The following is a 72,089-nucleotide window of genomic DNA, read 5'->3' on the forward strand; positions in this document are numbered from 1 at the left end:
AACTGTCAAACAACAGAATAATAACAAATAAAGTGTAAAGTTATGTCAAGTTAAACAATAAACAGAATTACATTCTTATACGTTAAATGCCTGATGTGGTTATAAATCGGATGTTTATGAAAACACTGTAAGTAAAGTAGCATATATTTTTATATTAATGTAGCGACCATTTATAGAAACTATAATACTTTTAATTATTTATGGATATGCATTTGCATTTCCATCGAATAATTTTAAAAACGCTTCATTCGAATTATTTTAATATGTCCTCTCTATGTTTAAATTATGAAGATGAGCAAGCAGTCTTTTAGTTCGTACATTATTTATTCCATGCATTCTTAAGCCTTTTCTGCAGTCAGCACATCATATTTTGCTGTGTGGCACTTAATAAAGTGGTACCCTTCATTCCGTTAATCCAAGATGTGCCTTAATTTTCGGGATATTTAAGTCACTTCGTTTTGGATTCGTTGTGGCATGTCCTGAAATCTGCATGAAGATAAATTTTAGCACACTTGTGCTTTTAAATACCCTCAAAAATATAATCATACGCAAATAAATGAAAGAATCTAGTCTGTCATAGAGTATTTTATGTTACCAGATGACAACTTATGGAAAAATATATCTCGGGTTGTGCACTAGAATCCTTGAATGTATGGCTCATTCTCGAATAGCCAAATCACCTAATTCCTTGTCTCATTCTACAGGTCACACAATATTTTCTCACAACGTATAAAATATATAAAGATAATTTTCTGACATTATAACTTAACCCGCTAATTTCTTTGCATCTTATTACATTACTTTATACAACTAAAACGTTTATTAGACATGCGAATTAATAAATATGATTACCATTACGTAAGGCATAAGAATATCTTTGACTTGTAAGGTTACTGTTATTTTTATTGTTATTTTACATTTTGAATCTTTACTGTCACTTCTGCCTTCCGTTCCTCGCCAGAATACAGATTAGAGTAAGTATTTAACAGAAGTTCTTAGATTTTAAGACAGGGCGTGTTTCTGTTTCTAGGAGGCACGTTAATAGATTTTCTAGCTCAGATACAATTGTATTCTTCGGCTTTACATTACAGTTGGCGACAGTTGAATTGTAACGTATTGAGAAATTTGAGCAAATTTCGCCTTAAAGCTCTGGATACTGGACTTAATTTTAATTTAAAATTTGAATTTACTGTTACTTTAAGTTACATAGACACAAGTGGTTGGCTGATCCTGTTAATCTCGAGACATGCATTTATATTTACAGTTCTGAAATCAGAACCCTCTGTAGTTCTACACAGGCACAGCGATAATTCGCTTAACGTCTGTCAGAAGTTTGGTACTAGTTTATGCTACCAAAGCAAGTCAACTTTGTAAACTTATCAAATAACTGGTCAAACTATCCGGTTTCGGAGATAATGTCGTTCAGTATTCCAGTTTAATTTATAATTAAAATTAAACAATGCAAAATTAATTGACGAACAGTTTAAAAGTAGTACAAACACATGTGTTTTTTAACTTATATCTTTCCTATCAAATAAAGCTGTCTCAAGAACTAAATAATTTCATTTCATTTTGATATTCGTCACCATGTAAACTCGTAACCAAATACATTTTGATTCAACTCTTCAATTAATTTACATTTAAGAAGGAAACTATTTATTTTCGCAGATAGACTAATTATATACTAGAAAGATTTTTTTTTATTTCAATTACTCGTTGAATTGGATAAGCAATCTTACGCTAATTGGCAATTAAATGTGATTCGTCTGTGCAGTAAGCAACATTTTTAAGCAGGATGATGATGATGAGTGTTTCAAAAATAGCCATAAATTTCCATATTTTAAATTCTTATGTTTTCTAATCTTTTTTTTTTTTTTTTTTTTATTTTGCTCAACAGCCTGTGTTCTAAATGCAAAGAATTGCAGTGATAGTTAAAAAGTCATTTTTTTACAAAATAATTTTCACCATCGCATAAATGTTTATTTATAATTTCGTGAAAACATGAATTCATAAAAAATTTAACAAACTATGAAATCATATTTCTTGGTATAGAACACATACTGGGAGAGTAAACAAAAGACAAAATTAGCCTCTATAAAATCTTCTGATTATCTGGTTTTATGCACATAAATGAATTTATTTTAGGGAGAAATAAGATGAGGAGTTTGGCAATAACATCTTTAAAATTTACTTAAAGAACTTAAATTTTACTTTATTTAGAGAACAATGTTCATCAATTTTTATTTAAAACCGACATCGCTCGAAGGGCTTTTTTCCAAATGTTTATTATATTTCTGAATTAATGAAATTTTTTATTGGATTGCACTCCCACTTATCGCCACAAAAGTGATAAAAAGTTCATTATTTTGTGAAATTTGTACAAAAAAACTGAAAATTTCAGATCAAAATTAACGAAATCATTAACCATCACTGACAAGAAAATAATGATGACAAAACATACCTATTTTGGATTTCATGTTATATATACAGCGCATAGTATGTTTGTATACATAAGCATACAGTAAAGTAGGATAATTGGAAAATATTGCTTCACTAGTAATATATGGCTAAATATGTTAGTCCACTCAAATATTTTAAAAACTATATACACTGTTGAATGAAAAATGATACAACGTATTTGATATAAGACGAACCGGTAATTTTTTTATGATTTATGTTCATAGCTTCCGTGATAACTCAGAAGTTCCTTAAAGAATCGCTTGAGATTTTTCACACAGAGTTTGTACGTTATTATACATGATGCACAGTAAAAGTTATAAATATAGTCTTATAGAATTTAAACTATTGTATTTGCCAGCTTATAAGATGCACTTTTTTTCTTTGAAAATAGGTCTGAAAAACGAGGTGCGTCTTAAACGCCGATACTCAGTTTTTGATTACATTAATTTCTGGAAATTTCCTCTCTTCGGAATTATGCGATTTTTTTCTGTTTCCTTGCGAGAGTGTGGAAATATTACAGTTACGTAGAGCTCAGTGAACACTCGTGCACTGTCATCGACGATCATAGCTGGGTTCGTTCAAACTTCCCAGTTTTTGTGAACGACTTTTAAGTGTGTAAAATTTCTACTGTTCAGTTTTCTTAACACTGTTGACACTTTATGGCTCAAAACCAACGTCGGCATTGCTATAACGTTACCATACAGGCTACGTGTGATTGCGTACGCTAAAAAACACGGAAACAGGGCTGCAGAGAGGCACCCGCAACTGAGAAAATAATAAGAACTTGGCGGAATTGTAATGATCAGTAATAAAGTTTTATCCTTCAAAAATGTGTAGAAAAAAGGGGGTGAGTCTTATACACCGGCAAATACGGTAATCAAAAATCGCATATAAGGTTTTCAGATTAACATTACACAAATATTTATGTTATCGAATGAAAATGAGAAAATACATAATGACAATACTTGGCCAGATTCTCCAGACATATCGAAATGCTTAAAATTATTTTATTAAAGAACGACATTAAAAAGAGTGAAAACTGCATCTTTAATTTGTCTTTTAAACTTTGACTTCCGGTGTGGAAGACAGTAACTTCCGCTTTGTCATCTGTCAGAAAAACTGGTATATCTCCATTTCTAATTAACATTTTGTTACGAAATGCCCAACTCTGTAAGATAGCTTTCCCACAAAGCGCGGTTTATGGCTGCCCGATTTGGCGCGAAATCGCCCACTTGGCGACGCAATCGGCGATATGCCAGAGATGAAGCGACAACATTCTAGAACGAATTCTTACCGGTTTTCACCCCAATGTTCTCGAAGGGAGGTCAAAAGCTATATATACCTTGCCTGTACTCGGAATAAGAGTGTCTTATTAAGTAGTAGAGAGTATCTTGAGTTCAGTAGTAGTGTCTTGAGTTCAGAGATTAGCTTGAGAGCGATCGACCGAGTAAGGAGCTATACATTAGTATCGGATTTCATTATGATTTCAAATGTATCGGATTTCATTATGATTGGATAAATATCTACTGAGATGATTTTACATGTGTGGAAATAAAGATTGGGAATTCGTCTAATTCATTTTTGTGTCAGCGTTATCAGTTCGTCTTCCCAGCCTGCCACTATGCCATCACCACTACGCTTCAAAAGCGTAGTGTACAAGCATGTATATATACCCACTCTGTTACCCGGCCCGGTGAGCTCAGTTTTTTTTTTCCCTAAATGTTTGTAAACTGTGCATTTCTGATTAAATTATGACTGAATTATGTTGTTCTTATGTTCCGTTAAGGTTTGTATGCCTTTAGTTAACCTGCATGCAACAGTTGTAGAAGTATCAGCAATTCAAAAGTTGTTTAAGGGCTTCTAAACCAAACGAAGCCTCCGTTCATTTACATTTGAAACTCTTAGTAGAAGACTGAATTGAGTCAGTTTGTGCATCAACTTCAGTGTCTTTTTGCCAAGAGGAACTAAACTTTCAGTTTTGTGCACCGAAAAATCTGTTTTCCTGCCAGCCGTCCGAATTGCTTTTTTTGCGTAGAAACTCTAATTTTAATTCTAAATTATTTTTTTGACTGTCTTTAACTGTATTTGGTGTTCTATGTTTTTCTCTATTTGACAGTTTTTCATGAAAATGTTTTATGTTTTTTTGCCTTGCCGCGACATGAGAACTGAATTAATTGAATGAGAAATATATCTTTTACGAAATTCGAGGAAATATGTTGAAATGAAATGCAGCAAAAAATGTGTAAAATTTAATCGGCCGTGCAAGGAAGACATGGGCTGTCCACGTCAGATTTTTTTAAATTTAGTCCCGAATTGGGATTCAGTGCTATAAAGCAGCCAAACGCGTTTTGAATACGAAACTAGGAAATTAAAGACCATGATTTCGATCGGCCAATTGTTAAAGCAATCGTAGCTGCTCTAGCAGTTGAGATGGAAGTCGTATTTTTCTTTGCTTAAACCGCTGATGAAACCAAAATGTCGTATATTCGAATTTTTTCCCAAGTTTAATCATGTTATATAAATGAGAATGCGTGGAATGTAATGAAGAATATAATCTCATCTACACTGGTACTTTAGAGCAATCTCTCATTCTATTTAAAAGAAAGATAATTTATTATGATTAAAAAGTAAAAAAAAAAAAAAAAATATGAGTTAAATGGCTTTCAGTTTCTTATTTGCTTGAGAATGTAACAAAAAACTGTAAATCGATTTTTGATCTCCATTAAGTATAAATTGCATTCCAAAACTCTTTGAAATTTTTGCAATGTCAAGAATTCCTGAGAACTCTCAATTAAAAGGAGCCCACCAGCGCCCGAGCGGTAAAGACGCTGAACACTGGTAGTTCGGTCCGAGGTTCGAATCCCGCGAACTAGCTGGCTGCATGGGCGTTTTCGTGGTTTTCCCCATGTGTAACGTGTATACAAGCCAGTTTTCCTTAGAAAGTCCTCCACGAAGGCATCCCTCCCTTTACGCAGACAGCCCTAGTGTGCTTTACCATAATTTAAATACACCAAATATAGTACCTCAATTTAAAGGGGAAATAAATCCTTCTCCAGTGAATGCCTGGCCATTGTGGTCTTTGGGCCAATAAACAAGCGGATTTACTTGCAAAAAGAGGTGCCAGCTTACTACAGCATCCTAATACAGCCATTTTTTATTGGAAGGTTAAATTGTTTTTTAAAAGTTTATTTACGTTTAATATCTTACGAGGTCTCGTACAGCGTTAAAAAGTTGGAGAATGGCAAATCCTTCTCTTACTCTCGATAGTCCAAGACGCAATGCAGTTGCGGCTTTCCGTCTGTCTTGCCGTGATTGTCTTGCCGCCCACCTGCACCGCATAGGCATTTCAGCGATTCTTTTTTGCCCACTTTGTAATTCTGGAGAAGAAATGGACAGGGACCGCCTGCTTCCATGTGGAGCTCTTCGTGGCCTTACAGAAGAGTCGAGATACTGGGAGACTAGAGCGCTCCTTAGGCAATGACTTCGGTCTTTTTGTTCTTATTTCTAATGTTTGTTTCTCTATTTGTCATATTTTAGTTCTTTGTAATTTTTTGCCTAGCCACTGGAAATAAAAACATCTTTAAATATGGGATTTTAGGTTGCGCTTAGATTTATCATGATTATTAAATTCGTCCAATGAATTCTAATTAGTAGCTCTTTTTGTTGTTTGACTTCTAAATTAATAGTAGCTCTGTAATAAGAAGTATTTAGCTTAAATTATGCGTTGATTCTTAGTGTAGGTAAGTTCTGCGCAAATTGATCTGTTTAAATACCAGTTCAAAACCAAAAATATATCTGTCATCAAAACTATAAAAAATGACTGTGTTACTCAAACGTTTGGAAAGAATGGTAGCAAAAAGTGTGCTATTATCTTATTTCATCCTAAACTAACGTCACGTAAAAACTTGAGCGTTTATTCAATAAAGAAATGATTCAAATAATATCGCCCAATATTATATTTAATGAAATTAAATAATGAAGAATCTGCATAAATGTATATATGTTTCTCGCATTGTGGTAAAACAACGTACCTAGAGTAAGGTGACCAGATTTTAACATTGGTAACATTAGTTTACCGGGGGGGGATTCTTCATTAAAATTTTGGTCTGTATGGAGCAATACAAATTTTCATAGAACGCAAAAATAGTTTTGTAATATATATTTTTTAAATTTCACCATAAACACAATTTTCAAATATAATACATTAAAAATTACGTATAGTTTTATTTTATTCTTTGACATATTTCTCATTTGAGTGAATTCTTTTAGTAGATTGCTATCGTTTTTGTTGAATAACTTTTGGACAACTTGTGATGTACAAGATCTGAAGGAATGATTGTGATTATTAGCATGAAAAGACATAAGTCCTTCCTCTAATGCTAATTTCTTTTCTTCGTCTCCATAAATTGTTTTCCGAAAGAAATCCTGCATTTTGGAGGAAGATGTAGTAGTATTTAAATATCTTTTATGTTTCTGTATCCCCGAATGCTTTGAAATATCATTCTTCCAGCCGGGAGAAATAGAGAATTCACCATTACATTTCTCACATTTTACCATGCAATCGCTTTTGTTTTTTATTTAACAAAAGAAAATTCACTTCAGTATTCACTTTAATAAATATTAGGTAGTATCAGTTAGATCATCTTCGAATTTGCATCTTCTGTTCTTAATCATTATGTTAAAAATCTAAAGAAGTAATTTATTATAAATTTATAAATAATATTATAAATTTTTATCTATATATATATTGCTCTAAAACACAATAAGTAGATACATAATTATATGAACAAAGTTTATTTTTAGTTTAAAAATTAAATTAATTTGTTTGTTGTAAAGTAAAATTAATTTATTTTTTAAATTATTTAAATTTTAATCCTATATTTCTTTCTAAACAATAACAATACTTACTTGTATTATTTTTCTTCTGAATTTGCCGGAGCGTAAGTCGTAAGCGTCACTTTCAAGGTCGACGCTAGACGTTTTGCCGCCACTATAAAATGCAAATAATAAGAGTACTCTCTGCTAAATTCAAGAAAATTTATTTGTTTATGAAATAAATAAATAAATTACGTACCTAAATTATCTGAATAGTTGATTTGTTGACATCACTTGTTTAACTAGCACTAGCACGCAGTACAATGTGTATCGTCTGAGAGACAGTTGCAAAATGTTTTCGTCATTGCCAATGCCAAAAAATGCCATTAAGTACAAACAATGGTGGTCGAATTCTAACAACTGATCAACAGTACTAACTTTGATAAGCAGTTCTCTATAATCAGTTGTCAACAATTATTTGTTATTAAAATTTAACATTATAAAATAACAAAAATAACATAAGGCAAAGTAGCATATCCTGGCGAAGTAGCCACGTGACTACGAAAAACCGTATTCTCCCGCCGTTCCCTACTTGCGCATTCTTTCCAAAAATCGGGACAAATTGTTAAAAATCGGGACTGTCTCGCCAAATGCGGGACGTCTGGTCACCTTGACCTAGAGCCAGCAAATTTTGAATAAGGTATGTCTCCACACGAATATGAGCATCTGGAAGCCCAAATTTGGAATTTGTTTTATTACTTATTTCATATTTTGTAAAGCATTTATGAGATTTGGATTAAGAAACTCAACAATTTCAAAGCGAGTAATGGCAACACTGTACGATTAAAAAAAAAGCATTTTTGTCTCGAGCGCGTGATACTGTGTATGGGATATGCTCTTTTTAAATTGCTTTGCGATCTTGCTGTGAATTGAATTTTAAAGTTTAAGAGAGAAGAACATGATATTTAATAAATAAAAGTAACTCACAAAACGTTTAAAAAGCCACTTTGGACGTAATATAAAATCAGAAAACTTTCAGATTGTTCTAATTTAGTTTTTATTTATTTATTTCCAGGATATCAAATCCTTGTACTGAAAATAATAAACTTTTCTGTTTGGCAAAATTTCTAAGAAAACTGAAGCAAAAATAAGCGAATTATTACTAATGAACATGCTAAAGAAACTGATTATTGGATTACATTTGTGAACGCTATTAAAAGAACAAATTCCATTCTGTTTCTGAAAGCCATTATCTAAGAGAGAGAAATTTTACTGCAATGTTATTTCCTTTGGTTTTAAATAACATCTTTATTCAATATATATTTATAACTGAAATCCTACATTTTTAACTAGACCTTTTTTATACTTTAATTAAGTTACCCTTCTAGAAAGGCAATATTTCAGAGCCCTTTGATCTCTTTAAGCCTTTTTAAAAGGTAATTCTGGATAAGATTTGTTGTTTAAAAGCAAAATATCAGGTATTTCCGTTATACAGTTAGATGACTTTAATTTTTTTATAATTTACTTCTTAATTTTCTTAATATTGAATTAATGTTAATTCATGATCCAAATGCAATATATAACAAAAAATAAGTAAAAGCTTTAGCTTTTATACTTACTAAAATGAACTAACACTTTATGCGTGTCAATAACTAATAATGTTAAAAGGTATTTTAAAAATTATGCATTTAAAAGTTTTAAAAGACGAGTTTAAAGACAGAAAAAAAACTCGATGAAGAAACTTAGCAGAAAGCAATAAATTTCAAGCAGAAATAATAGTCTCAAAGACTTTTAGTAATATTTGTCGAAAACGAAAGTATGAAAATGTAAATTAATGCATCTTATTTTTCCACTATGTCAATAAACAAAGTCAATGTAATGTAGTACTCCTAAAGCAAATAAAATAAGTCAAATACAATTATTAGCTTCTTGCATAATCTGTAAAAGGTTTTCGATTACTTTACTTTATTTACGTTTCGAGAAGGTAAAACAATTATAAGAGTAAAATTAATTGATAAAAGCATGAATCCATTTTTAACTATGAGTATGCTTTCCAATGTTTATGAATTTCATAAACTGAAAGCATTATAACATACTTCTCGTCGATATAAAAGTCTTTATAAATAAGAACTTTGAGCATTTCCCAGAACTATCTTCATTACGGTTTTAGAAAGCTATTCAGATGTTATCTAAAAGTATTTCCATAACTCTCAAGCGATAAACTTTCTCTACTTAATTGCAAGTAATTTATTAATTTCTGCTTCGAGTACCTTTTCCAATGCAATAAAGCGATTAATTGAACCATTTGAGGGCTCATTCAGAATTACCTATATTCATATTTAATGCAGTTCTTATTTGAATCACTTTCCCAGATGCATCAGAACTAGGAACTAGCATATTACCTTACGATGCGAATGAATTTCGATAGCTATATAAAGTCTTTCTCTTTCGTGTACATTTTTCAATGTACTAAAACTATTAATTGAACCCTTTGAAATCTCATTCAGAATTACTTATATTCATATTTAGTGCAGTTGTTATGTGTTTTCCCAGATGGATCAGAACTGAGAATCACCAAGCTACCATAAGATAAGAATGAATTTTAATACCAATATAAAAATATCTATTAACACCTCAAAGAAAGCTGTTTTTTGATGCTCCATAAAACCGCGTTAGACTTCAGCAGATACTGCTGATCTATGATGAATAAAAACTTCCATTTATCTTCAGTATCATAAAAGTGTGCTGTTGAATACGGCGTTAAATTAGTAATTTGAATAGGTCATTTCATATAATCTCTTCATCAAATATAGTAATAAGTTTATTTTAGACATGTATCATTAGTAAACCCAATATGTTACCATATTTTCTAACTCACTATAATAAGTCGACTTCATAATTCTAATATGCCTTGTGTATATTATCAAATAAGTTAAAAGTAAAATATAATTCTAATGCTGACGTTTTGTAGTGATATATAGACTGCCAGTCCCTTTATATATCTATTTTTCTCATATTTCAAGATATGTAAGAAAGATATTTAACTATTTCAAGATATATAGCTATTATACATAGATGAAGCGGCCGTCTCATACTTTGGTCAGCGATAATATGATACTTTATGTGTCTTTCTTTTATTCAGAGAGTATATAATAATGCTTCGGTATCTTTTATTTTGTATTATGCTCAAATGGTAATATAATATTTTTTCTTTCTTTCGTTCTTAGATAATATTTCGTTATTTTTCATTTCATGCGTTTTTACTTTCAAAAACAGTATTCAGTAACAAATATTGAAGATTGTAAAAATGAAATCCTGTCTTAGTTGGGCTTTAATATTATTCAACGGTTAAGATTTACCTTTCTGAATTAAAAAGCTTAGTATTATTTTCATTCAGGAAGAGAAGTGAAATGTTTGTATGGTACTTTTAAAAGTTTTCAGTTATTTAATTCTTTAATGGGAAGCTCTTCTGCGAGGTGTTATGCTGCAGTCTAAAGAGATCCGAAATTGCATTTTTTTTTCATTTATTTTGTGAGTTTTAAAGATATTTTTGCATGGCATTATTAAGATAAATATGATCTCTTTTTAATAATATAGGACATCTTATATCATTGTTACGATGTAATATGGCCTGTAAGAAACTAGCAGTAAATTATTATAAATTTTTTAATCAATTTTGGTCAAATTTGGTTTAGTTTGGTTTATTTGGTTGTGGCAGAACACTCAAGGTCTATCTCCTTAGGGGAAAGGGATGCCTTCGTGGAGGCAAATTGCGCACGAGGATTCTAAGGGAAACACATCACGCATGAGGAAAACCACGAAGCCAGCATGTTCGTGGGATTCGAACCTCGGAGTGAACTACCAGTGTTCAGCGATTTTACCTCTAGGCCACTGGTGGATTCAATGCCATTTGTCAAAGGTGAATGAATTCAGTGTATTCACATAATTATATCTTTCTTTATTTCTTCACTAAAGAGTTTATAAAATATATATGAGTATTTCGTGTAGTACAATATAAAAACCGCGCTTAAAATAAAATCATGAAAATTAAAATTGAAAATTACACTATTGAATGTAACTTCAAGGAGTCTTGGAATTATTCTGCCTAATAAGGTCAAGAACATTTTAGCAAAGCGTCAAAACATAAGATGTGTGAAAATAAATCCTCGAATGACGACAACGGAGAACGACCTTACAGTCTTAAATTTCGTACACTTAGATTTTTCTCTTTGGTTTCATTTTCGTGCCCTTTTTTTAAACTAAGCTATCTAATTAAGGAACACAAATTAGTGTTTTCTTCAATGAACTGAAACAGATGCTTTTTGTGAAGCCTGCTGAATATCATACACATGAAAAATTACAAAAACATCATTCACTTGTAGAACGTTGGAGAAAATGAGCATTTGTTGTTGAGTTCCTGAACGAAATATGTTCCGTATATTTTTTTATATATAGTCGCCTAAACATATGGAAAAAAATGGTGTAAATAAAGATAATTCTCTTTTGCAATATGGCTGTGTATATTTTAATCTTAAGATGAAAACCTATCTGCAAAACATATTTTTGTTATTTAAAATAAATTTATTACATCATATTATTTATCAATTTAATTTATTTCAATACAGTGTAAAACGTAATTCATGGAAACAGTTTTTCATTTTCAAGTAGAATGCAACTTTGCATGTTCTGCATTCCCACACAGTTTTTACAGGCCTTTTCTCGGTGCTGCAGAGTGCACATCATCATGATGGTGTCTTCGATGGCTGATGCTTATTTTTTGACGACGAATTGCTGCATCAACTACTGGCTCATGTTTCTTGATTGCCATCTAGTGAGCTACAAAGGAACTTCAGAAACGGTCAGTCTTGAAAACCACGCACACGAGTGAGTAAGACGTTCAATAGAAAAGGTGGTTACTGTAGGTAACCACAGCCCTTCAAAAAGTTAAGACACTACTAAGAGAGGTGCACAATTTTATATTTTAGCAAAATACCCAGCTGCGGTAAAACTTTCCTCCAAAGCGGAGTTAGGATTGCCAGAAAGTGGAAAGGACAGGGAAGGCTGCCAGATTGGGCGTGAAATCGCCCACTTGGCGACATTTGAAGACAAGTTTGGCGATATCCCACAGACAGAGAGAGAACATTCTAGAACGAAATCTCAACGTTTTTCCCGAAAATGTTCTCGAAGGCAGATCAAAAGCTATATATACATTTGCCAGTACGCAGGGTATTTTGAGTAATGTAGTAGTACGTTGGGTTTAGTAGTAGTGCTTTAAGTTGAGAGATTAGTTTGTGAGCGACAGAACCAAGTCAAGAGCTGTATTTTAAGTGTTTTCTCATGAAGCTGTCTTCACCGTTATAGCCTGTTAGCCTGAGGCTTGTGTTGTAATTATTTCAGCATGTTTGTCAGAGTTTTCCGACAACTGTAGCGCGTATTTGGCCTTGTCCTGTGTGATACTGACGAATAAATTGTGTTTTGATTCTTCATCAAGTGCTGTCATCAGTCACTCAAAATCCACGTACCCGCAGAATGCAACAACATTATAGCAAACCCATACACAAAATTTCAACGTTTTGAGGCTACTCGTTTTTTTTAATTTACACAAAATACATACGTCCATGCATACGTACAAAGAATTCGTGACGTATGAATCCGTTTTACAACCCGTTTTGGAATAAAGAGTCCTTTGCGTACAGATGTCGCCCAAAAAATAGTCAAAACGGATTTCAAAATGGACAATATGAATATGTCCGTTGAAAAATTTTTCGCGATTACAATAGTTTCTTTGCTTTGTACAAAGTAGAAAAAAGTGCCATAGACAACCACGTAAGATTTATCCTTCGATAAAATACAAAAAATCCTTATATAATGATATTATTCATTTTATTATCATTCCTAAAACATCGTGTGACTCTAAAATGCTCGTATATTGTATGAAAAACACTTTTTATACGTAACTGTCATAGATGTTCTTGTGTAAAGATTGTAAAAAAAAATACTTTTAAATGTTGCTACTAAATGAAAATTGGAAATAAATAAAGTTAATTAAATTTCAAATTTTAATCATGTTTTTAACAACCAATATGAAATCAGCTTAATTTCATGAAATTAAGAAAAAGACATCTGTTTTCAGCTTTATATTTTATTTCATTCTCTTTTCATAATCGTTGATTTTGACTTTGATTGCGTCATAAATTCTCTACAAAAATTCCATTTCGCATTGTTTTATAATTTAAATTTCTTCCTCTGAGACTGAAATTAATTGAATCTATTTTAAGATGTTTACCTAGCTAATGACATTAATTTTGTGTTATGTAATGTAACTTTGCTTATATCTAAGACACGTTTCTGAGAAAACTGAGCAAGAATTTTCTAAAAGGAAACATTTATTCTCAGTATAGCCAAGCATGATTTAGTTATGCAGATTTTGTTCTTACAAACAAATGAAAATATTTTTATTTGTTTCAGTAATGTATTTAATTTTTTTTCCTAAAATTTATGTATTTTAAAATGAGTGCACCTTTAAAAATAATTAAATCATTATTAGCTAGATGGCGCCACATGCAAATTTATAATTTTTTACCTAAGCTCGGAATAGCAAAATCCATATGTTAACTGTTCAAATAGCAAGAAACAGTGGAGGGGTTTTTTTCAATGCTAATCTAATACTTAACAATATTCTATTCTTCATTCCATGCAATACTTCCTGCGTGTGTTTTGCATGTTCGCTAAAAATATTTCAGTCATGAAAAAATTTAGATACTAATTTAATGCAGGCTGAAAAATCATTATCATTGCTTAGTATTATTTTAGTAATTGTTTCTCTGATTATAGATAAGTGCGTTTATTATAAGCTTTTTGCAGTATTAACTATATTTTATAATGTTAAAAACTTTCAAAAATAAATATTGAACGAAGCTTATCAAAGTATGTCATTTTTAGTAATTTCGTCACTCCATCGTGTTAATGCATTTGATATCGTAACTTTATTTGTCGCTTTCTTTTCTTATTTATTTCGATTACACTCCATAAATGGAGTTCTCGTACACTTTCATGTAGTTGTAATCAAAGCCCATTGGCAGAATGATTCTCCTAACCTGATAGATCTGCTTCAGTATGTAAAGTTTAATAACATTAAAAAGTTATTCCTTTCAAAGTGCATAACGTCTAATGAGATTAAAGAATGTCTTTTGATCTCTATCGTAATGATTAGAACTCTATGTGTAAGTTTTAACTCTACAGTGAAACCTCGATTCGCGAATTTAATTTGCTTCTGAAGACCATTCTTTATCCAAAATATTCCTTAAGCTAATAATTCATGTAAAATGGATTAATCCCTTCCTAGACCAGTTTGGCTTATTCCTTTATGGCAAAGCACACGAGGGCTATCTGCCTGAGAGGAGGGATGCCATTCTGAAGGACGTTCTAAGGAAAACTCGCTCGTGTACACGTTACACACGGGGAAAACAACGAAAACGCCCATGCAGCCAGCACGCTCGCGAGATTCGCACATCGGACCGAACTGCCACGGTTTAGCGACTCTACCTCGGCCGCTGGCGGGCGTTCTGGGACTAGAGATTATTATTATTTTTAATTTACAGCAGTATCTTGTACACAAGTTCATCACAATCACACAAATATCAATGGAAGTAATTAAATGTTCGATAAAGGACAGTAAGTACAATATAAACAGGGGGAAATAGACGGAAATGTAATTTTACCTTAGTCATACGAAGGAAAGTGGACATCGTACGTGAGACATGAGGAAGAAATGAAGCGATGGCATTGTTTGGGTGAAGAATTCCCTGACATAAAAATCGACGGCATTTTCATTGATAATGCTTATGCTACAGCTTGCTACAGATTTATTAAGAGGACTTGACAACTCTAAAATCGAAGAAATTATTAATTTTTTATATATTTTGCTCAAACTTAATACCCTTACTACACTGAGTACATATTTTGAAATGATCTGACGATAATAAATGTTATAAAAAGGCTTAAATTTCGACAGCCCTAATGCCACCCCCTTCAGTGTTTATTTTCATTTACTTATAAAAAATCAATGTAGAAGAAGAGCAATGTAATTAGATATGACTGCAATAATCAGCAGGCTATGTTTATGTATAAAGTGACTTATTAAAAATACTAAGTGAAGTTCGAAAAAAAATATTTTTTTAACTTTTGAAGAGGCAGTTTTTTTTTTTTTCCTTTTTAGACTCAACTCAGCGAATATTTTTGTGCATATTATCAGTCAATTTCATTACGCTTCTTCAAAAATCGAAATTATTTTTGATAAGATATGAACAGAAATAGGTGGCGTAGTGAAAGTGATCGAGTTCCTGACTAGCATTATTGAAAATCGTGTTTGAAGAAAAATTAAATTCTTTATTTAATTGAAATTCCTAAATTATTTAATTGAAACTCCTAAATTAATTTAAAATACAATTTTTATACGAGACCAAATCGCTAAAAAAAAGAAGAAATCTCATATGCTGCTGAGCGATTTTAAATAAAATATTTTGTCTGTTCAAATTTCAAAATTTTGAAAAAAGGAATAAAATACAGATTACTACTGATTATAAATGTTTTAGAAAATATATTAGAATTAATTCATATATTAAAATTGTTTAAAACGCATTTTACAAAACAAAAACAGGTAAAGAAAATTTTACTTGTGTTTTATAATTTTTATTGCAATATTTCCGGTAAGCTAAGGTTTCAAATAAAAGTCTGCATGTTTCAATAAAACTTGTATATAAGAATGGATGTTTATATAAACCAACTGAATAGTAATAAGTTTTATTATATATGTGTGTGCGTGTGTGTTTGCGTGTGTAGTGAAATTCGGTAATTTTAGTATTTAAGAAATTTGAAATAATTTAATGACCATTTAGAAAATTCTTTAAACTGCGTTTTCCAAATTGAATTTTTTCGATAAGTCTTTTGTATTTAAAGCCTTAAAACTAACTCAGATACGGACTAAATGATTTAATATTTTCACTGCTTGCTTAAAATTATTAGATTAACAAAAGCAAGGATGGGCTTTTCAAAATATTGAAAAGAAAAATTATTAGAAGAAAAATGCAATTGAAAACACGTTTTTTTTTTTTTTTTTTTTTTTTTTTAAGTTTTTACATATAAACGAGATTTAATTTTGTTCCCCGAGACTAAGAGACTAATTCATTAATTTCAAGGAAAAATCCTTTTAATTCTTAAATTTTTTTTTAAAAAATTTAGTTTTAAAATATTGCCAGCAAACATTTTTTCAGCTTAAAATAATTATATCTTACAAACCATTGAATAATAACCATAAAATATAAATGACAATTCTTAAATAAATATCGTTCAAAAGATACCGAATCCCCCGGATGTCATTACATGAAATTGCTCTCCTTACCCCAATTTTGCACAAAGTTGAAGGATCAAAGAAGTTCATCTTTCCGTCCTTTGTCTTCCTCTAAAGACACTTTCACCACAATCGCCTTTCACTGCTGCTTCTGAAATTTTTCTAGATATTTCCTGCTGTGCTTATTTTTTGGTCCTTTAAGTAATTCCTCCACGTCTTCAATGTTAACTTCAAAACTCAGAATTTTGTCTAAAGATGTAATATTATGTAAAATAAAAATCCGTCAGTTTCAAAGACCTTAAAATCTCTACCTGCAACGCAATATGTCCCTAATTTACTCTGGATGGATTTCTGTGAGTCACTTGCTGCCAGACTTTGTTGGTGAAAGTTAAGCATCGTAAAATATTAAAATGATATTTTTAAATATCCCTACGTATTACTTCTGTGTCTGAAATTGCTTCAAAACATCATTGAAAATAATGTTTTGTTGACTTGAGTACTGAGAAATTGAGATACTGTGCATCATTTGAGACTCTTTATGTTCGTGATTTGAGGTGCTTGCAGGCCGAAGCTTCACTTCATTATGAGTTTGCAATGGTAAAACATCATTTTTTTATCAGCGTCAAATCAGGCAGTGTGTGTATAAACGATTAGCGTGTAAAACGATTTAATAATTATAATTGAATTTTAGTGGCACGACACTGTTCAGGCTCTATAACTTAGTTTATCTCTTGAGAATCTTCTTATAAAGACTGACACAAAAATGTAGATCAGCTTTAATTTTCTTTCCTTTCAGGTTCAACCGATTTGAAAGAACGAATGTAGACAAAATTTTGAACTAAGATAATTTACTCTGAAATCCTGCTGCGCGTTTGAAAATGCAGTTAAAGCGTCAAAAATATTTTAACTAGCGTTTTGCGCGTTTGAAAATGCTTTAAAGAGCGAAAAATGTTTTAAGAGCGTTTTAAACAAATCTACCTATGTGATTTAACACTTAAATTGAAACAAAAGAAACTGTTCAGAACTTCCCCAAAAATGTTTTGGAAGACATCTGACATCAAAGCATGTCATAGAAAATGTTGCATTCCAAGAATAAACCATGTTCTCAATGAAGAAAATCTGGTTCGATGAGTGCAGTTTTCAGGTAACATTTGGCAGATGTGCAGAGGATATAGTTTCCAAAAAACAATTTTTAGAACGATGAGACATGCGACATGCGACGGAGGACGTGGGCACCACCCCTCTACCAATACGGTTAATCGGTATAGCGCCACGTCCACCTTTATCTAGATAACCATACGTGTTCATTGTGCTAATATACTAATATATAAACATACATACAAATTTGGTAGTTCATACAGTGGCGTTAAAGCTAATTAATGTTAGACACTGGATAATACATTGCCATGTTACAACGTGTATGCAAAAGCATGGATACGATAGCATATATACATAACGTGTGTACTCATATGTTGAGTACACTATGACCCTTTGAAGCATTATCATTAGATTACAGAAGACATGTACATACTGAAATATTAGGTGCGCAATGTTATGCTGGAATAAGTAATTAGTACAGTGAATTAAAAGTTAGACCCTAGATTAGTACTGTGTAGTATAGTGTCTTTGGTGCAATTAATTTTAGAGTGGGGCTGTAGTTAGTTCTTTGCGATACGGTGCCGTGTTACAGGATAAAATGTGCAGATGCATAGTTACATTATCATATATACAGAACATAAATTCATATACATATATACAGACACATTAGGTGCATGATTATCCATGCGTAATAGATGTATATTAACTATACAGTGCCAAGATATGTGATGACATTAGTAGATACATGGGTACAATTACATATAAACAAAGACATACACAATTACATATAGACAAAAGATTATATACGCTTATATTTTGGTACACAATAGTCATTGGTGACATAAACATTTCGTACTTACTTCATATACTGAAACTCTAGATCCATAAAATAATGTTATAACTAGTAATAGGTGCTTATTTAATTTCTTAGAACGATGAGACTACTTTAGAAGCCGCCACTGACAAAAAAAAATATCATTCATTTCTGTTGATTTTTAAAATTTTGATGATAAACCCTATAATAATGGCCATTAACATAATGATTATTCATAGTGTATATATATTTTATAAGATACTTTAAGAACTTATTTTCTTGTAAACTTAAATTATAGCCTACTTTTACAGGGAGGTCTTACCAATAACAATATTTGTTTAATTAACAGCATTAATAGCATTAATTTTTCTTTCCCTCTATATATGAATATTATGCAGTGTATTTTCACTTCAAGACTTGTAGAAGATGATTTTAACATGAACATGAATAAAATATGTATATTAAATCATACCTTGTTTTATCGATACGTAACTTTATCTTCTATCTTTCATTTCTCTGTTTACAACAGTAAAAAAATTCACTTGTTTGTTGACAGCAAGGCTTTCGTGTTTTAAAACGAGTAGCTGCATGTTTTATAAAAATGTTACCAGCACTAAAGAGTAAAAGTTCTTTGGAGTAGATTTGTATGTACTTAATATTTTTAAACAGTGAGAAAGTCCAATACGTACATTCATTTTACGATCCATGTTTCTAGTAGATTCAATTGGCGTGTCTAATTTTCTTAGTTTTTACTAATATATTATTAATTGAATGTTACGATGTGCAAAAGAGACTAAAAATTCAAACCGCGTTATTTAAAAAGGAATTTTATTTTAAAGGCTTACCTGGAAGTTATTTACTTGATTCAATTGTAAAGTTAATTTAAAATATGCATTTGTAAAGAAATTAATTCAGAAATTTTAGCAATTCCGTTTATTAGAAAAGTTTAGGTATTTGCCGGTTGCAGTCAGTGATCACTGAGGATTTAGAATCTTTGAAAAGTTTCGTTAAACCATTTCACTTTTAAATATTTGAAACACAAATGTCAAAAATGCATTAGGGAACTTTTCGCGCTTTAAGAGTAAATATTTCGAATGGTAAAAATTGAAAGACTTTAATTGAAAGAAAATGTTTATGTTTAAAAATGTGGAATTTAATCAATTAAATTTCTCTTGTTGTCTATCTAACATAAAAATATTTATTTATCAGGTTGTATTAAATAATCACTATACTAAAAAGAAATATGTTTCGAAATAATTTATACACTAATATTTAGAAATCCTTCTGAACAGTAAAAAGACGGTAAACGACTGAAAGTTATAGAAAACTTAATTTTTTTTTCATTTCCAATTTTACTTCATGATAAGGATTGCATTTATTAGACCAAAATGGCATTAGCTGAGAAGGGCTATTAGTCTCGAAACGGCGTTTTGCGTAGAATCGCTAAAAGCATTGAATCCTTTTTTTTTTTCAAATTGTTGCCACCATATATTATCGCCTGTATTATACTTAAAGAAATTAAATAATGAAGAAATTGCATTAATGTATGTATATTTCTCGGACTGTGAAAAAACAACGGTACGTAAAGGTATCTAGTTTTGAATTACGTAGTCCTCCACCCGAATATGGGCACTCGGAGGCTTGAATTTTGAATTTCGAATTCGTTTTATTATCTAATTTATGTTTTGTAAATCTTTAACGAGTTTTTTATTAAAAAACTCAACGATTTCAAAGCGAGCAATGGCAACACTGCACAGAATAAAACATTTTTATCTCCAGCGCGCAAGACTGTCTAGCGGAAATTCTAAAGCTATATTGTTTTTAAATATATACAGCCCAAAGAGGCATTAGTCCAAATGCTCTCAAAACGTGTATGAGCATGTAAATGAAAAAAAGTCTCTTTGAGCGTAATATAAAATCCTATGGCAATGCTCATTTAAAAATACTAGTACTTTTCGTTTTGGATTCTTACATTTTTGATTTGTTTAAAATAACTTATTTTGAAAATTATTTTGTTAAAATATCGCTGGATTATAATAAAAGTATGAAATACTACTCGCTTTTTGCTCAGAAATAAGACACATTTTATTCAAGACATACCACTTATACATCGTTGCGTATAGTTTGTCGACATTTTAAATAACTTTAAAATTCCTAATTTTCACAATATATTTAGTTCCTCCACGAAAGATTTTACTTAGAGCAAACAATGCATTTCACAGCAGCTTTCTTCACGTAGGGTGGTTTTTTCAGACCTCCATCCTCCTCAGAAATGTGGACAATAGTAGTACTGTGAGTTTGTTGCTCATCTGACTGATCTGAATAAGCTTCGACAGCGTCATCAATGCAAATATGAGTTGCTGGTAAATTAGAGCCGGACATTATGTATCCAGAATATTCATAAATCCAGTCTTCCGGGCATTCTGCAGTAGCCGGGAACATATGAACAAGAGTCCTGTAGGAAAAGAATCAGAATGAAATTTAGATATTATGAAATTTGAATGGTACAATTAAAACATTTTTTTTTAATTTAGCGTTGTAATTTTTGCTATTGTCTCTCTATTATGCCATATTTAAACAAATTTTCAACTTCATTACTGTCTTGAAAAAGAAAATATCTGATTCGAAGTCTGACCTTCAGATTGAATCTATAATTACAAACAATTATCTAACTGAATTGTTGAATTTCAGATTCCTGTAGAGAGATGTACTGAAAGGCATATATATTGTTGCCTGCTTACGGACTCGTAATAGATTAAATGCACACACAACCGATGATAGCTTTATAAAATTTATTTTTTACTAAAACAGACATTTAACAGTTCTGGAACTTTCCACATAAGTATTTGTACAGCTCTTCACAGTATCACAGATCAGTAGTTACACTTCGAACTATTAATAACGTTAAACACAACGCAATGCAAATTGCATCTAAAGAGCGAAGCTAGAACGGTTATCTCAATACTGCGAATTCAGCTCTGAACTAACTACTACTCAGAAACTTATGGCCCCTTCAGTCTTATATAGTTTTCCTCCGGCCGCTAGAAACATCTAGTAATTCTAGACATTACCGGAAGGCATATGATGGCCGGATAAAGTTGTAGGGACATATATGGATCAATGACAATTATTTAATTACAGTACCAATTACATTTACACAGGCACCGATCCAAAATGTCGCTAAATGGTCACCAAGTATGGCGACTCTTTGGTGGTTTTTCGCCAAAACCATCGTTAGCATCGCGATATCTCGCCAATTTAGCCAAATAGATATTTATTCACTGTTAAATAGACTTGCCCCTGTATTCTAATTTTTTCGGTAGAGCATCGTCTCTTTGCAAGCATTTCAGTTTACATTATACAAAAAAGGTACTGCAGTTTCACATATAATTTTACTTAATTTATTTACATATTATAATTTTACTTAATTTACTTGATTTATTTACATATATACAGAAATCGTAACAATATATTTTTGTCCTGTAGATTCTAGGTTGTTATTAAGTGCCCGCAGTGAAATAGTAATTGATGAGACAGAAGATAGAATGTATATTGATTCTGACTGATAGAAATGAAAACATCATTTTCCACTAGAAGGTTTACATATGACCTAGAATTATAGCTTTTAATTACCAACAAGGAATTTATTATTATACTAAAACATGAAAAAAATTCTTCTCTGTGTCTAATTCTTCATTTCGAAAACCTGCTGTTATATTCGAGTGACTACCTATGACTATCTCACCAGTCACTTGAATTCCATTGATTTTTAACTGTGCTCGTAATAGGGAGAACGGTTTTCGCGTCAGTTGTGTGGAATTATGAATAGTTAAGTATTTGGAAACTATAATGTCTTTCGGATAACGATTGATTCACATTTTGCTTCATTTCCTTTGTCACCTTTGTGTAGCTCTACTTTGTATTTTTCTACCTAGACCTTTGAAAGTAATAAAAACATATAACGGGCATTAATTACAGCTGTTTTTTTCCTTCTTAAAGTGTGGCATCATATAAGTTTTAATTTCAGTTCTGTAATTTAGTTGTTACATTACGCTTTTCGTTCAACATAATCTGTACAAGTATAAAATTCACTTGATAATATTAGTCGTTGTAATAAATATAATCCTTGAGCTTTACTACAATAGCTTGTTATTTAACTATTATATTTATTATTTAAATATTATTCCTAAAACTCAATTTCAGTTTTGAAGGCGCTAATATGCTAAACAATATTTTTCGCATTATATATAAATTTCGCATCATTTTTATATACCTGGATTCCTCTAATGCTCAACTATTTCAGATAACTTTATATGTAAATTTATTTTTATTTGTAAATCTAACCCTAAAATCTTCAATTTGCATGCATTTTAAGATACAGTTTTCTCTCTTTAAAGGGCTGATTTTAGTTCTCTTCTATTTTATATTAATAGTTTAAGATTTAAAAATATATTACTATAGTTTATAACACAAAACTTTTGTGTTAAAAAAACAGATATATTTAATTTTGCCTCATGTTTCCATATCGGATTCTAAATTAATTTATTTCCTTGAAAGGCTTTTCCTTACATAAAACAATACAATCTGCGGTTATTCTAATATTCCAAAATGAACTAATCTTTTGAAATTCTAAAAAATCTTTTTCCTTAAAAACAAAAACAAAACAAATACAAAACAAAAAATTTAAATGTGATGGGAAAATCTTGAAAGTCTGTAAGATAACCAACAGAGGCTACCTTCATGTGGAAGGATTGCGGTAAATGTCTTTGCTCTGCGTAGATACATTCATTAACATCCATTTCTTACCAATCCAAATCAAAGAAAAATTATGGGCATTTATGTCTGCAGTACTGGTTGAAACAGCAAAAGTTAAAATCAGTTGGTTTGAAAATCCTTTCAAAGATTGATAGACTAGAAAATCTTTTCAAAGATAAAAGACTAGAGAAAGAAAACGTAAGTTGATTGAAAAGCATTATTTGGTGTTATTTTCCGATGAATCATAATCACTTCATGCAGTATTAACTAAAGAATGAATTCTAAGCGTTTCTTTAAATTTTTAGTGTTAGAGTAAATACAACGTTCATACCTGTTGGTCAAATGGCACGTAGCGCATGGAATACCTCTTCCGTAAAAGTATCTAACATCATTTGCTTGAAATGGATGATCATCCATTACTCCAAATTTAACTCCGGAGATGTATGTTGCAGTATCATGTCCGAATGCAGGTTGTTTTTCTACTTTTTCTGGGTCCTGAGGTAAGCAAAGGTATTCTGAGGCTCCTCCTGTACCTCTGTTTGTCGTCGCTGACACATATCCAGTATTCAGTTGATGTATCATTGGTGAGGATGGACATTGTTTCGATCCCCAACGGATGTATGTGCCTGTACCTGAACCATACAGTTTCTTCTCTATAAATAAAATGTTTAATATTTATATACATATAAATAGAATTTGATGTCCTAAATGTAACAAGAAACCCTCTCATTTTCTGAAAAAATTCTAATAGTTTGCTGGATAAACTATGCATAGCATATTTGTTATGTCTAATCAATTTAAAAATCTATCGATAGATGGCATTTTAAAATACTTTCCATTATCGATTCAAGTTAATTCATTAGTCAGTTTCGTAAAACTGGTCAATGCAGGGAAAAAAGAAAGCTTTTTAATGTATAATTTTAACCAGCTTTTTCTTTCATTCTTACCCCACCCACTTCAGTAGGATTTAACAAAGAGGCAAGACAGCACATGCATATTTTTCTGAATATTAAGATATATGAGAATACGAGAAAATGCTATTAATACTGAAGAGCCTGAGCTAGTTAACATACAGCTTCTAGAGCAAATTTAGTTTAGGTAACTTTTTCTGTTTATATCAGTTTATTCGCTATTATTTTCAGATTCCGGTTCCCTGACTTTTAGTTGTAGTTTTCTTTTTGTTCGGTTTATTTAATTAGGGCAAAGCTCTTGAGGGCTATCTCTCTAAGAGGTGGGATGCCATCCTGGAGGACTTTCTAAGGGAAAGTGGTTCGTATGCACATTACACACACGGAGAAAACGAAGGAAACGCAAATGTAGTTAGCCCGGACGAAATTCCAGTATTCAGCAATTTTACCTCAATTATTTTTAGACGCTGGTGGGCCCTAGCTGTAGTTTGACTGACAGTATTTGCTTATCGTTTCGTTTAGTTCTTTCGTCTCGATTTTATCGGTTGAAAACATTAAAAGCACTTGCACCTAATTTCAAAGTCGCGTCTATTACTGGGACTGAGCTGGTTGTACCAATTCTAAAATTTTACAGGCAAATTGAAGTTCTTTTCTCAAATTGAAGGTCTAGATGTGATATGAGCAGAAATTTCGTACTATAGGGCAAGCATAATTGAGGATAATAAGCTTCATTGTGTATTAGGGTTGTATGAATTTGCAGTTAATGTTTAAAAAGTTATTAATATTGTTCCGTTCTACAGGTTCATGTATTTCGAGTGACAACACTTGATGAAGAATCAAAAACATAATTTATTTAACACAGAAGAGTTTCAAAGACACATTTACAGCTATCGAAAAACTGCGATAAATATGCCGAACCAATCAACAACACAGCTTTCAGGCTATCAGGCTATTATGGTGAATACAACACTAAAGTACAGCTTCCGACTCGGTTCATCACTCTCGAGCTAATCTCTGAACTCAAAGCACTATTACTGAACTCAGCACACTCAAGATACTCTTCACGGTAAACTGCTATTCCGCGTAGCTTTTGACCGGCCTTCGAGAACATTTTCGGGAAAACCGGTAAGAATTCGCTCCAGATAGAATACTCTCTGTGGCAAAGCACCAATTTTGTCTCCAAACGTCGCCAAATGGGTGATTTTGCACTAAATCTGGCAACCCTGCCCTTTTTGCCACTTTCTGGCAAACCTAAACCCGCTTTGCGAGGAAGCCATCTTACCACAGCTAGGCATTTCGTAACAATATTTTAAAAAGGTGGCTGAATAACTAAATTCTCATATACATGAGTAAAGAACGTTTTTTATATTTAGCTTTCTAAAATAATAACTTGCTGGATTGTTCTCTCAACGGTAAACAAGTAAAACATTAGATTTTTGTATCTACAGAACCGTTCATAGTATTGAAACTATTTTCTTAGAGTTGTCTTTCCTATTTTGAGAAATTTCATGATTAGAAGCGCATCTTTTGAGTTAACATAAAATACAACTTTTTATTACCTTTTTCAAATACACTAAACAGGCACAAATGCGACGAAATTTAATTTGGTAAACTACAACTGACACGAAGTAAAATAACAGCAAAGGAAAATTTAGTTCCCAATGTGAATTTACAAAGTGTTTTTTTTTTTTTTTTTTTTTTTTTTTTTTTTTAACCGCCTGTCTCTTTTTCGTACACGTAGTAAAAGTAACAAATTTTACTGTTGTGTATGTCTAAGAGAGGGTCAAAAAAATTTTAGTTTAATTTACAATGCTTGTTATCTGCACTGTCAAGAAATAATAAGATGACAAAATTATGGTTTCATCAAAGAGCTGTGTAAGTTAAAAACTCATATGCGGTAATAGTTAGAACTTCCGGAGGAAAGCGAGTTAGGAGCACTTTAGTTGCTGTATTTCACAATGATACGAGTTTTGTAATGCGTATGTTGTTTATTTTTCTAATTATCGGAAGAATTTCTTTTCGGGGGTGCAGGGGTCTCAGTGAACCAAGAATACTAATTCAATGGATACGAGAGTACGATTGTAGAACGCAGTGACGTCTTTATAAATGTAGTACAATTTAAATTTTAACTAATATTAAATTATCAGTGTTTAGTTATGAGCTTAAAAATCCTAATTTTTTTTTAATCCTGCGCAATACTTTTCCCCTTTTCTTACTTATAAAACTATAGAAACTTTACTAATAAGCTTTTCTTTTCTAATTTATTGTCTACTTAACTTTTTTCTCTCCTCTTATTCTTGAATAAAAATTTTATTTACTGACATCGTTTTGTAGCAAAGTTCTCTTTTATAGGAATCGGAAAATTTTACCAAATAAAATATTTTAACTCTTAGATTCGTAAACATTATTTGCCAGTCTAATAACTGAAATGTTTCTACATATTTTGCATTGAATATTTAAAAGGAAAATCCGAATTCAATAATTTCAACTGTTGCAAAAACTTGGAAGGGACAATATTTATGTTATTTAGAATACAAAGTAAATTTTACGTAATGAAATAATAATAACTGTCACAATATTTTTAGAATTATAATAATAAGTATTTGATGATTTTGCAGTCAACTATACATACATAATTTTACGATGAAATAATAAATACTTTCTTTATTAGTCTTTCATCATTATTATTTTTAATATGTTTAACTTACCATTTGCTGCAATTTAATATTCTTTTACTTTTTTCAGATGAAAATAAAAATTGCACTTACATTCATTACAGTTTATAACTTAATATCTCTATTTTAGCTGGAAAGTTAATTTGATCTCCAAAATATGCACTCACCCACGACCACCTAAAAAGCAATGGGAAGTATAAAAGCTCGTTATCTCTTAATGATCTCCAAAATGCACATGCTGCAAAAGCAAATCTGAAATACGGAAAAAAGATATAAGAAAAATCTAACTTACAATTTTCTTCTTCATTCTCATAAATTCCTTCGTAAATTTGCCTGGCAAAGAGGCCAATCTTCCCTCCTTATACGCTTCTCTGGCAGCTTTTACTTGTTTTTCAGGGCCTTCTTCAATGTTCAGCTTTCCTATGCTGTCGTAGTAAGGCCTCAGAATATTCTGAATTCTATCGTATAATTTATTTATCTAACAAGAATAAGAAAGAGTTTTAAAATGATTTACATCATTATTTTAAAACACTTTTTGTTTGTAAACTGAAAAGAAATTTGAGATAAAAAGACTTCTTAATTTTAAATTTCATATCAATTGCAAGTAAAATTTGTTTAATTTAACTTGTATCTTAAACTTAAATAAACGTTTAAATACATATGACAGTTAAGGCTGAAATATTCTCAAATTTAGTATGAAGAAAATGAATTATGTTTACATAAAAATGTAAAACTTATTTCCTAATATGAATTGCATTTTTAACTTTCGTAACAATGCAAATCGAAACATTTATCATTGCAAGATTAAGAATGAGGAGAACTAGTGCGAAAGATTGCATTACTCTCTGGCAGATGACTTGACGAAAAAGGGCAGCGTAATTATAAAGTTTTAGCATTGTTTATTTTCTTGGAATAGTAATTTTCTGCAACTTCCTTTAAAAAAACTTTTTAAATTTATATACCCGTTTCTTCTTACTGAATAAGTTTTTAGATGCGATAAGCTATAAAATTGTTTACATTTGCAACTAAGTACTAAACTTAATTATTGCCGTTATTAAAAAATTTTGATTAGTAATGGACTTGAAATTATTTATTAACTAGTAGAAGAACCCGATGCCAGTTAAATTAGATTGAGACCAATGTATCTAACAACACAGAGAACGATGCGCAATCCTTCTCTAATAACGAAGCAAAAATTACGATTCATAGTCATACATTTTTCAGTCTGATGCGATATAGAACGCACATAAAAATTTTGATAGAGAAAGAAACTAATTTTCTCTCATTATATCAGCAACAATGGCACGCAGTTTTCAATGATTTTCGTCTTTCTAATCAAATGCTCGTAAAAGCTCAAGTTCCACCCAATATTTCACCTGATACAATTTTAGTCAATTAAATGTAGCACAAAATTGATCATAATTGATCAGAAATCAATAACGCGAACAAACAAGCATTATTTTTTGTACATGCAGTTTTTGTAAAACTTACAAATTCGTGCGAAACTGTTGCCATTCGGAAAAAAGAGGCGAAAATCAGCGTTTTCAGAGTTTCTAATTAATACCCCTGAATTCATCTATTTTATTTTATTTTATTGAAAACAGTGAACGTCGACCTTTTTCGGGACCCAGAAAAGAATTGTGAAAAGTTTGGTACATCTAACAGTAGTGACTGAATTAATCGCGAACAAACAGATACGCATTCTTTTTTACATATGTATAGATAGTACCACAGTAGCCCAAGCCTACAATATTAATCTAAAAATTCCTTTATGAGATGCTAACTGATTAATATACCCTGACATTTAAAATATATATTGAGATCTTGAGACCTTTATCAGTTACTCTTTAATGTTAAAAAACCTAATTAGTTTATATAATATTATGACATATTATGACATATAATTATTTTCCTATGAAATATTATTCAACATATCAAGCTAATATATGTTAGTCCCCCTTTCCTTTATACGTGATTTTATTTATCTTGATTTACCTTTTTGGGTCAGATCTTGAAATTAATTTTAAACATTCATATATTAGCCAGATTTTCTTAAAATATTCAAACTTCCGTTGAGATTACAATACGCTGCGCGAAAGATATTTGTCTTTCAGAATTCAATTTAGATACTGTTTTTTCATTTAGTCTTCAGTATTTCTCATATATTCTTATTTAATTCTTAAACTAATCATCTCAGAATTTGGATGTTTTTCTTCTTCGCAATGAGAAAGAAACAAGAGTTTTTAGAAATTTCTAAAAAACTTGCTGAGTTTTTGCAGCTTTTCAGAATTTTTCCGGCAATTTCAGTTTTCCGTAGTTTTTAATCAGATAAAAATAAATATGAATTAAATTTAATATTAAACCAAATTAGAAGGAATAATTTTCTTTACATTTAGAGACACTGCTTTTCTTTCCAAATTAATTTTTCGCATTTTATATATTAAAACATATAATACCAAATATATAAAAACCCTTTTCAAACCATACAATATTAAAAAGTAAAAACATATTTTAGCTATTATAATATGTTTGGTCATATGTGACCAAAACTAAAATCGTGGAGATCAGCATATGAATTGTATTAACTCACTAGCAAAGAATGAGCCCTCCACCGGGACTCGAAAGTTTGACCTCTCGATTAAGCGTCCAGTATACTTCCAATTACACTACGAAGGTATACTGAAAGGAGGGAGAAAATACCTTATATACTACCCCATCTAAAGAGCCACTGTATCCTTTCAAAGATTCAAACCACGAATCTTCCAAGTGGTGGCTGAGCATGTTAGTTATTTACAGCACAACATCATGCTTGGAGACATACGATAGTTCTTTATAAATTTTTGTACTTAAAATGGTTTAGGAAAAGAGAGATTCAACTCTAGATGACAAATTCATTTCCTGATAATAATTAGTTTACAAACTCTTGTCAGTGATCGTTTTCGGTCTTATCAGCCAGCAACCCGAAAATAATCTCAGAACTAATTGATACACTAGGGTAGAGCAGTAGTTAATGACGTAATTAAAGCCAAGTGCTGCCAGGAACAAAAATAACAACTAAATATCTTCATTCAAATTATTTAGTCATGTTACGCACAGCAATAAGCGTATACGTTTTGTTAACATATATTTTCCGCGAAATGCATAGCATTTAATATTTGACCGGCAGATCTTAAAACGAAAAATGGAGTCCCTTTCTCAGCATATGTTTTCAAATTTCCAAGTTATGAAATATCGATTACTGTCAGAAAACTTATAAGGTACTTAATATTCTGCCCGTCGCGACGATATAAATGTTTTCATGTGTCACCCGTCGACTGGTATTTTGAGCCAATTTTTGAAAAGCAAGCAGGAGAGCTTCTGATTGTAAAAATGAAACAAACTGGCAGTAATATAGTCATGCCCTATCGAAAACAACAGTCGATTTTCGAGGGAGACTTGAAGTACAAAATTTTGGATCAAGGAGACACTCCCATGCCATTCCAATAGCTTGATTCTTTAGTAGAAAAAAATATTTATTCCTAAAATCTGAAATCATTTAAAATTTAAGGAATAATATAGAAAACTTTTTTGTCTTTTATAGGGGGTCTAGCATCTTGTTTCGCTAGGTAACCTGCTTTTTCATTCTCCTCCAAGCCACAAAGAGGGGGAAACCTTTAAAGAGCGATAGCGTAGCAAGTTGAGTTCAACGGGTGTCGGACAATTAATAAACTCGTTTTGAGCAACAAGTTATTTTGTTAGCAATATTTCTAATTTTGTACAAATTCAACGTCAATCATTTATGCTCATTTTTTTCTTCGAAGCAAAAATGAAATAAAGCAGGGATTTAAAAGTAATATTCATTTAAAGTTGCCGAGATATGAAACTGTTATATGCATGTCTGATTCTATTGAAAAGAACTTCATATAAACGGCATTAAAACTGAAATAATGTGTGTGTAGCTGCTTAATAACTCAGGTGACTAATATTTGAGAAGATAAGCTTTTCTAATTTTCTAATCCAATTAAAATAACTAGATATCGTATATTTATATGTCCATGTGTCTTTGTAATTATTTTTAAGATATTTTTTTCCATAGTCGCAAGCACATGCGGTCTATTCAAGAGACTCCAAAAAATTTGAATCATGGTTAAATTACATTCATCTTTAGTTAATCGTCTTAAATTACAAAGTTTCTGAAAAAGTTTTAAAAATTCGGCCATAGTGTTCCACTTACAAGCGACAGTAACCGCTAACTTTTACATAACACATGAATTCTGAAATTCAAACTCAAATGTTTCTGATTAGTATAAGCATTTCTATTTTAGTTCAGTTGATTCACTTTCCAACGAAGATAAAGTAATGCAATATTTCAGTGAAGTTCAAGAGACTGCATTTTAAACCGACCGATGCCTCACTGTAATCAATGACTAAACATTCATAATGCAGAATTAAAAGCTTAACCACCGAACACTCAAGGTCTTGAGCAATAGATATTAAAGGGCAACCAATTAAGAAGGCTATTAGTTGTAATTTATCTTATACCTTAACTAGACAGAAAGTGAGCTCGAGTAATACTGAAGTTTCTTAACAATTATCTGTGCTAAAGGAATACTTGGAATATTATATCAAGAAACTTGTTAGGCTTGTTCACTTTATTTTGAACAGGTAAGAATTCTTTTAGAAAAAATGCTGTTCTTTTTTTCATTCTGGAAGTTAATTTTGATGTCATGTCTCTAAACTCAAAACTCTATAGGACGCAAAATGTGTCCTAACATGGCAGAATTTTTTTGATGCGCCCTGTTATCTGCCACCAGCGACATAGCAGTAAAGTCGTTGAACACTGGTAGCTCGACCTGGGTAGGACTCCAGGCAAACAGGTTGGTTGTATGGGGGTTTTCGTGGTTTCCCGCATGTCTAAACGTGGATACGAGCATCTTTCCTTTAAAATGTTCTCCATAAAGACAGTATTTACCCAAAGCATGTAGCCTTTGCGTGCTTTCCCATAATTAAATAAACCAAATTAAACCAAACTTTCGTCAATTCCTTCTTCAAAATTAATTGCCTTACTCAGCACTTAAATTCTGATACCCCGTTCTTCTACTTTTGAAAAACTTATAAGGTATATCTCCCACTTTCCTAGCGTGCCTTCGTGGTGCAGTGGTTCTGCACGCTGGGCCGGTATTCCAGGGGTCCGCGGTTAGATTCCCGGAGAAGTCGGTTGCTATTTTTCAGCTTGCCTGCTTCCAAAAATATACCGAATGACTTTACAAGCTTACTTCTTATAACAGTTAAGTATCTGTTGTTTCTTCATGCTTTAGTTTAACATTTCTCCGTCATATTCGTATATTTAATCATCCTCAAACAAATCTCCTTTATTATTCCAAATTTATCAATTCATACCTTCCTGTATCATTAAATTGGTCGCATTTTTCCAGCAAAGAATTGTCAAATATTTTTTTAATTATTCACAGGGATTGTTTTGGAATTTCCAACCTTTAAATTGATTTCGTGTCTTTAAAACTTTTAAATGATAAGAAATGCAAAACTTCGGTTCTTCTTATGCATGTGAATAGCTAGATTTCTAATGTACGAAATCAGTGATAAAGCGTTCATCATGAATACAATTCATGTAGCAGATTATCGTAACGCTCTATTAGAAACATCAGGATTTCACTACGGCTCAATATTCTTCATATCAGAAAACATCCACAAGTATCGGAACAGTGTGCGTTGAGCGAAAAATAATAAATATCGGTCTTTACATGGGACAGAGATAATACCCACGACAGAATACTGGCATGGCATTCATGGATATTCTCATAGCACTGTAGTCGAAAGATAAAAAGGTCTTTCAAATGGGAGCAACGATCTTCCCATTTTTTATACCTTTATGCGTTTCATGGAAACGCAAGAAAAGACTTGCACAGAATTAAAACTATAAACTCGTAAAACTGTATTACATAAAAGACTGCAGTGCCAGTTACGAAATAGCTAAATGAGAACTGCTTTTATTGTTATTAAATCAATCTCTGTTACTTGTTTCAGACATTACTCGACAGCACGCCTGGAATCACAGGGGACTTCATCCTACAACCTTTTATTTATTTTTTTATTTATTTCGAAAATCATTCATTCGCAATTTACACGCCATATTGCGTCAAAGCATGCATTCAGAACAGCCTACTTGCTCAGGTTTCTTTTCAGAATGTTGCAAGTAGATGTGCCACCTCAGGCCGCCATGAGTGGGTGATTATTGTTTAAGAATATTTCAGGACGCATAACTTGTGTCATGATTTCGTTCTTCCTGTAATTCACCAAAGAATTAATGTCACGGTTTTATCTAAAATTCATGATCTTTTGGAATAATTTCTGTACACTGAATGGCTTAAAAGAAAGCAGTATAAGAGGTGTAGGAAGTATTCCATGTGATATACTTTATAAACTCATCTTCTCCGTTGCTGGCTATATACAATGTCTCTTTGATATAACGGGATAGACATACTATCTAATACATGTAATGGCTGCATGGAAATTAAACAATTTGCTTCATCTTTATTTTTCCTTTTCTTTTTTTCTGCTCTACTTCTGTTATTTTCTTAGTGTCGTCTCACTATATGAAAACCAGTAGCTCCGTATTTGTTGTTCCTATCTCACCTTTCCAATTCTTTACGCCGCTTTCTGTCAAGCAAAATATTGAAGCGTAATGAAATCCTGATGTTTATATTGGAAATGTTATAGATAAGATTACATTTACTGCAACGTGTAGCAATATAACTTCTTTACCTTTTCATATCGCATTTTCAATATATTCCGCATTATACGACCATATATTATCCTGATTTATGATACCGGTTATAATTCCTTGTGTCTGCTTTCTGATTTTGGTTATTTCCCCTTTCTATTCGATGAATAATAATATGTTTATAATAAATCTTTTTTATCTTCGTCATTTCAAAATTAATCCTTGTTACATGACTCTTATATAATATTAATGACGCATTTATTCTAATAACAGTAAAAGTGAAACTAAAGTCTTTTATTCAATAATGATTATAAACCTGCAAACTAAAACTAACCAGCAGAAATAAAGCACAATTTAAATTGTAACTAACAATAAATTGTAACTTCGTTGCTCCTAATCTACTCTCAGTTCCATAGTCTGTATTCTCATTAATGTTTAATAAGAACACAGACATGTGAATATTTTAAAAATGTGTGTCTGTAGTGCTTCAGAGCGTTTATCAAAGAATTTAGCTTCAATAAAGAACTTCTGGAAAAGCTTCAACATCGATCTATTTCTTTAGCATCTTTTTCGTCCGACTCAAAGTATTTCATCACTTTTCTTCAACCAACATGATCAGGGAAAGCTTCACCATGCAACATCTACATCGCCATCAAATTTCATTAATTAATTTAAATTTCATTAATTTCATTCATTAAATTACAAATAAGTGTGTTTTTGTATATATATATAGGATAACCCTAAAGTCCGTTAACGTTGGAAAATTCAATACTTTACTGAATTATGTAGGTATACAGGTAAAAACCGACACACATGCTTGAAATGTCATGGGGTTTTATTCAGAGCAAAAAAAAATGTGCTTAAAACGGCCAACAGATGGCCCTTCATATGATAAAAATGCAATAATCAGAGTAACAATTGATTTTTAACAAAGATTATGTTCTTTCTAACATATATTCAACATGTCGGCCGTCATTCATTAACAATATCTGTAGTCTAGGGCCAATGTTGTAAACAGCACTGAACAGCTCTGTAGGTATGGTTGAGAAACTGCCGTCGGATGTTGCCTTTTAGCATCCTTAATGAGGTCGACGATCGCGGTAACTAACTAAATTTGTACCTGCTCCGCTAACTTAATGGCACTACAGGGACTGAAAATCAATCAGAAGCCACCTTATGGGTGGTTAGAACTCGCTTGCTGGGCCCAGGGTCCCACATCCCCGAGACACCAACACTTTTAAAATACCCTCTGATGAACGCTCAACGAACATCGAGCCCACCGCTAAACACGACCAAGTCAAGACCACCGTCTCGGCCGGGCTGAGACCACGGTGGGGTGGGCGATGACAACTTAGGGTGGATGACCGGCCGTTTTATTGGGCTACCTGCCAGCACTACACGGGATGCCCCTCTCCTTGAGCTTTTACATGGAATACCAAGGACAGCAGGGACCAGACGCTCAATGGCCCAGTTTGCTATTTGGCTACCAATACCCTGGTGGAAGGGACTTACACCTCCCGGCCCATGAAGAGCAAGTATAAACCTACCCCATGGACCATCGGGAACCGCCAAGTTCATAAATTTTATACCCCCGTGGCCGAGACTGCCTAGGTACAGATCCTAGCCAGTAGCTTCGCAGAGTTCTCTACGTCGACCCCCGGGGAGGACGATCGCAGTAGACTTGCGATTTCAGGTACGCTCACAATCAATAACCATAAGGATTGAGATCTGGGAACCTGAGAAGACAAGCTTGACGAAAATGGAGGCTCAGCACACCATCTTCACCAAATGATATGTGCAAGAGATCTTTCAAAAATGTAGCAATATAGGGTGGAGCGCCATCCTGCATAAAAGCCATACCTTCCAACAGATATTTATCAGGCAGACTAAGGATGATGCAATTCTGTAACATATCGGCATACCTCACACCGGTCACACTGACCGTTTGAATAGCAGAACCACGCATTTCCTAGAAGAAAAAGGGCCCGATCACAATTAATGTGATAACTTAACATGACACCGTGACCAACACCCGGAGGCGAGGGTAGGAAAGGGACAAAGTGAAGAAGATGTAGATTTCTTCTCTCGCTACAGCTTATTTTTATACGATTCTCATACGGCGTCACTGACATTTTCCTGCACAGCGCCATATGTTGGTCTTTTTCTTGCATTTCTTCTTTCAATAAACCTCTATGTTATTTCAAGTATGTGTGTCAATTTTTACCTTTCTACCTACATTATTTCGTGAATTATTGAATTTTCAAATGTTAACGAACTTTTGGGTAGCCTTGTATATATATAGAGAGAGAAGTTTCATTCATTTCATTGGCAAATAAATAAAAAAAATTTAAGCACTGCTAAATAAATAAGAATTTAATAAGATGATCTAGCGGTTCGAAATTATAAATTTCACTGAAATTTTTAATTTAAAAATAAAAGTTAAAATTATTTTAAATTTACAGTATGTGAGCGCATGGACTTTCACTACAGATTTTGTATTTAAATAAAAGAATTTGAAATACATGATTCGTACTTTATGCGGTCATTATTTATTTTAAGAACTTAATTTTAGCAGATTGAGTGTTGTAACACATGCATTATTTACATTCATTTACGCACTTCTTAAGAACTAATAATGATCATCAGCATCAGTCAATAGTGCATTTTAGAATATAAATAGAAAACATTTCTACTATATAAAGTGGTGTATGTTGAAATTTTACCGAGTCTTCCTGATCTTTTGTTAAAGATGTCGGAAGCGATCTGTACCATTCTGTAATCATGCTGTTTGCTTTTCTCAAGTCATCAAATTCGTGTTCTACGTCTGACAGTTCAGACTCCAAAGCCCTATGGAAGAAATTATAAGTCTGACTTAATAAAACCTGGTAATGGCAAAATTGGGCAATAAAAATCAAATTATAATTTTTTGATTTTATGTTTGCCATTTAATATATGTAGGGATTTAGAGATTTCATTTCCTTGAAAGTATTAAAAAAAAAATTAAGGTCTATCACTGTGTAATGAAATGAAAATATTTTGATTTAACGCTTTTTAATAAAACGTTATGGCAATATGTATCATATTTAAAAAAAGTGCTTTTATATAATATTGTTTTATTTCATAAAAATTATTATTTTCTAATAAAGCTCGGTTGAAAGGTTAACTATCGTATTCTTAATTTATTTAAATGTTGTCAGATTTGTGGCATAATCATGCCCATCTTAATGCACTCTTTACTTAATAAGTCTTTAGTGATTTTTTGATCAAGTATAATATTAAATTATAATATATGTAATTATTTACAAATATATAATTAAATTCAATATGGAATTTAAAAATATTTCTATTACCTGTTATATATAATTAGTTCTAGCCTTTAACAAGTTCCATTAAGAGTTTAGATTTTGCTTTTGCCTCATATTTGAATGGTACTCTAAATGTTTGACGTAGAGTGGTTCGAAATGCACACGGTACCTTTGAATGCTTCTTCATTTCAGGACAAATGAAGGCGCCTCATACTATGTGGAAAATTGCTCACGGAATTTCAATATATTTTTATCTATGTAATTTTTTAATTTAAGATTTTATAATGATATTTAATTAACATGTGAAGGCGTCGTATTAAACCTACAGCTGAAATCATGAGAAGAGTGTTTCTTAGTAGATTATGAGCTATATATATATAAGTCCATAAATAAAAACATTGCAAGATTACTAAAAAAAATATCATTACCTTTAAATCTTTTCTATTAAATTGTATACAAAATAACTCAAACTTGTTAAAACCAGCCAATATTTTAAGTCTGATCTCCATTTCCTTTAATAGATTTTGTATTTATGAAGATGATGAAGCGCTTGTGTGTAAACTATATATTTACTGATGCAGCGCTTACACTGGATCGAAATTCTTGCACAAAATATCTTAAGTGAAATGCGTTTAATACTTTTAGCGATTTCAGCAATTCCGACTGAATGCTGTTTATGAAGTCAAATTAGTGATTCATCTTTATGAATTTCAATGTTAGAAATAAAAATCTAATGTTAAGAATGTTAAAAGGTTACAAATCTGGCAGTAGGAGAACAACATTAAGAGTTTTATCCACGCATTTATTACTTCTTCAGGTCAATGTAACTTAGTGCAATCTTTGTATACGAAACTTTTTGCTATAGAAATCACTGCTGAACCACATAAAAACTGCACAGTTGCTCTCTAACCTGAAGGGACAAATTCTTGAGGCACAAGCTTCTTTATTTCAAATTAAAATATGACAGTTTCTTCTTTGCATCTCAAGCATTCGTTGGTCTTCGGTCTTAGGGACTTGATACTTTATTCTGATTACTAATTTGTCTCAGAGTCGTAGCTATGAACCAAGGTCATTGCAAGAACCTTCAGGAAACGCGACATTAAATACGTATATGTAAATACGTATACGCAGGCAGTAAATACGTATAAGTTGAACAAGAAAGATTTATCATACATTCTATGTGTTCCCAGTGTACCATTAAACCCACTTTTTTGGCAGCTGTTTGCTTGGTCGGTTCTAAATACTTTCGATATGCTAAGCAAAGTTCACCTTTTTGTTCTGACAAGATGTATACCTTTAAATGCATCTACAGTGAGAGCTTCCTCTTATTTACCATCGTAACATGTGTCGTGAGTACCGCACAAAGGAATAAGGAATTTTACCAAATAAGTGAACTCGATTTCTTTCCGGACCAAATGTTACCACGATTATGAGGAAAGGAATTGGGGGGGGGGGAACCGGAATGACCTTGAATTGCCTTACAGGAATATGTTTGTTTTCATTTATTTCTTAATAAAATCGCAAGCATTTGTTTTCGGTCTCTTTCTATGTCAGGTTTGTGACATCATTATGTAAAAGTTTGATCTTAGGGGATGGTCAAATCATTCCAATGGTAAAATTGTTCTGTTTCCGAATAGAAAGGAAAGACGGATAAATTTTATGTTCGATTGAACCGTGAAAAATGTTTATTTTAGAGATTCATGACAAAAGGCTTTGAGAAATAATAGAACAATCTTTCTCATAATAAATGTCAGGAAATAGCTTACTTTCCGGGGTCTAATGCGTCAAATCGTTTCAAAACTCGTTGAGAACTTGACACAAATGAGTAGACGATGAATGAGGAAAAATATTTCTTCCATTTCGAATGCAGTGAGAATAGCCATCGGATCTCAATTTAAAAAAGCTGGATAAAACAGGAAAAAAATACTTTGGATGCAAAATGGAAGCTTTAAAATCAAATTTACCTCTGTGCTCGGGTCTATTTTAATATTTAAAAAAATCCCTGGATTCGATAGTGGAATGATAGACAGATTGTTTCCTTTAAAAGTCATTTCCTTTTGTGTCTGTGCCTCCTTCTCCACGCGTTGAGGCATAGCAAAAATTAAATATCCTGTCAAGAGAAACAAACTGAGCCTCTTCATTCTTTTATAGTTTTTTCCCTTTAAATGGTCCTGAAAAGTTTGACAGATGAAATCTTGAACCAGTATATTTTGATTAATAATTAAGAAGTGAATAAATAATGAAGTTACAAAAATGGGTTTTAGAAAACTTAGAATGAAGATACAGAAAACATTTGTATGATGGGAATAAAAATGATAAAATGAGAAATGATTAGCAGTGAACTGGTGGTGAGTATATTTTGGTCATGAAGAAGAGCAAACGAAGGAGAAAATTAAAACTTTGAGGCTGTTCAGAGTAAAACAAGAGATGAGATTGAGAAAAGAGGAATTCATATAGACGATCAAAATATATTGATGAAGAGGAAATAATAAAGAGGGAAAAATAGGAAGAAGAAGAAAAATGAAATTTGTTGTAGATGAAATGATCAACTGATTGACGTGGTTTCTTTTTTTCCTCTCTGATTGATTATCAGCTGATGCACTGACTGTTATTTTGTGTGTAGTGATGAAATCCTGTCGACAGCAATGAGAAAGGACAATGTTTCGTCGAGTATATTCGTTCAAGTGCTGCAGGTGCCTTGCTACTGACACTATGAACTCTTTCTTGGAATTAGGAACCTGTAAATAAAAAATCCACAGCTTCGAGTAACTTATTATCCCCGAAGTGCTTAGAGCTGTGGTGGAATAGAACGGTGTTTAAACGTAGTAATTTATGGAGCTCTTGCATTTTCATGACGGTTTCACCTATATCCACGGGCACCAGGAGATATCTCTTGTAAGTGTCAATCTTCCATCTGAATTCATGTCTTAGCTATATACAGATTATTGATAATTTCACGACTAACAACTTAAATGTATTAAATAACTCTTATCATAAATATGTCAAAAAGAACCTTTACACAATTTATGTTTATTTACAAGAATATGCGGTAAACTGAAGCATCATTTGAATGCTTTTAATTAATGTCTAATATCTTCCTAAAGTGTTTAATATCGTGCGATATTAAACACTTGCGTTATCAATTTATGCAAAGTACGAAGATTGTAATAATCTAATTATTGTAAATATTGCAAAAATCTAAAGGAAATATTAAAAGAATATATTTCGAACGTAAATATATGAGTTTTTCATGTTTTACGTACCTATTGATCAAAAGCTTAAGACACACAGTGTTTTTATCAACGTCGAACCTGGATTAGTGTTAGCTAATCAGTTTACGTTTAGCAAGTTAAGAAATCTAATTATGTTCAGGCCCAATTTGTTAATTTCTATACAAGAATATATATTTATAGAAAATTTATATCGATTAAAAAAACTTCAATCATACTAATTGCATAAGTTTGACCTTCTTTTACCTGTCTTTTAAAAATTTAAATTGGGAACTGTTAGCACCCCCGAGCGCTGTTAGTTCCATGAGTTCCACCCTAATAGGAACGCCCCAGCCGTCGTTTACTTCCTTCACGTGCTTATCAAAATCCCTCACCAAGCTTCTTAAGCCATCGATTGTGTTTGGTACACCTTTCAGAGGTACGGTGGCGTAGTAGGAGATTTCCATGCTCGCTCTATCTTTCAAGCTGCTCTGCACATTCTCCAACTTCCCTATGTAAAAGAAAAGAAAATGTAGATAGTAAATCTCTTATCGATTGCTTAAAATTAAAGATGGGACGAATCCTAAATCTTCCTAAATCTTCTCGCATCCGAGCACATAAAAGTTTTTGAATCTTTCAAGTCTCAAATTCGTCGAATGCGTTAGAATAAGAATATCTTCTATTATCTAGTTCTTAATTCAAAGAAATTATAAAATCGATATTTAATTTTAAAAAAAGGTTAAGAATATACTAGATTTTAAAGATAATTTATATTTGTAAGGACGTTAAAAATGAAGTTCTATAAATGAAGTATGTAATTAAAACTCTTGATCTTGAAGTTGATTTTCTTAGCGTATTTTAAAAGCAATATATAAATAACAGTTCATAATGTTTCACAATATACCAGATTATTTCTTAAATAAAATTATGCTTGTATCGGAGGAATTCTTTTAAGAATTCAAATAGGTTAAACATGAAACACTGAATACTAATTATGCTCCAAATAATTAAGAAATATCATAAAATGACTTATTTGAAAGCTCAAAAGCGCATTCGTAGTATACAATTAGATGAAAAGGGCGATTAGGCACTACTACAATTGTAGTAATCGCGTTTTTCTAATAAAATCTCTCAGTGAATATTTAAAAAACTAATCTTTCGAACGTTTTGAGTTAAAAAACTTACCGATTTCTAGGTTAGGATTCAAAAGATTCAAAAAATGAAAAACAACGCAAAGATTTCATCTTTCAAAGGATTCGAATGTCCGATCTCTACTGAACGCAATTTTCTTACAGTACAGTAACATTTGGTTGAACTATAAACTCGAATCTGAACTTAACAAATAATAATGTGTACTTAATTTATAAGCTGGCATATCAAGATTAACTTTTAGGTAAACTGAAGGTAAATATGAAGAAAATTGTTAATAATTTTTCCATTATAATTAATATGACAGTTTTTTCTAACTTGTATTATTTACTTTATAGTTAACTGAAACAAAATAGCTTGCTTTATACCACATGAGATTTATCTGACATTCCTGTTTGAAAACATCAAATGTTAGGCAGAAATTTAACCATTTCTTTGATGCTGGTGTATATCAAATTAGGTATTAGACCAGCAGCACAGTATTAAGTTCAAAGAAGCAAAATATCATTATTTTCATCTTATACCTTAATGTTTACTGTTAAACTGTAAGATAAATGTATGAGCAATAGAATAAGGAGCAAAACATTACAAAATTTTAGTTGTCATAAAACTCAAGTAACTTTATTATATACCAAACAGTGATAAATTTCTTAACACATATACATATAATTCGGAAATCTAATGTGAACTGATGAGTGACGAGTTACCAAAAATGTCGAGTTTTATGAAAGAACGGATGAGCTATTCACAACTCATAATGTTTCATCCAACATCTAAATTCTTGGCAATTTTACTTAATTTTTCCTTGAAGCTGAGACACATGTGTCTTATGCATTTACTACACTAAATGAGGCTAAAAGAAATAATTTACTATAAAGATTTAAAATTTTCTGCTTAAACCGGTACAGTAGTGGCAGAAAATGGTAGACCCTGTTGATTTGATTTTCTGGTCTTTGCTGATTGAATAATCGACTAAATGGCTTCGATAAATAAAGCATTAGTCTCTATATCCCACGTGAAAAGGTTAATGTATTCCTCCTTGTTCAGTTCTCAAGACATTCAGTTTCACTTCCAGCACCATGTTAATTTTTCTTCCTTTCTGTTCGACATTTTCACTTGCACAGACAACACAATACAATACTGTAATCCTAGATATAAATTGAGCCAGATAACTAGATACAAATTGAGATAAATCACAAGAACGTAATGAAATTTTATCTTACAATAAGATAATCCTCTGAGCAAGCCTGCTAACGGCTAACAACGGAAGGATTCTGAATGCTAATCGACAATTGCTATTTGACTTTCTTCAACCACTTTGTTACTGAGAGGAGGAAAAGATAAGAATTTCTGCGAAAGTAACAAAACCTATCACCAAATTCGTTATAAGGGTTTCAATAAATAGTTGTCACAAACGGAAAGATTTAAATGCCATAACTGAAAAATTAGAATACTCTAATAAATCTTAGAATAAAGTAGCAAAACATGCGGACTTTCATAAATATGTACTATAAATTACAAATTTACGGTTATTAAAACTTACTTGTACTGTTTGCACAGTGTAGGCAGTGTTAGACATTATTATAGCCAAGCTATTAATAAACCAGTACATTATTTCAAAGATAATGTTCTACTTGACTAAGAGAAATCATTTAACAATTTGAAAGAGTGATCATCGAGTTATATGAAATCCTGAGTAATCGAGTTTTAGAACGCTGCTGTATGTGGCTTCATTTAAAAAGAATTTAGCTGAACTTTAGTTCATATTTAAATGAATAGGATTATAAAAGTCCCAAATTAGAAATTTAATGATATAGGTTGTGCTAGAAATATTTAACTAGTAACAAAATTATGATTTAAACATTGAAGTGGAACCATAATAATTGAGCTTAATAAATAAAGAGCGAAATTAATAATGGAAGATTTAATCACCCTTTATGTACAGTTAGCTATCTTTTATATAGTTGTTTCACAAGAATAATTTTATTTAATTACAGTTATTTAATTTCTAAAGTAATTTTGAGCATTAACTGATTAGGAAAATGTCATTGGAATCTGGTAGATTATATTTGGAGATTTTTATTACTACTGCAAACATAAACTAAAGGGAAATGTTTTGAAACTGATTATATGATATTTCTGAGAAATATGGATTTTTTAATACGACCTGATGATTGGAATTTATTCAAATTTCCAAATTTGTTTCGAAGAGTTATTATTCCTATTAAGCTAATAGAAAACAGTGAAACAATGAAACAGAATAAATTCTATCTCTTTCTTTCCTTTTATGTTTAGAGACGAGTTTTAAGCTAGAAATAAAAACTTAATCTATGTAAGAGTAACTTAAGTAATTAATCAATACTTTAATTTGTTTGTTCTTTAATCATATATAAATAAAAAATAAAAATTATTTTACTTTCTATATGAAATTACTTTGACATATTAAAATTCAAGCCATCTAAATTTTCAAAATTCCCTTAAAAAGCAGATTTTTACGTTATATGAATTCGCATTGTATACTTTCAGTTCGTAGACTTAAAAAATCTAGTATGTAGGATTGATGATTAATTAAAATTTACGTTTTTGTCACTGAGATTCTCTATGCCTTTTAAAGCGATCTAGATCCGTCTACTTTAAATAATAAAGTTACTGTTTCTACAAAAGTTTAAAGGCTTTTTAAACTTTGTAAAGACAGTAACTTTAGCGAACATGGCTATTGGTATGTATCGCTATTTATAAATATCGTTATTTTTAAATATGTTATGAAACATACTAATCACTTCCAGAGGTCGTTTAACGTAGATGGTCGTTCTGACGGTTTCGCTTTAGCTAATTTCTTAGCAGTTTCGCAGTGCAACCACATCACCGCTAACAATAAAAGTTTTCAGCATATTCTAACACTAACAAACATGACGGGTTTTTTTTGGGGGGGGAAGCAGCTTCTTACTCTGGCCTGGAAGAAATGAGACAATAATTGTCTTAATACGAAACTGCTAAAAATTGCTTTTTTTCTAAATACCGGAATACGCACAAATTCACACCGCAAATTTCCTAGCAGACCTCTGATAAAGCTATAGTCGTAAAACAAAGATCAAGTTCGAAACACTATCAGTATATACTTAATGATCATTATTAAATGGTATGTGAAGTATTTGACAGCAAATTGGATAAAATATTTTTGTTTAAAAAATATAAACTGTATAAGACTTATTTAGACTTTTGTTGTTACTTTATAATCTAAGTTGCATGCTCCAATTATTCATATTATACTGTGTTTCGTTCAGCGTAAAATGCAAAAACATTTCACACTGATGCAGTTCCATTTCATTTAAGCAATTCGTATTTTTAAGGTTAAAAAAATGACGCACTTGTTGCTCGGTGGAGTTGGTCCATTCTTTTAACTCTAAAAGCGCCATATTTTTCTCTGCTGAGACTTTGAATGCGAAAAGTTAAGTAAAGGCGGGAAATTAATGAGAGTAGATACGGAAATTTTAGAAGCAAAGACATTAACGATAGATTTATTATTTTCTCTTGTTTTTTTCCCCATAAGATTCTTATTCTTTAATAATATGTTGGTTTTATTTTTAAACCTTGTTTGAAATATAACACTTATTTACCATATTTATAATAATTTCTCTTTAACATTTCTATTAAAATAATTAAATCGAGGGGTTTTGCTCATAATTTTTACTTCTCTATAATATTAGATATGGTTTCAAAAATTTTAGCAACATATATTATAAAATATAGCACTTTTATTTGATTTAATACGTTTTTACGAATATCGTCATGCTGCAAAAACATGCAATGTTTACACCAATATTATTGAGAATGTGAAATGAAAACTATTACATTTAATAACTTGAATAATCATTTGTATAATACTTTTTCTCCAAGTCTTAAAATGTAGATTAAGATGTAATGCACACATTAAGATTGAGAAACTTTTTTCACATACTGCCTATTGTTATCTTTCAAGATACTTGATGTCTTCCAATCAGGGTAAAGAAAACATTCTACAGAAAGTTTTGAAAAGTAGCCGCTGCTCAATCTAGAGAAATCTGCAAGTTACTCTCAGGTCATGACTCAGCTCTCTCAGATCAGAGTACCAGATGTGAAAATTAGTCAGAAAATCTATCAAACTAATGCGTTTGATCAAGTTTTGTTAAAACATGAGTACAACATCTATACATCATGAGAAGTTTCAAGATTTTTTCCATGCTTATCATGATGACTGGTCGCTCTTTCACGGCAGAACAATCTTTAGTACTACTTTCTTTTTCCCAAATCCTTTCCTTCGCTAGATGTTTCGTAATACGAATAGGAATGAAAACAACTAGTCACTGTAAATAGGCAACTATGTTAGACATTTTGTTACTAAATACCGTACTAATTAAGTATCGATTGTAGGTTAATTATCTGTTCTGAAAATTGCAGTTCGCGTGAATGTTTGATGGTCAAAATACCCTTTAAATCTAGTTCAAAGAGGAATAGAATAATGAAATCTGAAACAGAACCTGAAATTTATTTAATTTTTGCATAGAAAACTAAAATTGAAATCTAAATTTCAGCTTTTCACAAATTTGTAATTAAACCATGTAATTAGGTCTTAATTTTACCCATCAGCTTAAAGAAAACATACCTTCTGCCACAAGACTAGTCGCATCTCCACCATTAAAATTGTTGTTAATTACAGCACTAATGGAATTAAAATCTTCATCTTTATTGGCTTTAAAGCGAATAGAAGCCAGTAGCTCCCCGCCGTAAGTGACACTTCTAACAAAATGCGTACCAAGATCATTTCTATTTCTTGTCGCCCAGCTGGGGAAAGGCTGCACTTCAGGAGGAAGAGCCACCGTTACCTAAGAATAAGTTTCACACTATCAACATACAATCAATAATCTGAAATAAGACACTCAGACTCAAAACCGCACACAAAGTTAAACTTTTGCAAACATTTGTGAGTTCCTATGGCTAATTACTGGACATTAAAATAACTAAAAATATTCGTTGGGCCATCCCGTAGGAAACATATTTATAATAGCTATTTCTTTACATTTTAAAACTGTATCGCATTGCTTAAGAACATTTGCGATGTAAACAAATAACTTAATGCAGCTTACTCTCACACAAATTTCCCTAAGTTGATTGAAAGCATTCGTACACACTGAGCTATTCTCTCAACTCTAAATAAGGAAAAAATTATAATTCTCATCATACCGTATTAACTTCTTTTAAGGCATGAGTTTAGATTATTTTATAAATACCTGAAAATTTTCAGTGTATTATAAATGGCGAATGACATACAAACTACTAGTAAACCAAAATGATTCACATGAAATTCAAATTAATATGTTTAGAAATCCGCTTACATCATTTATTCTAATATTGGTTTTTAATAAATATTTTTCTCTTTGAACAAAATTTCAAAACTCAAACTCCCTATTCAAACTAAATAGTATGTCCATTTGAATTATATAGGATTTAATACAATTGCATTGAGCATTTTAAGTAACAGGATAAAGCATTTGTGAAAACTACACTGCGAAATACGAAACGAAAATAATAAATGTAAAGAAAAGCATTAAGTGCAGTTTACTGAAATTCGATCCTTATGAAACGCCCATTTGCTTCAGTGTCATCCCTTTTCTACATAGTTTAGCCATATTATTGCATAAGATACAAGATAGGTGTGCAGTATGTTAAGATGAATTAAAAAACATTTTTAAATTAAAAGGGCAACACCTTTGCTTTCTTCATTGCATCTTTCTGAATTCACAGTAATTTCTATTTCTATTGCAGAAGTAAAAATTATGTTAGAAAAATTATTTTACGAAACACAAAGTCACAATTCATTGTGTAAAAAGTTATAATGATCTAAAACGCATCTTTATAACACTAATATTTCATTAAAAAATCTGGAAAATTTGAATTGATTGGATTATTTAAAGTTTAAAAATGTTTTGCGTTATATAATACTTCCTCTCCCATGTTAATTACATAAATGAATTATTAAAAATTAAGCTAATATATTAAGGAAAAGAGTCAAATATAAACTTACGGTTTTAAACTTTAATCTAGTCAGAATTTCAATGACTCTTCCAAGTTTGGATGTGTCCTTCAGATAAGATCCTGTACCTTTGAAGTCTATTTTCCCCGCCTTTAGTTTTAAAGCTACGTCTGCAGACACCTCCAGAAGATTTCGAACTTCTTCAGATGAATCCGTAGTTTCATACCTGGACACACTTTCTGGTTCGTGAAGTGTCTTAAGAAAAAGAGATTTATTATAAAAACCTAATTAACATGGTTTCAGATAAATTCACTGAAAAGTAAAGGATAATTCTATTAGCAGTCATAGTATTCTTAATAAATTTAGTTAGCAATCATAATATTCTTAATAAATTTAATTAGCAATGATAATATTCCTGATAATATGATACGTAATTGAAAGTATAATATTAAGGCATCCAACTGAATTGAATATTAGTAAAATTTTCAAGAAATAATCCCCCAAAAATTTTATTTTTAGTCAACAAAATGCGGAACATAAATTAAGAAAACAAATTACTGCCTTTAAACACAATAATATCCCTTCTAAAGGCGTAACAACGAAGTTTGCATGATATCATTCTCCCCCTGATGTTTTCTGATCTGTTTCAGTGCATCTAAATTTCTGTTTGATTTAGAAATCCTATTTCATCAAGCTTTAAAATCACAGGCAGCTATTAATGAATTATTAAACCTTTTGATTAAAAAATGCATTATTGTTAGTAATCATATGGCTGAAAACAAATTAGACAATTTAAAAAAAAAATCTGAAATTTTTCAGATTTTAAATTACGTCCAAAGGGGCGTTTTTTTAACGTTTTGAGTGTTACCTTTATTTATTAAATATCATGTTCTTTGCACTTAAACCATAAAATTCAGTTCAAGAGCAATATCGCAAAATAATGTTAAATTAAGCATATCTTTAGAATTTCCGATATACACAGTCTCGCGAGCTGGAGATAAAAGTATTTTTTTTCTATATAACGTTGCCATTTCTCGCTTTTAAAGCATTGAGTTTGTAAATCAAAAATTCGTTAAAGTTTTACAAAATATAAAATCTATAATAAAACAAATTCCAAATTTGGGATTTCAGATGCCCATATTCGCAGTAGGATTTCGTCATTCAAAATTCGATGGCTCTATGTACCATTGTTTTATCACAATGCGAGAAATAGACAATCATTTATGCAGATTTTTCATTATTTAATTTCTTCAAATATAATGCAGGACTCCAACATTTTGTGGCAACAGTTTGAAAAGTGAACCGACGTTTATGAGTCCGATGCAAAATGCCAAAACGAAAGCAATAGTCCTTCGGGACTGAAATCCCTTTGGACTAAAAATCTCCAAAATTTACTAAATATGTTAGAAGGTATTTCTCCCGCCTTCTTAGCGAGTCTTCGTGTTGTAGTGGTCTGCACACTCAGTGCGTAATTGAGAGTGTGTCGATTCCCGGCGAAGGCGATGCATATTTTTTTTTCATCTTTCCTGCTTCCAAAAATTACCTAATGTCTCTACAGTGACGCCCGAAGTAAAAGGGTGTTGGATGATGATTCTCCTCTCCCAGGATTTCACAATTGTGTCGCCTAAAAACCCCCAGTCTCCCTTTAAAAGGGTAGAGTATATAAGGTATATCTCCGTCTTCTTAGCGAGTCTTCGAGGTGTAGTGGTCTGCACGCTCAGCGGGTAATTGAGAGGTCCACGGTTCGATTCCAGGTAAAGGCGTTGCTAATTTTTCATCTTGTCTGCTTCCTGCTTCCATAATACCTAATATCTCTACAATGTTATAAATTTAAAACAGCATTCATTTAGGAGACTAATTTTTGATATATCAGATGGTGTAAAAGTTGAAATTTTGCAGTGATTAGTTAGCTAAATTAAGATATGTGAGGGGAAATGGACTTGAAATAAAAAAAGTTCAATATTGAATTTTGAAATAACTTCCGCGAAATATTGCATTTTCATCGCTCATACGTACGTGTGGAAAATATAAACGTAGGTCAAAAATTAGTTCATAAATTTCACTCCAACGAATCAACCAATTAAGAATCGAGCAGTGAAGATGAATAAAAACCACATAATAAATTTATTATAACTAAATGTATGGAGTTTCATTTTTATTAACTTGTTATTTTGCCTGTGCTAACATTTCTACTTTTGTCAGCTATCACAAATGTGCGGGTTAATTAATTTATATAGGACAAGAGTTTCTGTATTTGAGATAATACTTTTGGCAGCAAATTCTGACCGTCTTGATAGCATGTTCTTCAATCTTATGAATTTAGTTAATTAAATTAGCTGCATCCTTGTTTGCTTCCGTGATTCGAGTGCCTGAGCTAAATCTCATAAGTGGACTTTGTCCTGTAAATCTCATGCTTTAAATATACTTAAGTTTTACTTTAACTCCTGTACTCTTTTATTCCCACAAACAGCATTATTTTATTACCCGAGCTGTGTGAATTGCTAGGTTAAAGATAATGAAAAGGCTTATTATAAACAACCTTCTCCCGAGTTGGCGTTACTTAACTAAAAGTTTAGGACGGGACGCTAAGTCACCTAGCTATTTTATGGAACCAGAAACTTATTTTTAGGATAATTAGATTCCATAAAAATTAAGCAAATTTTTATACTTACTGTTATGTATAAACATATATATACTTATGTATAAGCCCACCAGCGGCCGAGCGGTAAAGTCGCTGAACATTGGTAGTTCGGTCCGAGGTTCGAATCCCGCGAACGGGCTGGCTGCAAGGGCGTTTTCGTGGTTTTCCCCATGTGTAACGTGTATACGAGCCAGTTTCCCTTAGAAAGTCCTCCACGAAAGGCATCCCTCCTCTTAGGCAGATAGCCCTAGTGTGCTTTGCCATAATTAAATACACCACACCTACTTATGTATAACATATATATACAAAGATAAAGTTTTCGCTCTTCGGTTCTGCACTTTTAGATAACATGTTCTAAAACTTATTTTCTGTTACATATAATCAGGTTATAACTATTGCATTGATCCAGAGTAAGAAATTTAGTATGAAATTCAGTACTTGAATTCAATAATTGTATTAAATATATTTTATTAATTAAATATTTGCGTTGTAAAATCAGGTGTAGTGAAATTTAAAGCAAAACTATTATGGGAATAAATGTCATAGTATAAAGAATATGATTATACTTTCGTAAAGTAAAAAGAAATTTCCTGTTCACACAGTATATGGTAAATTAAGAAAATTTAGTTCAAAATTACGCGGCCAAGAAAATAACTTTTGAATTCAGATAGGGTTATTATATTAAAGTCATAGAGCAGAATTCTGAAATATAGTAATTAAATCTTAAAATATAGGGATAAGGCACGCTTTTAATAAAATCGGCACCTAGGCTATATGGAGATAAGAAACACAGGAGGAAAACAATAGCTGTAAACATTGCATAGCACTTATCTTAATGTTAAGGATTTTTCAGCTGATCGTGGAAAAGAAACTTAAAAGGAAAAAACGAATGCAGCCACGAATCACAATTTGCTTTGGTTAAACTGTTTTAGGAGTAATTAAATTTGAAAGAATTTTCTGATACAAAGCATTGCATATTATAACTGAAAACACTAAAATAAATAGTTTACTTCAACTGACACCATGCCACTAGCTCTTGTCACTCACATTTTTCAAGAAAACTTATCCAAAGTACAACATTTTTTAATAGATTTCATCTTAACCTAATTGCCTTGCGAAACATATTACTAAATCACTTATTTTAATCCATAATATTTAAACAATTAGATTGGATGGGAGTAAAACATGTTCTTTCATAATTAATTTAGTTATAAAAGAAATTGCATAGGATGAGTTTATGAATCACTTCAATACATTTAATTTTTTATGTATTATGAAACAATATTTAATTTGCTATTACACATTTTTAATTATGAAATTACCATATTTCAATCAAAAATGTAATCTTTATTTCATGATTTTAATAATAACATTTTTCTCCTAAATTGTTTATAACTGCACAAGGTTTTCTTTATATGTTGCGGAAATATCAGACAATTCCTTTTGAAAATATATTCTATGTAGACTCTTAAAGATATATCCCACTTTAATGTAGGAAACCTTCCACTTCCCCACTGTTATATCCCTCTCCAAGCTGTGAACTCGAACCTATAACTCAATAAGGTATTCACTCAAAAGCATCGTCCTTCTTTTCCGAAAAAAAAAAAAAAAGAGCTTTAACTTTTGTAGTCAACATTCAATAGTAAGGCACAGTATTAATGTGAAAATAGTTAAATAAACTTCAAGAATGATGGAATAGTGTAGTTTTCTTAAATTTCAATTAATTTGTAAAATTTCCTGTGTCTCGGACTCATTTTTCTTAAAATATAATATGTCATAACATTCAGAAAGAAAATTAACTTAAGTCATACCATTTAGAAAGAAAATTAAACATCAGTCATTAGGATTTAAATCTCTCTCTTTTAAAAATGCCATGCATTTTTATACATTTAATTATTTATTCTTGAAGTGAAATAGTTGTAAATATTAAAATCTTTCTAAAGTTAGCACTTTCATTCCAAGATATATTTTCAATTATCATATAAATCTGCGTATATATTTAATTACAAAAAACTGAAATTTTTATGCAGTATGTAATTGACAATACATGAATATGATGTCCATTTGTGCTAAACAATGTTTTAAGTAGACATAATTAATATGTTATAAATAAGATTTCGGTCAAAAATATCAACTTACTCTAGCTTTATCCAATTCCGATTGGGGGAAAATATCTATTCCGACTCTGTCATACCGAGCATCGTATGTCCTGCCCAATAACATGGGCAAAATATAAAGCACATTTGCTAACATACTTAGGAATTACTAAAAAGTTATTTTTAATTAAAATCCAGCTTCTAGACAAAGCTCCTCATTCCCGAAGTGCAGTTTAATTCAGCCGATGGAAAGGTTCCCAAAGAAGACGTACTGATATCAACACGAATCAAATCAGGAACTTCTAATCTCCAATGTGGGTGATGAGAACTAGCAGATGTTTTCCTTTGCTGTACGGTTGTTAAAGAACAATATAAAACGGAGGTATTTTAAACCCTACTAAATTTCTTTTTAAATGGTGGGAAAAGATAAATAATGACTTCCGTTATTAATACTTTCTTAACTGAAACCATGTGAATACGTTTAATGAAATAAAATGTTTTAGGTGAGTCGTTCCCAAATTTTTTCACTCACTGAGCATTTTTTAAAATCGATGTCTATGTTACAGAGTCTTGCTAGTTATGAAGGAGAAGTGTTATGAGGGGAAGAAAAGGGGATAAATAGTAAGAGAGATTAAAGAGATAGCTAAAGCAATTGCGCAGTGTCTATTTACTGATAACATATTTAAACGTTTTTAAATTTACTATGTCTCAGTTTATTCAAAACTACAACCAATACAAGTAATATTGTTGAAACGCTGCCATTCATAAAATTTCTTCCAAAATTTGATTAATCAAACCATTTGTCTTGGTAAACAATACAATTCAATAAACTTTTTGTATAATAAAATCAGTTTCCCATAGTTAATCATTACATTTATTTCAAATCAAATACATATTCACATATTCTAATTTTTATTACTGCTTACGGAATACAACTTCGAAAATGTGCGCTCAGAATACAATTTCTAATTTTTTTGTTTTCATTTTACTGTTTTTGTATTAATCTTTTGTTTCATTCTCATTTCTCTGTGCGTCTGCGAAGCTCCTAAAACTTTCAAACACGAATTGATAACTACTGGTTTAGATCATAGCTTTTTAATCGTTTTTTGGCTCACCGGACGCTTTCTTGTGTTCTTGTCTGGGCGTTGTTCTTCTTGTCTGCCCCTCTGAACTCATTCATCGCCACTTACTTGCAATAATTTACATTAAATGTCTTTTGACTGCAACGTGAACAGAAAATAGTAAAACGAGTAAAAGGTTTTGGCATTTATTTTCCTTGCACTTCATCCCAAATTATTAAATAATACTCATTATGTAATAAGAAAACAAGAATGGTAATGACTAAACTTTTCTGAAAGAAATTTTAACAGTAAGGCTGACAAAACTTGTACAGATTCCTGCAGCAGCACATGCAGTAGCATTTAATGAAACGACATGCTACCTGAACGTACTGTATGTCTTTGAAAGTCCAGATTTTGCAACCATTTGCTTCTTGGTTAGAAACTTCCGTTCTTTGGAACGCAACAATGAATCTACATATTATTTTTACAATAAGTTTTCCAAGTGTTTTCTCCACTTGCCTGCCACTCGAGTCAGTAACCTTCTCTTAGATCAGGGGTTCTCAACCGGTGGTACGCATACCACTGGTGGCATACAAGAGAAAAATAGGTGGTACGCAAAGAAGCACAGTATTTTTAACTCTTAAATTCAAAAATTAAAACCCCAAGATCCTGATTGAGTTTGTTCTATAACACTCGTAAATTTATGCAATCTGAGCTTTGTTCAAGAGCGGTGGTGGTATAAGTACTTTGTAGTGGTGGTACTAAAGGTTTACAAATTGTGTTTAGATGATGCGCGTTAGTCAAAAGGTTGAGAACCGCTGTCATTTCAGCACACAAAGGAAGCAAATACTCCCTATGATTAAAAATTGTGGTTCCGATGAAAACAACTTAAGTGACAGATCTTCAAAGGCGACTTCATATGATACATTCGTTTTAATGGTTCAGGAAATAAATTATATTCTACTAACATACTTAGGGATCCTTATTAGTATCCTAACAGTTAGGATATGACGTGACTTAAATATGAATATTACTCCATATTTTCTGAGAACTTTTTCTCAGTTTAAATTCACGCATTGATATCCACGATTACATTGAATTATATATGAATTCATATATGTGAATAGAGAGATCTATGAATGGTTTCAAAATTATCATATAGAAACAGAATAATGAGGTAACCCGAAACTCTAATACAAAAATCTTTCGTGCAGTTGTCATAGAAATTCTGAATGAATTCGAATCCAAAGGAAAGAATTCGTAGCTAGCATAGGTGTATTAAACAGGATACTAATGTGGCCAAAATTGAAAAATATCATCTAATGATTAATTTTCCAACAGAAGCGTTTACATATATGGAATACAGCAATGCCTTTGATTACATAATTTGCATAATTACGTAATTGCATAATCTCAAACTAAGCGTTCATCAAAGTTACTTGCATTTTTTCTCAGGTTACAATGGTTTGATATCTAAATTTCGACGTTGCATAAAGGAATTGTGTAGATAGGCGTCAGCAACCTTTCTTAGCTGAGGGTCAAAATCAATCAAAAATGTGTGTATAAGAAAACGCTTCGAGTCAGTGGTATCTTCATTTTAGAACAGTCCTTGTTAATGAACAATAAGAAACTATTAATGCGAAAATAATTAAAATAAGATTTAAACGTTAAACATGAAAATAAAAATTATAATTATTATGAAAACAAACATAACTGAATCAATTTCCCTTTTCTCTTCGATATCAATGGCTCCCCAGGTGCGTAAATTGTGACGTCAATTCCGTCAAGTCTGGCTTATAGTTAGTCGTCTTAAAATGAATACAAGCATCTGAATTTCCAGTAGTTAAACTGCTAATGTTCTTGTAGAGACAATAGGATATTTCGAAACAAGAGATGTGAAAAATGAGCAGTGCCCTCGCCGGGACTCGAACCGCGGACCTCTCGAATACACGCTGAGCGTCCTGACGACTACACCACGAAGGCTTGCTAAGAAGGCGGGAGAAATACTTTATATACTTCCCTCTTTAAAGGGTGACTGTGGATTAGGGGACCTAATCGCCAAATCCTAGTGGTGGAGAATTGTTATCTACCACCTTTTTTAGTTCGGGCGCCACTGTAGAGACATTAGATTATTTCGAAGCAGGAGATGTGAAAAACGAACAATGCCCTCACCGGGACTCGAACCACGGAACTCTTGAATACGCGCCGAGTGTGCTGATCACTGAACCACGAAGGCATGCCAAGAAAGCGGTAGAAATACCTTATATACTCCGCCTTTTAAAAGGCGACTGGGGATTATGTGACCTAATCGCGAAATCTGGGTGGTGCACAATCATCATCCACCACCTTTTAGACCGGGCACCACTATAGAGACATTAGGTTGTTTCGAAGCAGATGTGAAAAATGAGCAATGCCCTCGTCGGGATTCGAACCATGGACCTCTCGAATACGTGCCGAACGTGCTGACCTCGAAGGCAGGCTAAAAAGGCAGGAGAAATACCTTATATTCTTAAAATAAATTCCATTTTCAAAAATATTTACACTGGCATTTATAAGTGGAATCGAATGCGGACAGCATGGCAAAGCAAAAAAAATTGTTGATAATTCTAAAAACATTGCATAGAGATTTACTAAAGGCATAAAAACCTTAACCGGAAGATAAGAACAACATAATTCAATCATTTTTAAAGCAAAAAAATGTACAATTTACAAACATATAAGAATAAAGAAACTAAGATCACTGAGCCGGGTAACAGAGTGGATATATATATAAATATATTTATATACGTTTGGTCGACTGCGACCAAAATACGAGGTGCACATCTACATGTTATAGCAGTCCTATATACAAAATTTCAACGTTCTGAGGCTACTCGTTTTTGAGTTATGCGAGATACGTACGTACGCACGTACGTACATACGTTCGTACAGACGCCACGAAAAATTCTCTTCAGAATTAATTTGGTGCTACTTTGGTAGACGATTGCACGGATTTTTGGCGACTTACGTCGGCGCAATTTTTGGCGCAGTTTTTACAATCATCTGCCATCTTGAAAAACGCTGTTTTTACGCATAGTAAAGTATTCGAAACTTTAAAAAAAATAAATAAATAAATAAAAGATCATTAGAAGTAACGGATTAATTTTTGGTTGAAAATGTCGTTTTTTAAGATAGCAGGCAAGTGTAAATAAATACATTTACTATGAGTATAAAATACTAAAGTAAGGTTATTATTACTTTCATATAGCAAAGAAGAGTGTGATGCTTCTTTGGCGATATGAAGCAACTCCAATGATGGAACACAGTCTTAATCATTTTGGAGGCACCGACGAGATCGAATAATCGTGCGTATTTTTATTTTATTAGTTCATCACTGAACATAATATTAGTGATACCAGATTATTACTTCCTGTTCATAAAGAATTGCTTTATGTTATTAGTTCATTACTGAACGCAATATTAGCGATACCAGATTATTACTTCCTGTTAATATTGAATTGTCTTATTTTATTACCGTATTGGATATTATTTTTAATATTCATTTTAATTGTCCAGACAGTAGATATATATATTGCTCTATGTTATTATTCGTATTAGTCACAATTAATGTGGTAGAGAGAATGAACTTCATATAATTTAAATATTTCATTTTTGAGGTATACGCATTTAACAGAGTGCATATAATTCCGTGATTCTTTACTGAATTAATTAATTAAAGAAATTGAATTTAGCTATTTTGAGGAATTATAAAGAACACAGTGTTCGTTAATTTTAAACATAGAAACAATGTCTTACTTAGGAAGAGCTCGTAAGGAAGATTTGCAAAATCTCGCAGCTGAACTGGGAGTTCATGTGACTGCAGATTTGAAAATAGTTGATTTAAAACAGAAAATTGTTGAAAGTAAAGATTATGATGAAGTCTTCGTCAAAGGAGTCTTAGACACAATAATAGAAGAACGGAAAGAGAGGGAGGAAAGAGAAGAACGTAGGAGACAGGAAGAAGCAGAAGAGCGCGGAGAAGGAACGAACAGTATGAATTAGAGAGATTAAGACTTGAAGCAGAGACAAAGTCTCAAAATACTGGACAGATCCGGCCGAAAACGGAGCTGCGTCACCTTATGCAGAAATTCGATGACAGGAAAGGAGATATCAGTCTATATTTGCTATTGTTTGAAAGGCAAGCAGAATGGGCTAAAATTGATAAAGAAGAATTTGTATCTCGTTTACTAGGACTACTTCCTTACGAAGTAACCCAGTTAATAGCTAGAGAACCCTCCGATAAAGCTAAAGACTATGAACACGTGAAAAATTTATTGTTAAGACGGTTTGAATTAAGTCCGGAAAAGTTTAGGCAGAAATTTATGAAACATCAAAAGAGTACCGAATCCACATGGGTGGATTTCAATTATGAAATAGAAAATTATTGCAAAGAATGGGTGACTGGTCTAGGAGTTAAGAATTTTGATCAGTTGCTAGATTTGATGGTGCTTGACCAACTTAAACGTCGAGTTCCTCCTGAAGTTCGAGATCATTTTCTTGATGAATGGGTAGAGATGATTTCATCTAAAAAAATTAGCTGAAAAACTTGATGCCTATGAAAACGTTTGCGGAAACTTTCAAAAAAGGCCTGTAGTGGATCGGCAGAAAGAAAGATACAATGCACTAACTCAAGGTAAATTGAGTTCAGATAATAAAAATAAAACTGAAAAAAAAATCGTCATCAGGATTTAATTCGCAAAGCTGGTTTCATAGACCTAGAAGTCCACGTCCAGATGATAAATATGAAAAACGAAAAACGCCACAATGCTATCAGTGTGGGTCCTATCAACATTTAAGACCCCAATGTCCAAAACTTAAGAATAGTACTGAATCTCCTGCTAATCTTAACAGAATTAGTGCAAAACCAGAGGATAAATTTCTATTACCTTATACTAGTATGGGTTACGTAAATGGTCATAAAATTCCTATATTAAGGGATTTAGGTGCTAGTATTGATATAGTTTGTCGCAAATACGTCACGCCGGAAATGCTGACAGGTGAAAATGTGTGGGTGCAACAGCCATTAGATTTGAATCCAACCTGTTTACCATTGGCTGAGATCGAACTAAATTGCGATCTTGGGCGAGTAATAACTAAGGCTGCCATTATTAGAAATTAACTCGACAAAGGAAGGTATTTATTAGGCAATCGAACTTTTGCACTGTTGAATAAACAAGGAAAGGAACCTGATAGTTGTCCTCACCAGGTTAATGCTGTCTCTACTAGAGCTCAAAAGAAAAGAGAAATAGCCGAAGAGAAGATCTTGGAACCGATGAAGGAAGAAAATAAAGCATCCAGAGATGTTTTTGAAGAAGAAGATAATTTACCGGAGCTAAATTCGGAAGATGAAACTCTCATGAAACTGGTAAACATTGACTCAGAAGAAATTGCACAACTTCAGCTTGCTCATAAGGAACTGTCTAAAATCATCCAAGAAGTTAAATCACCAGAATTAAACGTGGAAGATGTTCACGAAAATTTGAAAAACGATAAAGAAATTAATATTGAGAATCATTTTGCAATGCAGCGTTATCATCATCTTTCAGCTTTTGATTTAATATCAAAGCCGCTACTAATAGACGAAGAAAACAATTGTCGAAAGCAAATGACAAATGAATATTATCCGAAAGGCACAGATGAACTGAGGAAAGGCTTTGCTGTGAATTATAGCCGAGGAAATGGTCCACCATGGAAGAGATCTAGGCGCCGTCAAGAAAAAAAAAGAAGTATTACAAGAGTATAAAAACAAAGCTATAAAATCATTGTGCCTACGTTTAGTTAGATTAAAATATTACTTAAATTGAATATCGAATTAAAAACATTATACCAACATTTAAAAGAATTAAAATATTACTAAGTTCAAATACTTTAAAATACGTTATATAGAATATAATTAACAATAAAACATATGTGACAATAATTATCTCAGCAATTTTTGAAAATAGTGTATTAATTTTTTTAACAAAAATTGAAGTATACAATTATAAAATAAAAGAAAAATATGTACTTACATTTTTTAACCTATCGTTTATTAACAAGTACCACAAAAAAATCGGAATCATAATTTAGATATCAATGAAAAAAATTTGAAAAATGTAACATCAAGGCCAGGAATAAAAAATTTTAAAAAACGAAAAAATTTATAAATAGATAAAGCAATTTAGAGCCAAATTAATGGATCACGTAGATTAAAAATAGCCAAAAAATTTTTTTAAAAAACTACATTAATAGGTATTGTTTTTAAGATTTCGAAGATCCTTTAACCGCTCTTCCCTGAAGTACAAAGGACAATTTTTTTATTCCGATACCAATAATTCTTGGTACTTACCAATAACAACATTCATCTTTGAAACGGACATCTTTAAAGGAATTCGAAGGTATGAATTAAATTTTAAAATGGCGCGGTAATGCACAAATTTCCAGTAACCAATCAGGGAGCTGATTACAGCTCGTTAATGCACAAATATTCTATAACCAATCAGAGAGCTGATTACATCACGCCTAGAATTAAAATTATTTAAATAATCATACATAATAAAATAATTTTTCAAAAAAATTCAAAATTAAATTGTATTTTAATATTTAACAGCCATAAATAATGTTTAAAACATTAGATTAAATTTACAGACATTAAAACTAACTGATTTTAAAGTAAGGTGACGTCATTGATTACATCACATGGACCTTATAAGAAATAGACTAACCCAAATGGGTTTTCTCCACTAGCGTCTACATCCCAAAACGGCAACCTATGAGAGAGGCGATTCTATTATTTTCATCGGGGAGTAGGGGAGTTAGAATGGTTTTCTGAGGAATGCAACGGCAGTTGGCTATATGTTTGCTTACATTAGGAAGTTCAAAAAATTCCTAAGGTGGATTGCCTTAGTTTCTACGGTTACTTACAGAGAAATAGGCAGTTTTTTTCGGTTTCTTGACAGAGGGCAAATAGACAATTTACCTTTATAATCTGCGTTTATCTATTTAAACTTCAGAAGATTTAAGATGAAGCAAATATATTTAACACAATGGAACACAATCTTAAGACTTATAAATCTTTTAAAAGACAACAGCAAATTTTTAAACATTACTGTAAAAAATATCTTCTCTTCTAATTATAATAAATAATGAGATAATGCATGGATGAATTGTTAATTATATGATAACTGCATTTATAAAAAGTTTTTAATAATGAACTATAAATAATATTTTTAATTATCGATGCATTGTTTTTTTAAAAGATTTAAGTCTTAAGCTTGCGTTCCGTTGTGTTAAATATATTCACTTCATCTTAAATCTTCTGAAGTTTAAACAGATAAACGCGGATTTATAAAGGTAAATTATCTATTTGCCCTCTATCAGCAAACCAAAAAATCTGCCTAATATTTCCCTGAAAGTAACTGCAGAAACTAAGGAATCCACCTTTGCAATTTTCTGAACTTCCTAATGTAAGCAAACATCGTGCACTGCCGTTGGCATTCCTTAGAAAACCATTCTAACTTCCCTACTCCCCGATGAAAATAATAGAATCGCCTCTCTCATAGACTGCCGTTTTGGGATGTAGACGCTAGTGGTTTTCTCCCTCGTATGAGGCGTTCCCGGCTGTCACCTTGATCACATCCGAAGGAGTAGGGACGACTTGCAGAAATTTAACAAATTTAATAGTGGTTACCTATTGCAGCGTGTATAATTGTCAAGAAAAAGCTGGTTGTAGCGCCTCATTTCACAAATTAGAATTTCTCCATATTTTTATTTTTGAAATTGAGATTGATTTTTAAAAATTTAGCGTATTTATCAAGCATAATTAATAATTCAAATAATTATAAAGTTATTGCGTGCTTTCAGGGCTGGATATTTTTTTAGCTTTTCCTATGCTGTAAGGAAATTTATAACTACCTACCTCTTTTAGAAAATAATATTTAAAATCTGAACTAATAGAAAATTTCAAACAAGAAATTTTCCCTTGCAATTTTTATGCTTTTTATTGGTGTAAATAAGTAAAAAATACTAAAATATTTTAAAACGAATTTTTGAAAGTTTTGTTTAAAATTCTAAATTGTGCTGCTTTTTTTAAATTATGGAGGAATATTATAGCATAATTTCTATAAAGAAATTTTATTTCAATTATAATTCATAATACATCATAGTGATAAACACTTTAGTCTCCTTAATAATTTTTATACATTTAATTCTAATGTTAAAATTGTATTTAACCGTAATATATAATTTTGCTTGTATTTTATAGTAATAATTTTTTTAATTTATTTTTAGTTCTGCATAAGATTTTTTATTTACTGTTAATTTAATTTATTAGCCCAAAGGGACGGTAGCCTAGAAAGGCTGTTTAGTTACGAAGCGGCATTTTGCGCTGTTTTACTATAAATATCCGTGTCTCCTTGCAAATTGTTGTTACCAAATATTATCGCCCTGTATTATATTTAAAGAAATTAAATAATGAAGAATCTACATGAATACATGTATGTTTCTCGCACTGTGACAAAAACGACAGTATCTAGAGCCATCAGATTTTGAATAATGTAATCCTCCATCCGAACATGGGATCTGGACGGCCGAATCTATTTCATATTTTGTAAAACTTTAACGAATTTTTGATTAACAAACTTAACGAGTTTAGAGAGAGCGCTGTACGGAAAATAACAGTTTTATCTCCAGTGCGGAAGTTCTAAAAGTATGCTGTTTTCAAATGTATGTGATTTACGGGCGAAAAACATGATATTCAGTAAATATGGGTAACACACAAAACGTTAAAGAAAAGGTTCCTTTGGGGCGTAATATAAAATCTGAGTGCTTCTAGATTTTATTTTACCATTTTTCCCCTTCATTACACTCAGAAAATTTTATGCTCCGAATTTTATAAATTACTAAAATAAATATTCCATTTTAATGTTAATAAGTTAATGATGATATAATGAAATAAATTATTGTTTTGTAATGTTATTATAGTTTTGAAAATCACTGCCTAAAATGGTCATTAAATTTAAAAAAAAAAGTTATCAGATCTTGTTTAATTTTACCATATTTATTTCAAAGCATCACGTACTATCAATCTTATTTAATTTTACGTTATTTGTACGCAAAATTAAGTTCATAAATGTTGTGCCTAGACATTTTACCGTTTTACCAAAGTAAAGATGTTTGTACAAGAATTACCCGTGAAAAAAATACGCGAAATGCAATAAAAAGTGCTTTAATGAGATATATTAAATCCTATTTGGAAAAACCTGTGGCGTTCATAATCTCATCACTATACAACGTATCACATTTAATAATTAAAAAGAGTTATGTGATACAAACGCCATAGATTTCAGTTTTAATGTTAAAGTAAACCAGATCGTCCCTACTCTATCTTGCCGACATGTCGGTGACACCGCCCCGCCAACTGGGTTAGTCTATCTCTTATAAGGTTCATGTTACATCATCCAAAACATAAAATTTCATAAAACATTTCATGAACAATAAAACTTTTACTTTAAATAAAAATGCAAAATTAAATTGATTTTTAATATTTAGGAGCCATAAATAATATTTAAAACACGGAATTTATGCATAATAAAACGCATTATTTTTTTTAATAAAATGACAACAAAGTATCGGTTACCATAAATATCTTATCCAGCAATAGGTTTACCATAAGTCGTATTACTCGCCAAAAGAAAAATCGCCAAAATCCGTGCAACCGTCTACCAAAGTAGCACCATTAATTTTAAAGCAGTTTTATAATTTTTTGAAGGAAAAGAGTCTTTTATTCTGTCCTTACGTACAGATATCACGCAAAAACATCGTTAAATTGCATTCGATAGCGGTCAAAATGGATATTTTCGTTGAAATATGCTGCCTGAAACTTTTCGCGATTACAATACTTCCTTTTTCTTCGTACAAGGAAGTAAAAAGGAAGGTCGTTACTGCACTTTGTAATCAAACTAAAATGTTATTGTTATTATTTATGTTTAGTTAACTTTTTTGTATTCTTTAAGTTTTAATTTCATATTTATGTTTTAAAATTTATTTTTATGTATTATACTTTATTTTTTGGAATTCAAGCCACTCATTTGAAATTATGAAATGATACACCCGTGACCAGTGGCTGATAGTTTGTCGAGACCTGGTATCGATAATATACTGTTAAGTAATATACATTTTTACCGAAAAAAAATCATATTTAGCTAGTTTTAATCTGGCAGTTTGGGGTAGGTATATATTGATAGCTTAATATCTAAGCATTGTTTTATAAATATAGCCTAGGGTAGTAAATACATAATATCTAATTTTGTGATCTCTGCTATAGCTCCAGTTTGCATATTAATGACTGCAGTTTTGTATATTAATGACTAGATTTTATTAAACTTGAATTTCATAAATTTTTCACTGAGTGAATACTAATTCTACATCGTTTCATACTGGTGTTAGCATGTGAGAGATTTCTGCATTCGGCAGTATGTTTCTGCATAATTTTCTTCTTTAACTTAAGAACATCGGAAACATTAAGTTTTTATTCACTTCAAATGAATAAAATCTTCCTTCCGGAAAGGAATATTTGTGAAGGAAATGCATTATTTTGCCCGAAATTTGTTCATTTAAAAGCATGTTATTCAACAGACATTAAGATTCTCAAAGTGAAAGGGTTCTTGCACAGAAAGTGTGTCGTCTTCGGAAATCAAATTCCAAACTTCAGAATATGTTGACAACTGTAACCCAAAAGTAGCTAAATGGTGTGTTATTGATTCTCTATATCTAAGTAACCCTTGCACTGCTCATAGCTCTTGTGGCACCTGAAAGGTGTGTAGTTCAAATCCCGGCTATAGCGCAGCCGAATTCTTCCATATTCTAGTCTGAGAAGCCTGGCAGTCTCTAGATGCATTCTTACAAATTTTTCCCAAATTGTTTTAATATATTATTTCACACATTTTAACTTAAATCATTGCTAATAAATACGTTTCTGGACCGATCATGCAAGATTTCCCTACAAAGAAAATATTGTTCTATATAAAGGCACACATGCCATTACTTCAGTAATTTATTCATTTTAAATAACTTATGTTTCAGTTTCTAGCCAGTTGTTTTATGTTCATTTACTTTTCTATCGCTCTCATTTCCATTTTCCGGACAGAGCGTAAATGTCTAGTTCGCGTAATATTCAATTGAGGTAAAAAGATGACACTAAGGAAGATTTTAGAAGGTAGAATTAGAGTGTGTTTTACCTGCTTGAAGGTCACATTGCTAGTTGGATTCTCTTGCGATATTCTGCGGCGTTAAGTTATTCTCGCCACTAGGCTTATTATGTCGACCTTAGGTCAGAGCCAGCTTGGGCGCAGCCGTTAGGCTAACTTATTTCCTTAATTTTAGTTAATGTGTTATCTTTGATTAAAGCCATAACTGTTGTCTTCTGTAAGCACGAGTTGGTGCCATCTGTTAAACCTTTATTTAATTTAATAAAAAGTTCCTTTTTCCCTTTCCCTTGTCTCTGTGGTACTTAAACGATTTAGCGATAATTCGCAGCTAGATTTTACAGGATTTCTCTCAGTAAAATATTACAGTAAAGTACGAAAACTATAAACTACGATGATAAATATTTAATGCTGCATTAATGCCTTGATAACGTATTGAGTATTTCATATAGTATAATGTAAAAGATTTAATTCACTTCATTATTTTTAATTTATCATATTCAAGTATGAGTGACTTCAAATCTGCTTTCAACATTTTAGAATACAATCTTTATTCCGAAAGTAAGACATGTGTCTCCCAAATTACTGCCTCCAATTACTATATACATAGACTGGAATATGTTGGGTTCACTAAGATCGATTTTCCTTTTCAAGTTTCTTGATTAAATATATTTAAGCTCCTTATTCTTAAGAACAATTTTCTACTATTGGCAAAATCTGTTTTCTTTACATGTCATACTGCTTTGTTTTAAGACAACATTATTTATTACGAGTTTGGTCAAATCATGCTTTTCCGATTGCTGTCAATAAACACTTTCTTATAAACAAAAACAGGAAGTTTACAAACCCTGAGTTTCTTTTTTAAGTTGCCAAAATAAAGATGGATAAACCTTTATGATGTAATTTTGAGAATCCTAACTCGGTTACTTAATTTGTTAATTTTGGACCACATTACTTACATATGGTCATGCAACTGCTACATATCGAGCTGCTTTATATTAACAAATTAGTGATAGTTTACCTCTCATAGTGAATACATTTTGCAAATTTCTGTGAAACACCTTCTCAGTAACTCATGTGAGGCATTATTCAGAGGGAATTATTTTAAGCAGTGCTCTATATACAAGCACGTCTCAATTAAGGAATACATATTAAATATGCAAAGAATTTACATTACTTAAATTGAATCGTTTTATAATGCAATCTAAGTTTCGTCTATTAGTTTTATTTATCTTTTTATACTTTACTTTCGTGTTTTTATTGAAATTACCTCAGTCCCTGATTGATGATTGTATGGTAAGATATTTTTTCCGGTTATCATTGCTGATAAGATATTTATAACATATGCTGTTTCACAGTTCTCGCTTGATACACATAAATATGAACTTTATTATCTCCTTCACTTGAGAAATCTGTACGAACCATCTAGAATTAATTCCTTGATTTATTTGAGTTATTTCTAAACCATTAATGCATTATTCATTTAAATATACATTTCAACCCTTTCTTCTTATTTTACGAGTGCTTGCATGATTTAATTTGAACAATTATTAGGATCGAATTGCTTGCTTTCTGAAATTAAAATAAAATTTGAAAGAAGGAAGAACACAGTGGACAACAATTTCATTCTTTATTTTATTTTTCTAAATAATAGCATAAAATTTTTATTTTCATTTTTGAAAGTATAGTTAAGAGGCATTAACTATAAATATTGTAATATTTAGTTATAATTTAATTATCCCGCAGAAAATTCATAATTTCAAATCTATAGCATCAATGCATTTTGAAAGTATACCTGAAACAGTCATTCTTCTTCGGAAAAAAAATACTTTTTGTTTAAACTGCTATGAAGTATAGAATAATAATAGACTTTGTTGTTGTGATTAAAACAGCGCAAATTTTAAGTATTATTTCTTTATTACCTAGCATAAGCACTGATTTAATATACTGTTTTGCTATTTAGTCGTATACGTTGCAACTACAAAACCTCTTACGTTTTAAAATAAAATTAAAATTTCATATTATACAAAAATTTAATTATATTAAAGCAGTGACAAAATATATTACATCGTTAAGTTTTTCAGATCGAATATTAAAATTTTACGATTAATAATCGGTTTGGTCACCTATACCTATCAAAACTGTAAGCATTTCTCTTATTATAAGAGTTTTTAGCTCCCTTATTGTATCCGTCGCTAAGATCATAAAATTACCATCAATTTTTAAGTTATTTCATAATAATCTATCTATCTCAAAATCTATCTGAAATCTATCTAGCTATCTCAAAATCTGCACACACATTTTCTTTGTGGAAAATATGGTGCAGCCAGTTTAGATTTACGTTTTTTACTTTAATGCCGAAATAATTTTTCGAGCATACCTTCGTTTAATGAACAAACTAAAAATCTTAGAATTTTACTTATTTTCATTCTCGCAAGATGTTTTGTTTGTTGGAATTTATCTAATTTACTCAACAGCTGACTTCCCTATTGCTCTTGATTTTAATTCACGCTTCCTTGCCAGAATGTAAATTATCTAGCGCGCGTTCATTCAAATGAGGTGGAAAGAAATTAGTAATTAAGGGAAGGTTTTCGAAGGTTAAAACAGAGCGTTTTCTTCCTACCTGAAGACCACGTTACTATATTTCTTTATTAGGGTTCCCTTAGAAAGTCCTCCACGAAGGCATCCCTCCCCTTAGGCAGATAGCCCTAGTGTGCTTTGCCATAATTAAATACACCACACACCACATCTTTATTAGGGATTACAACTCACGCTTCCTTGCCAGAATGTAAATTATCTAGCGCGCGTTCATTCAAATAAGGTTGAAAGATGTTAGTATTTAAAAGAAGGCTTTGGAAGGCAAAATCAGAGTGTGTTCTGCCTGAAGATCATGTTGCTATTTTTGATTTTCTACCAATTAGATTCCTATGGCTTTGAGTGATTTTTGCCATTAGGCTTGTTTACCCCGACTTTCGAGTCAGAGCCAGCTTACGTGATATTTAACCTGTGAAACCGTTAGGTTAACTTAAATTAATTTAATTTTGAGTTATTCGTTGCCTTTTAATGCTAAGCCAAAAATGTTGGACTAGCTTTGTCTTAGATAGATAAAATATGTAAAAGATAAATAAAAGATAAATTAGATAAGAGGACTAGCTTTATCTTTCTTTGTTCCTCTGTTACTTCCTCTGAAGCTATATCCTCCACAAGTGCCTTTTGCTGAAAATTTGAAATTTGTTTCAGTTCTTTTTTCTGAACTAATTTTTTGTAATCCTTCAGTAAATTTCCCATGTCTTCATTGTTAGTTTCAAATCTCATGGTTTTCCAGCATCATAAAGCACAAATTATAGATGATTTTTTGTGGTTCTAGAGATCCATTATCATAGACGATAAAACATTATCTGTTTCAACACAATCTGGACATAATTTTCCCGATGTTAAATTCTGGATCCTGGAAGTTACTTGCTGCCAGACTAAGTTCATGAGAGCCAAGAAATGGAAAATATTAAAATCTTCTAAAAAATTTTAAATATTAAAATAGCATTTCCTGAAGAAACTGATTACTAATTATTTGTCAAAGATTACATCAAAACTTCTTTGAAAATCATTTATTAACAGTTAGAGTGTTTGCAGTTAGGGATATCATTCGTAATCCAAGTTGCTTATTGTTCAGATAATTTATTAGTCGTTAGAGGTGTTCGTTATCTAAGGTTTCGTTTGACTTACAAAGACATACTACAGAGCTTACAAATTTTTATTTTTTTTACATTTTATAAATTTATATACATTTTTATCAGCACTACATTATAAAAGCTGATTTTCTTAATTTTACTTGGAAATTTAGCATTTTTTTTCTTTTATGGAACTTTAAAATCCTAATATCGAAGAAAATATGCTATAAAGATAAGATAAGTAACACAAAGCTGGTATGGCAGGCAGTGTACATGCCACGGAGCATCATTTTATCCTAAAACCAAATCAAAAAGTGATAAACATAATTTTAAACATTTTAAAGGGGGTGCAATTTAAATTCTTGTCAACGAGGGCCATTTTACATAGATACGCCATTGTCCAAACAAGATAGTCTTAGATCAAATGCATGAATTATTATCGTAGAAAATATACATAAATATTAATGATAACTTGGGAATAATATATTTATTTTATCACACAGTTGTAAGTAATATCAGAATTGTTGGAAGCAAAGTATTGATTCTTTGTTGAAAAACGATTTTTCAAGTGAATAATTTTTTTGATCTATTGAAACTCAAAGGAAGAAAATAAAAAGGTTTTATGAAATAAATCTTTATTTCAAAATTCATAAAATAATTAATGACCAGAAAGGAATTATAATTCATCATATAGTTTGATGGGAACAAAAGATTAAGTCTCTTCGTGAAATTCATCTACAATTTTATATTACGAATAATAAAAGCGTAGGCCCCTAAATAAAATGGAATAATCAAAATGCATTATCAAATGCATAAGCCATTATCTTTATAAATTTATCTTAATCCATGATTTTATTATTTGTGATATAAAATTGTAGATGAAGTTTGTGAAGAGAATTATTCAATATCTTTTTCCCTGAAACTAAATAGTGAATTATTACATTTTCTTTCAGTTAATTAATCATTTTAGGAATTTCAAATAAAACATTATTTATATTATTTTTTCCTTTCGTCCTACATTCATTTAATAAAGTGATATGTCAAATTTAAACACAACTGTTTTTAATTCTACATTGTTTTAAGGTTTTTCTTTAGCTACATTTTATTAATTAATATTCTGAAATTTTTTGAAAGCATAAGTTACTGGCTCTTTTGGGATCATATCAGTGATATCTATGTCGTAGTCTTTTAACCACTTATTAAAGTTTGAAATTTATAATAGGAAATATTATCGTCCTGAGATATAAATGGCTGTTCATCAACTTGTTCTTCAACAATAAAAATAAGAGACATCAAAATGATTCTATTCTTCAGCACAGACAGCTCAATAAAAAACGAAAATTTACGAACCCTTATTGATGACAAATAGTAATTCTAACAAGATAATTATTAACACATGGTGTAACTCCGACTTTTAAAACCTTTTTATTCAGTGTTCTTTCTTAATGATACAGCTTTATCTTCATAACTGATGCATGCAAGACTTTCATCCTAAAGCATTAGTTTTCCCATTTATTTTCATCCAATTTAAATCTGCTGCTACTAAATATTGTTTAAAATGTAATAACTGTAGCTAATGTGGCTTCTCGGATTAACAGTTGGTTTCGTGTAATGCCGAATGACCAGCGAAAATCAACAAATGTTCATTAGCTGAAGAAACATAATATACGTATACGTGTCAAATATAAACTATATGCATAGATGCAAAACGGCCTCAGAGATATTAAATGGATATAGTGATAACCATCTCTTTTCCGCCAAGGGCTGAAAACGTTGAAATTCTCATTTCATTTCAAGATTGCTATAAAATCGCAGTACTGTTATTTTATGAACGTAGTATGGTTACATCTTCAAACTATTTCGTTTTAATATCGTAAAAGAATTTATTCTGTTAATCAGATTCTTCTTTACTAACAGGTCTTTCACTATACAGCAGTACACAGCGTCAAAACATTAACAAAAGAGCTCTTTTTCACAGGGCTCCTTTTCAGATCTCTGGCATACCTTTCTTACCTTCATTATTTTCCAACTTTTGAAAATGACAGCAACTACCTTTTAGCATGCTGAACTGACTATTTAGCAAAATGTTCAAACTAAAAGTGATCTAATTATGCCATTGAGAAGCTACGTTGCACATAATAAGTTGCAGATATTAAAAATTTGAAGGGGCGTAGCAGCATATGTTTAAAATGAGGTAAATTTCATAATTACCACTGATTTATTGACATCGCGTGAGCGCAAACTTCTCCTCTTTCATTTTCACTCCTGCAACTGATGAAGAAGGTTGTACACTCAAAACGTTCGAAACTAGTACTGCAAAATAAAGAAATTTAGCACTGATTCTTGTTGCTTTAACATTTCAAATAATTGTTCTTCGGCATGCTATTTTTATAATTCCATTTTTTAACTATCAAATGATGAGATAATTTAAGTTATTAAACCTGAAACCAATTATTTGACAATAGCTTTTATAACGAGGAATAAATTATTGTCTCCTGTAGTGACAATTTTTATTAGCTCAAAATGACTCATATAAATTAGTTTCGGATAAAAAGCTATATTTGTATATTTTATGAAGAAATATATTCTGATTTTCAAACAGAAACGATGTAGAAATAATAAATAACATTTCTAAAGGCAAAATAAACTAAAGTCAATTTTCGATTAACTGAAGTAATATCAGACCGAAAGAACAAACATTGTTAGGAATGATGAAACTAAATTACAACCAAACACTAAGGAGCAGCATTTAAGAAAGACTTTGAATATTTTCACAATATAAAGTCGTATAAAAAGTTGGATAGGTCTTTTTTATTTTATTTTATCTCGATCTCTCTCTCTTTATTTATATATATATCTATATATACAATTCTTTGGCAGAGTTTATTTAGCTCCCATCATGTGATATCACTGCTATTATTCTACCACTTTCTTATAGAGTATATTGCTTTGTAATATTGGTTTATTATAGTAAATATTCGGTCTTTCGACAATAAGTGAACTTAACTTTCTAAATAAGGTTCAGCTATTCCGCAACCCAATTAACGCACCATCGTGATTTGTGTGTATATTATTTATTGATAACCAAAGCTAAAAGACTGAAAATAATCAAAGCTAAATGATAATAGAAATGATAATCAAAGCCAAAGACTGTTATCAGTCCTTTCTATAGGATAATTTTACTCGGAAATTTAACATTTAAAAAATGTATCTATGGCTCTAGGAAACCCGCCCTCTCAATAGACTCACTAACTATTATCACAAAATCCATTTACCATGTAAAGAATGAAAATATTTATGTCTGTAGATGTTGTAAGGTAATATTTTAATGACTGTAATAAAAGTAATTAATTTATTGCCGATGAAGACAATAGAAATACTTAATTTCAAATTCTACAGAAAATTTCGATAAAGAGTTTTAGATCAGAGCTGATTTTTCAAACAACAAAAACCTGAAATTTAGAAAATTCAAACAAAATGTAAAAATTAAATCTAAGAATTATTAACAATAATTTAATTCCAGTACTTAAAAAAGAAATCCCCCTTCTTAATCCATAAAGTGCAAAATAAGTTAGCCTTTCCCAGATAAAGCCGGGAGTCTCATGTTAATATCTAATTTAATATTTTTTAATTTCCCGAAAAAATGGAAAATGAATTTGATAAACTGGGTACTTGGCTTCAAAGGAGCCTTGCCCACCTAACTTACATAATTTAAAATATACTCAAAATATACTCGGTATATATATATAGCGAATATATATACTCGGCATAGCCTGCTCAACAGTCATTCACTTATGCGTTTTTAAAAAAAATTTTAGATTAATTTTAATTTGCTAAATTGGTGAATTTATTTTCATGGTTTGGTTTTGCACTTGATTTACTTATGCTATCTGAATTTAAATGATATTGTAGATTAGTTCGAAAATTAAATTTTTATATGTTTGCACATAATTTTAACTTTAAATTTGCTTTTTTACGTATATACATGTTTGTTAAAATTTAAATCGGTATATATATATATATATATTCCAGTGAAATTGTACGACTTAACATCCATAGACTACTGTGCTTTTAAGACACTTGTAAAAGGGCGTTTCCAACCCAACAACAGATGAAGAACTATCTAAAGCAGT

The 72,089-nt window shown here is 31.3% G+C and overlaps 2 protein-coding genes across 2 annotated transcripts; both read right to left on the minus strand.

The window, feature by feature from the left end:
* Positions 1-20,596: 20,596 nt before the first annotated feature.
* On the minus strand, positions 20,597-23,968 carry LOC146997170 (uncharacterized). Its single transcript, XM_085816879.1, has 2 exons — positions 23,623-23,968; positions 20,597-20,991 (listed from the first exon to the last, which is right to left on the minus strand). The coding sequence occupies exons 1-2, from the start codon at positions 23,871-23,873 to the stop codon at positions 20,730-20,732; spliced, it is 513 nt and encodes a 170-aa protein (XP_085673005.1). The 5' UTR covers positions 23,874-23,968; the 3' UTR covers positions 20,597-20,729.
* Positions 23,969-27,142: 3,174 nt separating this feature from the next.
* LOC118197689 (uncharacterized) lies at positions 27,143-52,278 on the minus strand. Its single transcript, XM_035369225.2, has 6 exons — positions 52,049-52,278; positions 47,320-47,523; positions 45,901-46,120; positions 40,377-40,620; positions 36,319-36,442; positions 27,143-27,352 (listed from the first exon to the last, which is right to left on the minus strand). The coding sequence occupies exons 1-6, from the start codon at positions 52,160-52,162 to the stop codon at positions 27,158-27,160; spliced, it is 1,101 nt and encodes a 366-aa protein (XP_035225116.2). The 5' UTR covers positions 52,163-52,278; the 3' UTR covers positions 27,143-27,157.
* Positions 52,279-72,089: the final 19,811 nt, after the last annotated feature.

Source organism: Stegodyphus dumicola, chromosome 5, assembly GCF_044657685.1.
Source record: "Stegodyphus dumicola isolate Sdum_Otavi_A_Nest chromosome 5, ASM4465768v1".
In the NCBI taxonomy this organism is placed as follows: Eukaryota; Metazoa; Arthropoda; class Arachnida; order Araneae; family Eresidae; genus Stegodyphus; species Stegodyphus dumicola.

Excerpts from the sequence above, each read along its gene's own strand:
- LOC146997170 (XM_085816879.1), bottom strand. The coding sequence starts at position 23,873 with ATGATACATCAACTGAATACTGGATATGTGTCAGCGACGACAAACAGA. Across the intron at positions 20,992-23,622 it reads ACGTGCCATTTGACCAACAG|GACTCTTGTTCATATGTTCC; the intron begins GTATGAACGTTG and ends CTTTTCCTACAG.
- LOC118197689 (XM_035369225.2), bottom strand. The coding sequence starts at position 52,162 with ATGTTAGCAAATGTGCTTTATATTTTGCCCATGTTATTGGGCAGGACA. Across the intron at positions 47,524-52,048 it reads CGGAATTGGATAAAGCTAGA|ACACTTCACGAACCAGAAAG; the intron begins GTAAGTTGATAT and ends CTTTTTCTTAAG. Across the intron at positions 40,621-45,900 it reads GACTAGTCTTGTGGCAGAAG|GGAAGTTGGAGAATGTGCAG; the intron begins GTATGTTTTCTT and ends TCTTTTACATAG.